At 39.5% G+C, this 72,089-nt stretch overlaps 4 protein-coding genes across 4 annotated transcripts; 1 reads left to right on the forward strand and 3 right to left on the reverse strand.

Annotated features, from left to right (window-relative positions):
* Positions 1-1,712: 1,712 nt before the first annotated feature.
* krt222 (keratin 222) lies at positions 1,713-24,639 on the forward strand (the record flags this gene model as incomplete). Its single annotated transcript, XM_083906050.1, has 9 exons — positions 1,713-1,910; positions 6,118-6,200; positions 8,033-8,186; positions 12,354-12,650; positions 15,672-15,797; positions 18,085-18,305; positions 21,076-21,296; positions 21,564-21,666; positions 24,426-24,639. 9 exons carry the CDS (start codon positions 1,713-1,715, stop codon positions 24,637-24,639), a joined length of 1,617 nt encoding a protein of 538 aa, XP_083762176.1.
* Positions 24,640-29,826: 5,187 nt separating this feature from the next.
* On the reverse strand, positions 29,827-40,968 carry LOC310940980 (tensin-4-like; the record flags this gene model as incomplete). The annotated part of the gene is made up of 12 exons (XM_083906051.1): positions 29,827-29,974; positions 30,170-30,199; positions 30,931-30,999; positions 31,146-31,317; positions 32,764-32,811; positions 33,587-33,669; positions 34,745-34,841; positions 37,584-37,712; positions 37,846-37,941; positions 38,037-38,368; positions 39,112-39,442; positions 40,722-40,968. The coding sequence occupies 12 exons, from the start codon at positions 40,966-40,968 to the stop codon at positions 29,827-29,829; spliced, it is 1,782 nt and encodes a 593-aa protein (XP_083762177.1).
* Positions 40,969-45,162: 4,194 nt separating this feature from the next.
* On the reverse strand, positions 45,163-46,514 carry ccr7 (chemokine (C-C motif) receptor 7; the record flags this gene model as incomplete). The annotated part of the gene is made up of 2 exons (XM_083906052.1): positions 45,163-46,227; positions 46,509-46,514. The coding sequence occupies 2 exons, from the start codon at positions 46,512-46,514 to the stop codon at positions 45,163-45,165; spliced, it is 1,071 nt and encodes a 356-aa protein (XP_083762178.1).
* Positions 46,515-55,625: 9,111 nt separating this feature from the next.
* smarce1 (SWI/SNF related BAF chromatin remodeling complex subunit E1) lies at positions 55,626-67,884 on the reverse strand (the record flags this gene model as incomplete). The annotated part of the gene is made up of 11 exons (XM_083906317.1): positions 67,802-67,884; positions 67,054-67,104; positions 65,781-65,824; positions 65,410-65,514; positions 63,396-63,476; positions 62,946-63,077; positions 62,552-62,723; positions 59,733-59,905; positions 59,526-59,627; positions 55,921-56,182; positions 55,626-55,825 (listed from the first exon to the last, which is right to left on the reverse strand). Exons 2-11 carry the CDS (start codon positions 67,058-67,060, stop codon positions 55,626-55,628), a joined length of 1,278 nt encoding a protein of 425 aa, XP_083762443.1. The 5' UTR covers positions 67,061-67,104; positions 67,802-67,884.
* Positions 67,885-72,089: the final 4,205 nt, after the last annotated feature.

The raw sequence follows: 72,089 nt of genomic DNA on the forward strand, positions 1-72,089 counted from the left end.
GCCCTTTTGTGGGTTTTTAATCTTGATGGTTTGTTTGAAATCCATTTGTTAACATTTGTGTTAGAGTGTTTTAAATATCGAGTGAGATCTTGATACCACACCTTGTCTCAGCAAATACACACCTTAAATGTTTTCATTCGATTATAGATGATGGCACACAGACTTTCTGCTGGTAAAATCTATTATAGAGTTGCATGGTTCCTTCACCAATCGTTGATAAGCAATAGTTGGTAAGTCATTAACAATAAATTATAGGAAGATATGTATTTTTCTCAGTTTCAATTTTTAATATCAGGTTTTAATAATCCCTATTAAAAATAACAACTTAAGAAAACAATGATGATGAATTGTATTAATCATTAAAGGTCCAGTGTATAACATTTAGGAGGGTGTATTGGGAAAAACTGAATACACCACGCATAATTATGTTTTTACAAGTGTATAATCATTATTTACTTTGGGTCTTCAACCCAGCCAGAACACTAGTTTACATATTTTTTTGCATTTCCATTTGGAATAGTACCAATAATAAACGTCCCCAACCATTCCACTTTTGGTACAATTCTCTAAGGACACCAGGATTAATGGTTTGGTTTAGTCTGAAAGACGTCCTTCATTTGAACTAACTAAGCTAGTATCTGAGGACATTTGAAAATTAAGTCATAATGTTTTGTACTTCATTGTCAAAAAATGTGTTGTTATGGCATATCTGTATTTACTCATTCATTCATTCATTCATCTTCTACCGCTTGAGGGTCATGGGATGCCCTGGTGCCAATCCTAGCTGGCATAGGACAAAAGGCGGGGTCACTCCCTGGACAGGTCATATCTATATTAAATGTAAGGAAATATTGGAACTTCATTCGAGGATTTAGAGGGTGAAAACCTTTGTCTCAGTTATTCTCTGACACCAGCCAAGACCATTATTGAGCAAGAGGACATGCTGCACAAAGTGTGTGTTACTTTCCTTCAGAGTGTGTGTGGACACAGCAATTATAGTCCATGTAACCTCTTATTAAAGCACCACACACATACTCTACACTCACATGGGTCCTGTCACTGTTTCACTGAGCATTCCCTCTATAGCTTGTGTTACTCTCTGTCTGAATGCAGCTCCGTAATCCTGGATCAAAGAGCACAAAGGGGCCCAGAGTGTTGGTGATGTAAGCACTAACTCGCTGCTCTCTCCTCTACTGACTGCTGTCCAGGGGGTTGAGGTGGGACCGGGAGGACCATCCGTAACGTGGATGATGCTGAGGACTACAGAGTGACACAGGCACAGTGATACTTGCAGACTGTCTCAGGGGTTCACTGCCGATGACCTGCGACACAGTGGGAAAGGCTTGACCAGCTGATTGTGGAGGAATGTGGCTAAGCTCTAGTGACTGGTGGATCAGCTCAGTGTGACCAGGCACAGACTGAAGGAATTTTCCTACCTGTTACTTCACTTGCTGTGTTTTATCCGTGGCAGGTCACATTACCTCGGGTGAGTATTGCTGGGTAAATATTTACCGAGTGCACGCCTCTGGCAGTATGTGTGTGTGATCTTCGACTGGGTGGCAGATTGTTTGCAGTGAAAGTTTTAACTTCATAGTGTGGTGTGTGCGTACTATCTTTTGCGACCATCTCTGGCACTACGCTGGCTGTCTTATGTCATTTGACTGTAGGGAAATAGTTTGTAAACATTGAGGTGTGTAGTCTCTCAGGTCTCCATGGACTTGCTGCAGGACTCCTGTCAAACCATGTGGGGATTGAATGCCCGGTTGAAGGGCTTCCTGGAGCATGTGAACGAGCTGCAGGAGGCCAACTGTCAGCTGGAGGATCAGATCGCCAACTGGGGCATCAAGAGTAGCTCGTGCTCCGAGGATTGGTCCCAACAGGAAGAGACACTAAGGGAGCTCCGTACCCAGGTCAGACTCACATCTGTTGAGATTTATAATGATGACAAGATCTTGTACATTTAAACTCTAACCAAACAACCACACAACGTCAAAGTACAGCATACATTGCTAATTTGCACTCAAGGTTAAAAAAAAATAAAAAATTAGTAGCATCATGCATCATCATTGGCTGGGAAGCAGTATGTACTGTATAATCACAGCATCAAGCAATTATAGTGTTGATAAAGAGTGTTAATAACAGCCGTGTACAACATCATGGGAACATCTGTGTGTAATGTCTGGCTTAAGGGAACTGGTGAAACCCTGATTTAAAGCGGACCTAGACCGGAAGTTCCAATTAACGCTTTTTTTTAGTGTGTATCTGCGTCATTACTTTGTTTAAGAAGCCCTGAGGGTTCAAAACAAACAGTTCAGTCACTGCTGAGAACGCTGTGTTTTATTATAATCTCGGGCTCAGCGAGATCTCTGAAAAAACCCGGTCCGGTTGCGTAAACAGCGGTTCTCCTGAACAGCAGATCCTCCTGCTCCGGGCACATCCGGTTGCGTACATTGAACCGCAGAAGAAGAATAACGTCCGTTGTGGAGGTGTTTCACGAGCGTCAGGGTCTTCTGACTCTGGGTCTGACTCCGGGTCAAAGTCATAAAAGGGACTGTGGCGGGGAGTCGTGAAGAAGCTATTTTTAAACATTGTTAAAACAATGTTTTGATAATCAGTAGCAGTGCATCCACCGTTCCAGAGGCGGGAGCTGTGCTTCTGAGAGCAGGCGTGCTGAATATGTCACTTCCGGGTACTGGCCAATCACAAGACAGTGTTTCTGTTTTCTTTATTATTATAATTATTACATCATCAACTTCTGCTGTTATCTGATCGCCATCTCTTCCTCCTCCACATTTTTCAAGTGTTTTCAACAATTCACACATAAAAACTTTCCGAGTTCTAATGAGGACATTCTTGTCACACCCTGGACAGGTTAGTAGTACCATTGGGAGACAAACAGCCATTCACTCTCACACCATCACCTACGCTCTGTATGAGAAAAGCCTTCTTTAAATCAGGAAATTACATTCCTAAGCACAAACCAACAACAACTCAGTACAAACCAGCTGAAACTGGCAAATCACAAAGGCTGTAACACTGGCACCCATAATTTGTCTTTTTGAGCATGCCTCATTTTATCTTTGTTGAACCTAACCTAACTGGGACAAAGGACCAACAACTCGACTACACAGTCCTCCCTAAGGTTGACTCTTGGTATCTGCAGAGGAATCTTGACATCTTGACCCAATGTCTCTCTCTGTCTCCTCCAGACCAATTATATAACTTAACTCTGAGATTCACTGGCAGAATGACAGAGGATGCCCAACTGTTAACATCTCGTTGTTCATGTTTGCCACAGTTTCAGTTCTCCTCAGATCTGAGCTGTCTTCAATAAAGCTTGTCAGCTTAACTCCAGAAACTCCATCTTTGGTCGATTCACCTGATAATCAAAACCTCCGCAACACGGTTAGTTGCATGTTTTTGCACTAAGACAGGAAACTGGAAAACCAGTTCATGACATGTGAAGGCGAAGGATTTCCAATCAGAGCGTTTACATGCACGTTAAGAGTCCGATTTTAGGACTAAGACAACAATTTGGTTTGCTTAATGTCATGAAAACATGTTAGTCCGACTAAAATCGAACTTAGTCGGACTAACAAACCTGGATAATGAGATTCATAGTCTGATTACTGCTGCATACACTTAGTTGGACTGGAGTTGGACCACCTGCTCATTCACTAATGTCCTTCCCAGTCTTAGGGATAGGGTTAGGGTTGGGGTAAGGGTAAGGGTAAGGGTTGGGCTTCGGGTTAGGGGTTAGGGGTTAGGGTAAGGGTTAGGTTAAGGGTTAGGGTCCTATTTTCCCCGGGTCCTTTTGGGTGAACAACAGGGAACATTTTTTTAGAGAAAGGGTCCTATGTTCCCCGGTCACATACAAAGCGGGGAACATAGGACCCGGGGAACATAGATACGGTCCCGCTTCATAGTTAGCTTCAGCATTACCTTCAAACATGTTTTCTTCGTTTGTGAGCAACTCTGTTTTAAGGTTGTCCTTGACCTTGACCCCTAATTCTTCTCAGCATATCACCTTCAGTGCTCCTTTTCTCCCAAGTTGTTTTAAAATATAAGGTGGGTAGGAATGTTTAAAGTGTGAGAAATGCAGGGTTAGCATCGCGCCACCATTACCAGAGGTCACAACAATTACAATTTTGATTAATAATTGACTCCTAAACTCATAATTGTTAGTTGCAACTGCAGTAAGCAGTCACAATCCACAAAAGTCCACAAGGTGAGAGGTAATGTGAAGGTAATGCAGAGGGTTAGACGCAGATATTTGTGTATGTGTGTGTATGTGTGTGTATCATTAGGCCTGGATCAAAGCCACAGGAATATCACCTGTCACACAAAGACAAAGAATGTTGAACTCTACACGACTTTGAGTAGACCATTAACAGCAGTCATGCCGTCGGTCACATGACATGATGGTTTTCTACTCCTCCCTGGTTTTAGTGTCACTTCCTGCTCGGAGACGTGCAGAAGTGGATGTTTGAATTATTGTACTTGTTGTAAACCACATGACTCATGTCAAAACTGGTTTACATGAAACACTTTCATGTTAACATGATGTAGGATTTCTATTTTTATTCACCTTTATGTCTTCTATTTTGATTAAAGCACCAACACAGTGATTAGTGATAAGTTGGTAAAGTTGTAAAGTAGTGACTGTTTTTGTAGTTTGATCCTTAGAATGACAGAAATTATTGATCATTGTTTCCCAAACCACAAATATCAAGTGTCTTGTTTTGTCCACGTACCAAAATAATTCAGTTATAAAGATTTTGCTTGTAATAGGGAGCAAAGAAACCAGTGAATATTGAAAAATCTGGGAACTTATATTAATAATTGAAAAAAAAAATACTCTCAAGCGATTTATAAATTTTTAGATTAGTTACCAATTAATTTATCTGATTAATTAAATTATTTGATTGATTGTTGCAGCCCACAGAAACCTTGCCGAAGTTGAATTAATAAAAAAATAATGTTTTAAATCAAATTGAGTAATATTCCCTGCTCTGAGACATCTGGGGGCGTGTCCTCTGAAGTGTGAAAAAAATATATTATAATTAATTGTCGCCGTTTAAATAGTAAATAAAATATACCAGAAGATGTAAGTGATGTTCACAACTATCTAGTTATTTAAAAATTTAGTCTATATTAGAATAAAAACTTGTAGAGAACTTGTATATTTAATTGCCAAACAACTGGCTTTGAGAATGAAATTGTGAATTAACCTTTTGATTTTGCTTTAAAATAACTATAAATTATTGTATATTGTACATTTTAGGGATCCCGCTGAATGCCTGTGTTTTACAGGGACAGGAAGTCAAACACCATTACGACTTTGAAAGTGTTATTTTCAGAATAAAACATAATCCATTTTGTAATAATTGTTTTGTTTTGATTACTTTGTTGTTGTCAGTGTTGTATTAAATACCTAAAAGGGATACACTTTTTATGACATTATTTCATTATCAAAAGTCATTTTCTGATATAAAATGTACGTAAGTATAAGAAGTAAAAGTTAATGTATTAAAAAAGAGGAGTTAAGATTTAGCATTAGTGGCTCAGTGGTATAACACATCGCCTACATATTGAGTATATAATGTTTTTTTAGAGCTGTTATCTGTGTTTTTCCTTCAGCATGGGTGTATTTAGCCCTGTTTTCATAAGAACACAACGTGTAAAGGTGTGTTCACATTTCTAATGTGTGTGATAGAGACGCCCTTTTGTTCCTCCTGCGGGTTTTGAAACATCCTGGAAGATTGTTTTTTTGTTTTTTTTGTCCCAAACTGAACATTTTAATAGTCATTTTAAGTTTTCATCATTTCATTTTTTTTTGTTAAAGTAAGACTATCTTTATAATATGACGGTATTTGGGGTGAGGATAAATGAGGTGTTAAAACAATTTAAGTCTTTTTGGAGCTGAATTCCGTGTAGCGACCTCAGTTTTATTGTCCAATTCCATCGTTTAGCTCTTGAAATTAAAGTGAAATACATTGCATTCATGCATTCATTATTAATAAATGAACAAAGACTGTTGATATTTATATCTTTTCACAGAAAAACAAATAACTTTGTCATGGCTTTAATGTATTGTGATGTGATGTATTGTTTCAGGTTGGTAAACTGCTGGTGGAGAATGCTCACCTGGCCTTACAGTCGGACAACATGAAGTCCAGAGCTGCTGTCATCAACACCAGGTTAGCTGTGATTGGCTCTCTGGTTTAATAAACCTGGTGTATGTCACAGTAGGAAAAGCAATCGTCAAACAAAATAATAATGGCTTAGTTCCATTTAGTTTCATGGTCCGGTTCTGCAGCTGAAATACATCTGTGTGTGTTTGTACATTTGTATTTGGACCTCATTTTACTCTTAAATTTTAAAACTTTTTTATCCTTTTTACTTGAAAAAAAAAAGCAGCATACATGGATACTAATATTTTGTGTAAACCAATTTACATAATATCCCCATGACCTTGGACATTTCTAGTTCCGACTGCAAACTTCTTCAAGTTAAAGGCGCCATATGTAAGAATGTGGCTAAAAACGGAAACTACACTCAAATTCAAAATACTGCGGCGAGTCATATCCGCCTCCCCCTCCAGACACGAGGTTGCCAGAGCAGTCGGCGTATCCTACATCAGCAGCGAGCGAGGAGCGACTATGGCGAGCGTTTTATCATAAATGAGTGGCTCTAAGACACACAATTCTGTTCTCTCAGTAAAGATCAAGATGTATTATAATTTACGATAACGTTAGCTGTTGACGAGGGATGGATATATCAGATGGAATAACGTTATGCATGATAATTGTGCTCTCCCCGCTGTGGGGCTCCAGTGCGGGGGGCAGGCGGTGGCTGCCGTACCCGCTCCGGGGCTCCAGGACGTCGGGGCGGTCACAAAACCGAGGGAACAGTTCAAAACAGAACTCGACAGTTCAAAATAAGAAATTCCATGCCCGTCTACTATACCCCGGAAACTATACTTTTTCCAGTGCTGTCCAGAACTGTGACTACTGCTATCATACAGTAAATCAGACATGTTTACTATTACTTTAGAGAAAATTCAAGTTAATTAGGTGAATTAAGTTAGTCCCATATTTGCACTTTTTCATAAAAAAAATGTGCAACTTTGAGATAAAAACTGCATTTTTAAAAATCAGGGATTGGGCAGCGTTATCTTCAGAAAAAGGGGTTTAGTTGCCCCTTTTTTGAACAGTTAATCTTCAATCTTCTGTCATAGCGAGAACACAAAATGGCAGCTGTGATCTGAGTGCATGGTTTACATTCACTGAAATTCAGATTGTGGGAAAGAATTTGTGTTAAAGCATCACTTCCAGAGTTCAAAGTCTGGACAAATGTGTGCGATTAGCATCACTGGTCCATCAACTAATTAAATGAACTAAGTGAAAGTGGAATAACCATGACGGTTTTCATGCTGCTGCTCCTGTGTTATCATTATATTCATCAGCAGTATCACTCCTGTGAACCGACCTGCGTACAAGTCCAGGGCTGGGCTTTGTGTCGTGTCAGCACTTTCACTTATGTATTGATGCAAATGAGTGATACTGAGCCAACCCACAACAAACAAACACACACACACACACACACACACTCATCATCACTTACAGCCATTAACCCATGAAGGACAGACACTTGATCTATTTGACTTAAAGCATTTTCTCATACAATCAGCTGAGTACGTCGAGGTTTCAGAACTTTACATTACACCACAGTAATAGGGATAGGGAAGCAATATTATGGTAGCAACATTTTGATTCTGCAGTAATAACAAAGTAATAGCTTAACAATGGCAACTGTGTGAAAAAGAAAGCACATAAAAACACTTATATGTATATATTGTATTATATTATATTATATAACTACTTCCTTTATTCTACTTTTTAAACCATTTAAAAGGAGGAGGATTCATCTAACTTCCTTGTGTTCACTGTACATGAGGTTTGTGTGTTCAATGATTAACATTAAATACTCAATCGGGCCCAGTAGATAACTTGGGCTGTTGACATTGTAGGTGTGAGACAGAGGAGCAAAACACCCGACGTCTGGAGCAACAGGTGGCTCTTCTCAGGGAGACGAAGAGGAGGGCAGACCAGGGCAACGTGACGCTGGAGGAAGAAGTTCAACACTCCATGAGAGAGCTGGAGGAGATGCACCAGGACTTTAAGGTCACTCAATGTTCTACAAATGCAGATTATAATAATTTTTTTCAGTTGATCCTCAAACGTCTGCTTGTTTTACTGTGTCCTCTAATATGAAACAACCCTACTCCATTATTGAAAACCTCACTTGCTGTAGGGTTTTCTGTTTCTCTTGAATCGTGCAGGCAAACACTTGGAGGCTGGAAATAGCAATGTTATGTAAGAGGCCCACACAGGCGTTGTGCACATTAAAGCAGAACTATGCAGGATTTGTACCCCAATTTAACAGCATTTGAGTCATTGTGATGGTTAAATGTCCTACTGTCTGTGAGCAAATATCCAGTCTTGCAAGATCAGGGCAACCAATCAGGAGTCCTCAGAATCAGGACATCCTGTGTAGTCTCAAAACACAATTGCTTCCCATGTACCAGCTATGAAATCAAGGCAGCGATGGCGTTATTGTCGACGTTCATCATGGCAGAGCCAGTGAAAAAGAATAGACACAGCATGTTCACCGACTGTTGAAAAACAAATGCACATGACCAGGAGAGTGGAGAGTGTCAGCGGTGAGTTTTTATAACACTAAGGATAAAGAGGTAGACAATGGATGGATGGTCGTAAAAGATCAGTTTGCTGTTATGACCTGTACTCTATCTTAGAAATATGTTGTTTAAGTCTAACTCCCAATGTTGGAGTAAATCGCCTATGATGTAAAGCCAAAGCTCACGACTTCATTTGCTCACACTATACAATATTATTGTCTAATCTCAACCTGAGTGCTTATAATGTGTCCAGCCATGGCAAAACCGGTCACAAGTCTACCGAGGGACATTTTGAGTTATTTACATTTACATTACCCTGTATACCATTGGTTCTCAAAGTGCGGCCCGGGGGCCAATGGCGGCCTGCAGAAACATTTCTGGCGGCCCTCAATGAATTACAGTTGATAGTTTTAATCCAGGAGCTACTAAGCTTGTTAAATGTTTATTGGACATTACTGGATACAGACCAATAAGTGGAAACAAAAATACTGGGTATTTACCTGGTTTCTATATGGTGAATTTTAGTGTATTATTGGGTTATAAGCTGGTAATAAGCAGGTAGTTACAGCCCCCAATTACTAGCTATTTACGTGGTAAATATATGGTAACAGAAATGTGAACAATGGCCAAAATACTGGGTAATTACCTAGTAAATCATAAAGCGTTTTTATATTAATGCTTAAATTACATTATATTAACGCTTATATTACTTAACGCTAAACTGTAGAACTGCAATCTGGTCATTAAAATTAGTACAAATGGGATTTCTTTCTGGGTTTTTTTTCCTTTTTTTTTCCTTTGGTGGACCTCAGTCCAATGTTGGGATCCTAAATTGACCCTCAGGTATCAAAACTTTGAGAACCCCTGCTGTATACCCTGTATCAGGGTATGCTCAGAAAGGACTTAGGTACCAGATACGGGAATAAGTTAAGTGGTTTAATTTAAAAGTAGATATATAGGTAATCCAAGTCCAAAGCAGCAAACAAATCCAAAATTGGTCAAAAATGGTCAAAAACACGTATCCAGTTTTTTTCTTTTGGCTTCTCCCTGTCTAGGGGTCGCTCCTACCTGGCACAAGGCACCATTTATCCTGGCTTGGGACCAGCACTAGGAGTACACTGGATGTCCTTTCTGGCTTGGGTAAATTTAGAGTGTACAATTAACAATGAGCAATAGGGTTTGGGTAACTTTCTCAGGCATACCCTAGCCCTTGACCATGTAGGGACACCGGCAAACATCTTGTCACAAGCCAAATTTCCTGTCCACTCAGCCATGGGCTGCCCAGCTGGAACATACCATAATACCTAGTGCAGTGCCCATAGGAAGTATGTGCCATGGACATCCAGAGCAAATTGGGTTACTGATTATGTATTCCTGGCATGACTATCACCAAAGTAAGACCTATGCACCTATTCACACTATTTGGCATGGGGTGGGGCTCCCCTGAAACTTGTCCCTTTGGAAACAGTGAAGTGCTGCAATCCATGTCCTATGTAAATGAATTCAAAAATTGGTAAAACTATGTTTTGTCACAATAAAATACTCATCAGTCCTTAAAGTTATGAGCTTGTACAACAAACACATATTAATCCTGACGACACCCCTGCCCGGTGCAGTGTGATAAATCAGCGAAAATTAAAATTACTCCAGAAAATCAAGGATGCACACCGTCGGGCCATGCTCAATCCATATCCAAAATCTTAGGTCGGTCTGACTAACGGTCAGCGAGATATACTCGTCACAGACACAAACACAGACACCGACACAACATGCTTTATAGATAGATAATCATATAAACATGAGAGACACTTTTGGTTCACATACAACAAGCAACCTAAGGCTCCATCTCTGACACTTGAGTTTGTATTGCTTTAATTGTCCAACCCTCTTTTAGGTTTCTTAGCAACATGATGCTGGAAAAGCAACTTTTCTCCCAGATGGACGAGCAGTCAATAGAAACTCCCATTATGGCGCAGATTTCCCCAAAAGTCCCGAGCTACAGAAGTAAAGTTCTCTTTTTTGAACTTGATTTTTCTCGATAATGGCACAATTATCCTGCCTGCTGCACCTTTTGCAATTCAATAGGCGTTTATGTGAAATAGGCTGGAGACTGAGCAGATAGAGACACCTGCAGGCATTGGTGTCTCTTTATCAGGGTTGGGTTTTGTTAGATGAAACAATAACAGGTGGTTGTTTGGGAGAAGGAGATATAATTATTATTTGACCAACAGTTGGCATTTAAACGGTAATTAGTTGATGGTCCGTAAGTGAGACCGCGGTAGTCAAGAGAGATGGGTCGGATTTTGAACAAGCCTTGATCATACCTATCTCTGGGGAGAGACGCAGGAGGGTGCTGCTGGATCTGGAGCAAATGTCTGTTGAATATCCGACCAGAAACTGATTTCACCGCGGTTGTTGTCACATATGTAAGAGGAAGTGTGTACATCGTTTAACTATTCAGCACACTTTACAAGGAGATGCTGTATGGAAGAGTAATGCAGAAAAACGGAGTCGCTTGAGGTATGCTAAAGCACATTTGGAATAAGGTGCTGTGGACTGATTAAACTAAAATAGAGTTATTTGGGCAAAACAAGGGGCGTTATGCATGGTGGAAAAAGAACACAGCATTCCAAGAAAAACACTTGCTACCTACAGTAAAATTTGGTGGTGGTTCCATCATGCTGTGAGGCTGTGGGGCCAGTGCAGGGACTGGGAATCTTGTTAAAGTTGGGGTCACATGGATTTCACTCAATATCAGCAGATTCTGGAGAACAATGTCCAGGAATCGGTGACAAATTTGAAGTTGTGCCGGGGCTGGATCTTTCAACAAGACAACGACCCTAAACACTGCTCAAAATCTACTAAGTCATTCATGTAGAGGAACAAATGCAACGTTCTGGAATGACCATCTCAGTCCCCACACCTGAATTTTATTGAAAAGATGTGGTGTGATGTAAAGCGGGCTGTCTATGCTCGGAAACCATCAAACCTGACTGAACTGGAGATATTTTGTAAAGAAGAATGGTCAAAAATACCTTCCTCCAGAATCCAGAGTCTAATTGGAAGCTATGGGAAGCATTTAGAGGCTGTTATTTCTGCAAAAGGAGGATGCACAAAATGTTTCTTTTGTGGTGCCTAAACTTATGCACATGCCTATTGGAAGCAGCTCAGATCTGAGGAGAACTGAGACAATGCTGAACATGAACAAGTTGAATGTTTCTTTTAGTGTCTTTTAACTTATGTATTGTTAATCTTTTTTTGTCCTCTTATTGTTGATTTTGTATCTTGTGTACTGCCTTTGATCCACCCTGTAAATGTGCTTTATGATTAGATTGGATTGGATAATTGTTATGGGGATATATCGCTTTTTGTCCCCTAAGGAAGACAAGTCCCCATAATATAATTGTGTAAACGGGTATAGGTCCCCACAACATAAGTAATACCTCACACACATGCACACAAACCCTCTGTCTCTTGTCTTTCCTGCCCTTTTGTCCTTTCCATCCATTAACCTGCACATTGACAAACTAATTTAATCCCAGTGCCTTTCTTTTGTATCTCTCTTTACTCTCACCTTCTTCTCATCCTTTCTCTCTCTCTCTCTCTCTCCCTCCCCCTCCCACTCTTGCTTGCTCTGCTTCACTGTTTGCAGGCAGCCCAGGCTCAGCAGCTGCAGCGGGCTGCTTCCTGCGATGTCCTGTTAGCCACAGCAACAGCATCAGGAGAAGGGGAGGAGGAGGATGGCACAGGGATGGAGCTCACCAGGCTCTTCGATCGAATCAGAGCCCAGTGCGACCATAACAGACTTCCCGGCCCTGGAGAAAGACCCCGTGGCCTGCGGGCCGCCTCAAATCCACATCCAGGCTTGGTGGGGCCTAGCCACTCTGGAGCTGGAGCATCATCATCATCAGCAGCAGCAGCAGCAGCACACAGAGGAGCTCTGTGTGAGGTATGTTTCATCTTTGTGCATCTTCACCTCTCTTTGTTTTCTGTTCTTCTTTCATGTTCACCTGGTCCACTGCCAGCTCTGACACACCCTCAAGACACACTCTAGACTCTGCTGTCTGTGCTGGAGATGAATGGTTAGTGGGCTGTTTGTTGACTGTGGTGAAAGGCTGCAGACTATGACTCTCCCTTGTTCTTTTCTTTATATGTGTCTGCATGCTCACGGGACACTTCACATGTACCTCATAAAGTGCCCAGTCTCAGCAGTCTGCTGCTGCTGTAGCCCTGTTTCCTTCAGGGTCTTTGCGTTTAGAGATGGTCTTCTGCAAACCTTATATAATCCAATTTTGACTCCTCATGATTTGACTGGTGCCATGTCCGTTTTTGAAACCAGAAATTCACAAACGTCACGTGCAACCAGGTAACAACTAAATGAATCATTATGTGCCAAGATTGACCATATTTTCCTATTTATGGAAACATGGTTTACAAATCTGATTTTCTTTTCAAAAAGACCTGAAACTAGTTATAGAGGCAATTTACTCTTGATTTGACAATAAATCAAGTGAGAAGTCCAAGGTTATTTTCCCATAGACTTACATTCTTTTTGCAACCAGCTCTCCCCCCGGTGGTTATTTATTAGTTCCTTCCTGCTTCGTATGCTTGACTTTTCAATAAACTGGCTGTAATTTATATCACCATTGGATCCAGTTAAAGTGGTAATTTGTGATTGATTTAATGGTCTTGACCACAACGTATATCCCTTCTGTGATTAGCCACTTCAGGTGCACAGGACCCATGATAAAGGGTGGTGGTCTTCTTCTACTGCAGCCCATCTGCTTCCAGGTTCATGTGATGTGTTCACAGATGGTCTTCCTCATACCTTGGTTGTAACAAGATGTTATTTGTTACTGTTTATCTCCAGCTAGTCTGGCTTTTCTCCACTGACCTTTGGCACCAGCAAGACACTTTAGGTCCAGAGAACTGCCGCTCACTCCATATTTTCTCTCCTTTTGGACCGTTCTCTGTAAAATTCTCTGTGAGATGGCTGCGAGTGAAAAGCCCAGTAGATCAGCAGTTTCGAAAATACTCAGAGCAGCCTGTCTGGCAACAACAACTATGCCATTTTTCACCTTTGTAACTAATTCTGATGCTCGGATTGAACTTCAGCAAGTCGTCTTGACCATGTCTACATCCTGCCCTGTGATTGGCTGATCAGATATCTGTGTTTACAAATAGTTAAACATGTGTGTTGATAAAATGTCTGGCATGAGTGTGCGTGTTCTCAATGACTTTCAAGGATTCAAGGATCTTTATTGTCATTTCTAAAACATATAATGCATGAGTAAAAACAAACCAGGTCAGGTACTGAGGCCCATTAAAGATCCCAATAATAACTTAATTATAACAATTATTGTTGTTTCAAATATTTTTATTGTGTAAGTATGTCCAAAATATGACCATCTTTTGTTTATGCAATGCTTCGTTTTTTTGTGTCATAAGTACGGACACCTGATAAGTAAATACAGGAAAAAGTGGGAGAGAAAAAATAAAATAAAAACAAGTAAATACAATAAATAAAATATATATAATATTTTGCTTACATTTGATCCTTTATCCAGTAAAAGCAGCATAAAGTTGGTTTATGAGCTTTTTTTCGACTATTGTTTTAACCACCTGCCAGGAACAAAGGCACCCAGACTGAGAGGGCTCTCAGTGTTAGTGTGCTACATCACAATGACTTTGGTCTGACAGTCAAAGTAAAAGTGCCTTTGCCAACGGCTGGAAGCCTCCACGGTGCTAAATATGGACAGGTTTTTATTTATGAAACATTGTTTACTCCAGACTCTGTCTGTCTGTCTGTGTCCCACTAAAATAACTGTTACACATGGATGAGATTTTGTAAATAGGGACTGTCTTTTTGATTATGTTTTTTATATCTACTATAAAGTGAGTACTCCCTTTGAGGAGCATGTCTACAATATCTGCCGTATATTTTCCCTTTATTTTGCTGTAAAACGCCAGACCTGCAGGTCTACTCCTGCCTCATTTTATAAATTAGTGTCACCTAACTTAGTCCAAAGAAAGGATTTCATACACCAAAGTCATAAGATAACACATTTCAACTTACGGAAGGCAGCAAATGCTTAATAACTGTGGTGTGCTGTCAGGTAAAATCAATGATTTTCTCTATGGATTTCTCAAATGTCAGTTTCCAACCAGAAAAAGCCAAATGTAAAAGTTTATTTCTCTGTAGAGTCTGCCTTTTTCAATGAAATAAAGGATCCCCAGACTTTACCACATAACCACAATAATAAGTGTTTGAGGAAAACGATCAGCATAATTTATTTCACGTTCATTCCTTAAAGAACGCGTACCTCTTTTGTATTTGTTGTCAAAACACTCTGTGCTGAGACAGATTCGCTGTGTGATATGGGCTGAGGAGTGTGAAAGGCCTAACAGCTGTGCAGCTTGAACAGCTTTGTGTACACACACAGGCCTGGGTGTCTGCTGCTCTTTCTGTTTACCCAAGCCGAAACGCACACAACCAACAGAACCACATACTCATTGACTGAATGCCAGTGTGTGTGTGTGTGTGTGTGTGTGTGTGTGTGTGTGTGTGTGTGTGTGTGTGTGTGTGTGTGTGGGTGTGGGTGTGGGGGGTGTGTGTGTGTGTGTGTTTGTAGGTGGATGTACGTGGCTCTTGTTGGGTGTGTCTCATTTGTCTTTGGTGAAGGTGGATGAGTGGTGGAACAAGTTGTCTTTCAACTGGAGGGTTGAGGGTTCAATTCCCTGTGTGTGAATGGCTTAGAAAGACGTGCGGAAGAAATTCAGTGCACAAAGATGCATGTAGCGTAAAGTAGCTTTGAACGATTGTCATCAAGACTACAAAACCGCTTTACAAACACAGACACACATTTACAAACACACATTTATCTCGTCCATACATGAATTCTGCACGTGCAGAGAATTGAAATGAACATGTGTCTCTCTGTTAAAGTCTGATCCTTCTCACCTCACCCAGGAGGAGGCAGCGTGGGCTCAGGTGAGTCTCGGCGGTGCTGCACTGAGGGAGGCGCGGGCTGAGCTCACTGAGGCCAGGAAGCAGTGGCACTCCCTGCAGGTGGAGATCGAGACCCTGCATGCCTTGGTAAGACAACATACAATACATGAACATGTATGACCTGAGCCAACTACTCCAGCTATCACATGTACACAGTACAATATAGATTTATTTTGTCTGCATACTCTGCATGAAATTCCTGACAACCATTTCCCAAAGCAGTTTGACGCCATTCATTTTACTAAAGTTGAAAAATAATTCGCAGGGGATTAAACAAAATTGAGCAAATCTAGTATTGAATATACTGTATAGTGCTTAACACAATTATTAGCCACAGCCGTATTTAATTAAGAGCATTGGTAATTAGCAAAATACCTTATTTTTAACACTGTATATTACTATATATACTATATTTATACTATAATATAATTATTACTGAATTTTTAAAAGGACTGTTTTCCAAAAACACTGAAAAAATAGTGAAGCACATTATTATTTGTTGAGTAAGACGTCAAATTATAGACACTAAGGCAGTGCCAGTAAGTATGTATTAGCATGCTAAGACCACTGCAACGTCTAAAGCTAAATATGCCTGCCAATGTCTGCAACTCCATAAAACACGTACTTTTCGGGGCTAATGAAAACTGATATGTATGAAGACAGATATGTACATCGATAGTCTGCCGTTACAATTGATTTGCCTCGGGTGCACTGTGGAGTCGGTATGAGTGTTTCTAATGCCATGCTAGCAGGTACCATTAACTTGCGCTAGCCATAGCACCAGCGAACTCGGCAACGAGAAGAACTGAGTGAAATTTCATGAAAACGTCTCCAGACGTCTCCATCACACCGGCTGAGTTGGAAAATAGGTCTTATGTCCAAAATTCCGAATTATCTCTTTAACAAACATGGTTTGTTACCAGTAGGCTATTGTCTACATGTCTGTACAACAAACACATATTTTTTGACACAGTGTCTGCAGATGGGGGGGGGGGACTCTGCTTACTATGCAAGACAATCCTGCCTGCACCCCTGCTTGGTGTGAACATCTGGATGGATGCACACCATCGGGCTAATACTCAACTCATATCCAAAATCTTAGGTCGATCTGCCTAACGGTCAGGGAGATATGCCACAGGTCACAGACACAGACACAGACACAACTTGCTTTATAGATAGATTTTAAGATTCCTTAAACTTAACTTTTATTTACAGAGCACAAACAACCTGGGTTGACCAACGTGCTGTAAAGAATGACATCAATAAAAAGCATTTTTTATTGCTAAAGTAAAATAGCAACATAACAAATAAAAAACTATACAGTGCATAATTTATCTTCCCTGGACCATTAGAAGCTTTTACCACTTATTCATGTCCAATACCAATATCTCCAACTCGAGCATCCACTGATACTTTCAAACCATGAAGCTGTTATCCACACATTTGTGCCATTTTAAGCTGTTTCAAAGACGTACTTTTCCAACTGTGTAATAAATACTCCTCTCCCATAAACATCTGTGTATCGTGAAGCATGTGATATAGGATTTTTGGATTGATGCTCATGCCTAATAGTTTTCAGTTTATGACGTTAGTGGTAGAAAAGTTGTCCTACTTTACGTTATCCTGGAGCTTGACTGTAATTAAACGTAAAAAATGACAACATTTTGAATGCTTTGCCAATTGTTGATGAACATTATGACACCATGAAACCTAAAGGTCAAAGCTCTTACATTAAGGCCTTGCATTAGTTATTGCACGTAGTCATGATACGACCGCCAGCTGACCTCAGTCCATTAGTCACTCTCTAATCACAGACACTCTCTCACCACGACGGTCCATTTAAATGACACTCCCTCATTTCTTGCTACATCAGTGCTGCCTCACAGTCGCTGCCGTTGGCGAAGCTTTGCCGCCGCCACCAGCCCGGCCTCCACCTCTCTAGATCAGGGTCAAAAGTTTAAAACGGTTTTTAACCTCTTGCTCGGGCTTGCTGTAGCGTGGGGGTTTCCCGAACTGTGCTACCTGTTTCATTTCCCGTATGCAGCTGCTTGAGAGGCTGAGAAATAAAGGCTTTACGTTGACAATTCGGTCCATTTTTTTTTTTTCAGCAAACCTCAGCTTTATGGAGTTGTTTTCTTCTTTTAGGTTTTTAAAAAGGTTGCCTAAGGTCTAATTGGATTGAATTATTCTATTAATCATTTTCACAGCATTTCACAGATGTACAGTTGCACAGTACTCATTAGTGGTGAGACACCATGGATGGATTATTTCCTTTTTTATTCTAGAACCAATATGCCATTATGTTCAATTATATCATTATTGCTTTCTATGTGCATCGTTAAGCTAATAGCCTGTTGCCTCTCTTGCTGTACAGGAAAAAGGATTGGAGAACTCATTGCAGAATACCCAGCGCATGTACTCCAACCAGCTGCAGGACCTTTCCCAGGTGATCATGGGCTTGGAGAGTGAGTTGGAGCAGGTGAGGGGTGGGCTGGCCACCCAGCGCCAGCGCCACAGCCTGCTGCTCAACACCAAGATGAGGCTGGAGCGAGAAATTGCCACTTACCGACGTCTGCTGGAGCGTGAAGAGGGCAGGTGAGGTCAAACAGGAAGTTCATTTGAACTTATACGTTTTTAAAAAAACGGAACACTTAAGTTGTGCCATCTTTGCAGACGGAGAAAAACACCGACATGAGCACAGACACTGTTTTGTCTGCACAACACAATGGATTCTTAATCGTTAGCTTTGTCTATCTGTCAAACAAGATCATTTCCTGTCACTGTGTTTTCAATGCAGGCTGAGACAGATTGAGTCCGTGGATTACAGCCAATCATGACTTGTTGTTTCAGTGAGTGGAAAGTGACCACACATTTGACACTGTATGGTCACCACTGCTATGTAGTTACATAACCACAAATTAAATGAAGCTGGTGATGGTTTATCACCTAAATACCCATCACTCTGTAATCAACACTCAAAGAGTCTGCTAACATGGAGCTGTTTTATTGGGCGATATTCCATTTCTTTAACCTGCCTTTAAATTATCCTGCACTTTGGACAAGGAAAAGAGATTTTACCTCAAACCCTAGTATAATTTAATACATGTGCTGCATCAGTTATGAGTGCAGAGCGACTGATGTGCTGCCTTTGGTTTTCCTCCTTCGGAAAAATTTGAAATGGGAGGCACGACCTGAGATCGTAAATGTGCATTGTTTGCTCTTATTTGAGAAGGGTGGCGACTGAGTGGGTGGCTAGCTAAGGCTTAAAAGACCACGTGACAAGTAAGAGGAAGAGAAGAGAACATCCTCAGTGTCCTTCTGTGTCACATCAATGAAACCACAAAGGTTTCTGTATATTAGTTAATCAAATAAATGGCATAAAAAAATAGACCCCCCCAGTCTATTTATCCCTGCCGCTGCTGAAATATTTTGACAGAATATATCCCCCTCGCCCCCATAGACTATGTAAAACACATTAAATTAAATGCTGCAACATGAAAAATCTGTAACAAACACTGCCAGCGCTCGCACTCCAAACATATGAGAGATTGTGAGTCTGCGGTTTCTGACACTTGGGAGTGCAAGAACCCAAGATAGGAAGAGTGTTTGACATGTGCTGGCTCTCCTCGTCCTGCAAGTCTGTGATTGCTCTCTGGGAAAGGAGAGAATATGAGCAAAGTGCTGACAGCTGTCTCCACGGTCCCCGTGTCAATAGTGGAGTGTGAAACCGGATTCAGTGCCATTAACCATTCTCACAGAGTCTCACAGGCATGTAAGTGAGTGTAGCTGTCAGGTCACTGTTCATTTTTATGTTGACAGCACACTGTGCCATTTTGATTAGATGTCCTGTTAAATATTAAAGTGAAATGCTAAAACAGCAACAGCATATAGTCTATAACAAGCTGAATAGTTTATATAGACTCACTGTGGTTCATGATGTTTTCAGGGATAAAAAGTTTCAAAAACATCCCCCTCTCTGATGTATTCACAAATGGCACACCGCTTGTGTTTAATTCAATTACAGATATCATCTATAAAAAAAAAAAAAAAAGACAAAGTGTTTTTACAACACACGTAGGTGTCACTTCTGTGGATAGCTAACAGTCCTCACATTGTCAGAGTTCTGGTATGGAGGACGCCTCCTTCTATCTGCTGTTTCATGGAGGCTGTGATTTGCTGAACACAGTCTGGCAGCACTGTCTCCCTGACATGTCTGAGCCAGCATCATTGATGTCGGATGATTATTGTCACAATACTCACGCTCTTGGATTAAGTATGTCAGTATTTCTACGGGTGTGTCCTATATGGACCATTTGATGTGGCTGTGGGTGGTACAGCTGCATTGTTAGGCCTCAACCTTTCATTGGATGGAGGGGGCCCAACATTTTGTATTGAGTGATTATAAATCAAAGTTATAGTTTTATAATCCATCATGATGGTGCAATTAAAGATATTTAAGAAGATATTGCACACCATTTCAAAGTAAATGTGTTTGTTTTTGATGTATAGTTCACTGCAAAAAAACCTAAAAACAAATGTATGATGCGAAAAGAAATAACCAAAACAGACAGAAATAAAATAGAATCTAAACATTAAATCAAAATAAAGACAATTGTATTGTAATTAAAACACTAGACAAGCTTATATATAAATGCTGACTTCAATAATGTGATCAGTATAAGCTGATGTACTGTATTTTGAATATATACATATATATATATATATATATATATATATATATATATATTATTACATATATATATAATATTGTTCACTGCTGGTCAGGTTTTCAAGTGGTTGGTTGTTGAGTTGCATTACAATTGTCCAGAATTAATTTTTTTCTGATATTAATTTTTGTTAATTTTTTTGAGAATTATAATATATATATATATATATATATATATGTTTTTTTGTTTTTTTGTTTTTTTTTAAGACAAGCAGAAAATTGGGGGGGGGGGGAGAAAGAGCTTAACTTGTCAAGCTTATCATAAAAGCTAAAAACAGGAGGCAATAGTGTGATACCACTTGTGTGACCAGTACTTGTCACAAAGTTGAGCTTCTAAAAATAATGATACCAGTTATGATACTGTCTTTTCTCCCTTTTTAAACAACTAATGCCAGGATCAGACAACATGAATTCAGGCCGATTTTGAAGCGATTTGGTTGTGGCTGACACATTTCTAGTGTTGGCCCCGATTACAGAAGATAGAAAAGATCTATCTTTATTGTCGTGCCTCTGGAAAGTTGACCAAGTTGACAAGCTATAATAGCTATTAACATCACAGTTGTTGATAGTCAAATACCTTAATCTTGAAAATGTTGCTTTAACCAAAACTTACTGTACATATATCCTTCATGGCTGCAGGTATATGGGTCGGGATGGTCAGCTGATGAGTCTGCAACCCTGGAGGTCCTCTATGGCGGAGTCAACGGAGACTGGGCTGGAGAACGGTTTCAGTGACCCGGCTGTTACTCCAGATGAACCCAAGTCTGAGCCTCTGCCTGAAATACCATCACTCCTGCCAGCAGAGAATGGACTAAAAAAGAGCATTCTGCACAGACAGCAAAGCCTTGTCATACTTACAGGTAACACACACACACATGCAAGGTCACACGGCTGTCCTTTTAAGGACTCTTCAGTGACTTCCATGCATTTGGACAGCCTAAAAAACCAGTGAAGCCTAACCTGAACTGAACCACAATTCAAACCTCTGAAATTTGGTTCTGCCTCATCAGGGCCAGCTTTTGGTCCTGACAATGTCATTTTAATGCCACTAATGGTCCTAAAGAGGTACACACTAACACACATAAACACACTAACTCCATATGTCTGTGCTTGATGTCATCTTTCAGAGCCGGAGCTAGATAAAGACCTGCCAATCTCCACTGTGAAGACGCAGGAGATTCTCCAGGGCAACGTTGTGCGGGAAAGTGCAGAGGGTCATGGCACCATTGAGTAAGTATTGATCTTTGTTCCCTTTCATTGACGTGCAGTCAGCACCTTCGCTTTCAGACTGAAATGTAGGCAGTTTCTATTATTAGCCAGGGCTGGCACGACTTTACATCAGCATTTTTTCATTACCCAGATTAAAGCCTTTCTAATAATGTCATCTAAATGTTGACATCTTTTAGGCTACAAAACAAAGGTGGTGTACATACCACTGAAGGAGTTATATTCCTTACCAAGGAGCAGATTAATGACTTTGAACATGAGCATTGAAAAATAGTAAAAAAAATATAAAAGTAAATGAATAAATCCTGACCAAGACTCTTTGGAAATAGAGATCTTGTATCTCAATGGGAACTTCCTGGCTAAATAAAATCTAGTGAAGCCTGTGTTACATCTCACTCAACATAATACGTACATACCAAACACACCCTTCCCTTTGGCCTGTCACACTTCCATCCACCTCTATCTCTGTTTACATTTATAACACACACCAGTTAGTGATAGTGAATTTGTCCTCTGCATTTAATTACACACCAGTAGAGAACACACACAGGCCAGGCACAGGGTGGGGGGTGGGGGGTGGATTGAACCATCAACCTTCCAGTTACAAGCCCAATTCCTTTCCTCTTGGTCATTTGCTGCCTCATTGCAACCTTTCCACCACCAACAGCCACCCCAGCATCCACCTATAGGCTCCAACAGGGGGTTAAATACAGTATTTTTCAATTCAAACATGAATAAACATGAATTGTCTGACTGAAATAAATAGAGTGACGACATGGTGGCTAGCAGTTGTTGCTTCAAATCCCAGTTTGACCGTACTCAGTCCAGGAACAAAAAATGCAGTTTCATGGTTAGAGCAGGGGTCAGCAAGTTGATTTGGCTTAGGTCCAATATTTTACAAAGCAATTGAATAGCAATTCATCAACCTTTTTTCTTTTTGTTGCTGACCACTGCTCTAGAGTTAATGTATGTTTGTGTCAGTATCTCAGAGGAACATTCAAAGCGCATGTGGACATTGAGATATACAGTACATCTACAGTATTTCTGACATTTAGAGAAGAGGATGGGACTGAAGAGGTTTTTTATATCCAGAAGATGGCGGTAATGCAGCATGATGGATGTGAGCTGCCAATAAACCGCCCATACATGCTGAACAAAATGTTTTACTTTATCCACAAAGTGAGACATAATTGTACTGTGTAGTCATAATAACATTGCTAAAAAAACAAAACAAATGTTTTTAGCGCAGTGCTGAGTGAGTAGATCAATGCCTGTTTCAACAACAAAATAAAACACATTTTCTTTAATCTTCTGAAGCATCATAGTATTTCAGTCAGCACTTAGGCTTTTATTGACCCAATAATGACCTCATCCATGTCAGGGCGGGGGAGGACACCTGCAGTGTCAGACAGACAAGAATCAGTCTACGTTTTTTCCGCCGACGTTCCCATGAGTAATAAAAGGTCAGAGCGCCGCATGGGAACGCTTTGTGTTTGATGTGGAGATGTTAGGGCATGGCGCCTCTTATTCACCTCTTATTGTTGGACGAGACATGGGTGGAATTCTTTGTTTGTGATTCACGTGTTACCAGCCACATAAACAAATCAACAAAAGCCACACACACGCACACAGGTTTGTGCCACTAATCTTCTTCCGCCACTGCTTTGATATCCATTCATTTCGACAGCCTTAGCAAAGCCTTATCCCCAACCTTAACTAGTTAATACCTAACCCTAACCCCAACCTACCAGGACCAGGATTTGGTCCCCATGAGGACTACTGGTCCTGACAAGGTCAGTGTTTATGCCAGAAAAGGTCCTTAAGAGGTAACAAATACAAGAACGAACACACAAAGTCCCCCTGCCAGGTGTTGATACATTTGTCAGTTCAGTGTTTCCTAAGGTGTGTGCCGTGGCCCACTGGTGGACATTGGGGGTATTGCAGGTATACTTCAGGCAGAGATGTGAAAAATTCTCCTTTTTTCTTGTTGTTAAAAATATTTTTAATGGCTAAACAGTTACACCAAAAAACTTTTATCTCTAATTATGTTGCAGAGTTGGAAATCTGTCAGTGTGTGCTTGTTATAGTTGATGTCATTTCTACATTTATCACAGGAGAAATTCAATCTCTTCTCTTTGGATTTTGACAGTATTTTCTTACTTTCTTTCTTATTGTCTTACTGTTTTTTTTTTTTTTTGTAATATGTATTTATTTCCTTGTGTGAGCTTTTATGTCTTTTATTCATTCCATTCAACACATTGGAGCACTGTGGTTGTTTTAAAGTGCTTTACAAATAAAGTTGGATAGGATTGCAAATTACAGTACACTGGCAAAACCAGAGTATATGAAGCAGTAGGTGGTGGGTGTGCGACTCGGAGACTGCCGAGCCAACCGGCCAACCTCCTGAAACACAAAGCCGAAGACGTTTTTTTTGCATAGCAAAACACGAAACAGGAACCTACAGAACATGAACCCATAGCAATCACAACAATATACGGTAGTAAAGAAATAAAACACAGGTTCTGTGTGGATAAAAAGTCAGCAACGTAAAAAAAAGTTGCTGTATCTTCTTGGTGTTTTTGTTTTGAATGAGATAAGAGCGGCAATGACATACATGCATTTAAAGTCCAACATTTTAAGAAAGCACAATCCTTGAACAATAGAAAATTAAGCATAATTGAGACGTACAACCTCCCAAAAACCATTTACCATTACCACCACGTTTAATTTACAGTAATTTGATTTCTAAACTTCCTCGTCAGGACGGAGAAGATCGACAAGGTGATAAAGCAGTGGGAGGGCTCCTTCTTCAGAGGGAATCCCAAACTGAGGAAGAAGTCGGTGTCGCTGCGCTTCGACCTGCACATGGCTGCAGCAGACGAGGGTTGTGCCCAGACCAAACAGGACAGCCTCCCTGACGTGGAGGTGCGGCTCATCATGAAGAGGTCCCGCAGCATCCCAGCCATCACGCAGTGACTCACTCACTCACTCACTCACTCACTGGTTTGCAGCTGTTTGTAGTGATGCTGAAGTTACAGAGATAGCATCCGTGCCATTGACATGTGGGATATTGTCATTAATATTATGCTAATTATGAATATGAATTTCAAAATAATGACTGAAACTGAGATTTCCCTCCTCATAGTTTTTCATAGTTTCAGGAAGCCACTTCAAACCCATGAGAAGATTATAGTTTAATACTCAGACATATTTCTGTGTCATCATTTCAGTGTGAGGTTACTGGTCTTCATTGACCTTAACTCTGGAGATCAGTGAGAAAAAGGTTGATGACCCACGTTTAGACCCAGTATTATCATCCGTCCTCAGTGATGTGATCACACGTGGACGATTCACACCTGCCATTAAATGCGTCTCGTGTGACAACATGAGATCAGATCCTGTATTCAAACACACCTAATGTCAACGTGTTTTGAGAAAATAATTATGCTTTTGTGTCCTATGCGTCAGGAGAGGCTCTAACTCATGCTCATGCAGTGGCTACAAGTAATCTGACGTACAGTATAAGGGTTGTTCAGTGTAAAAATCCTCCGTAACTGCCACAGATCAGAGGACCTCAGCGACTTGAGGATGAATTTCAATCTTGCATGCTCAGGAATGTGGCCACATGTGTCCTCAAAACATCTCCAAATGTGTTTTTCATGATCTGGATCTGAGGTCGCAATCTGGACAAATGTAGAAGAGTTCACTTAGCACTTAGCACGATCTGCACGTGATTGGACAGAGTCACTTTAATGCCTGGCCTGCCCCCACACTTTTTTCCATGTTTTAATCCTGAGAAAGCACAGACTAGACGATCCAGTCAAGACACTGGACCACACACTTGGCTTTTTAGTCAACGATTTCAGGGAGGCGATTCCAGAGAGTTGGAATCTCACAGAAACTTGCGTGATTTAACATGACTTCAGAATATACACAGGCGTGAAGGCGGACTGTCAGCATCGACAGTTAGCACAATAGCTGTTGTGTGTGATGTTTCGTGCTGAGAAACACAAAAATCCTGTGGATGAAGTCATGGCTGAGAAGAGGGAATCAACTTGGTTTGTACAAGTATATGGTTCTAAACAAAAGTATGCAACCTTTCCCAGTCAACTCACTGCTCTGTCTTCAATATCAAACATAATTTAGTTTAGTGCTATGATTTGAAAATTGGAAAGACTCTGATGCCGTTAAAATCACGTTTGTTAATCCCTCACACTACAGGATAATTTGGCCAGATAATCTGTTCAAATCAGCCTAAAATCGGACACCCATGATTGTCAGAAGGGCCAGATCAGGACCAAAATCTGACCTCTTGTGTGGGGCGGGCTTAAGCTGATATTGTTTGTTTGTTTGTTTGTTTGTTTTAAGAGAAATATTTTAAGTGAGAGACTGTGCAGAAATTATTATGCGGTTAAGGGTTTTAAAAAGGATAAGACTCAAGTAGCACATTACATCACTACACCATCACACCTTTCTACTTTTATGTATTAACTGAAGGCAATACTACAGTGAAATGTGGAAAAATAAGAAAGAATGTAAACGTGCCATATGAAGTGACAATATAACCACTATTTATTTAGTGCTATACTGAAAGCTATTTTTCATTATAGAGTAACTTTACACTGAATCTATTTTTTGTGTTACATGTACAGTCACTTTATTACACCATTGACCCCGGTTCCATTTTATAACACTCATTTAATTACATCAGTTATTTGACCATCCTCCATCCTGACACATAAACACAGTATGGAGCGGTGGATATTGAACGTGTGCAGATGAGATGTAGGAATATAACAGTGGTAAAAAGAGTACATACATTTTTTTTTTTTTTTTTTTTTAAAGGGTGAGGTCTTGGTTGTTTAACATGCTGTTGTATGAGGCAATGAGGACTAGACTGAAGTCATGGCTGCCAGATACAAGGACAAACTGATTTTATTCACTTAACAAAAAGCTCACAGAAAAAAAATCTATGCCTACTTAAGTCTAAGATACCATACGACTATATTTTCTACTTATTATCACTGTTTTGTGAGGGTTAGGGTTAGGGTTTGTCAACCACTTCATCACCCACACCAAAGTCCATAGAGAAAATTGTCATTTTTAGCTTGCTGGGACACACTCATTTGGTACGTTTGTGTCACCGAGGTAATTCCAAATAAATGATTCTAAACATGGACAATACAAAATAAGACATTTGAACTTGATCGGCTTGAAGTATAATCATTTATTTTCTCTGGGGACTTTGGTGCAGAGAGGGGTTTACAAAGCCACTTCTGTTTCCAGTCAGAAAAAGCTGTCTCACAGTGAGTCAAAGTCCTAAAATATATTCTCAATATATCATAGATTTAAGTCGGCATTGGTCATAGATTTGATCAAAATCTTGTCACACTTTATAACACACATTATATTTTGTTTTCCTTGTTACCTTGTTGCCAAGTTATCAAATGTTTCACACTGGGTCTCATGCTGATACTCAGTAAAGTACAACCACCCCCCAAAAAAAGCCCTGTAACATCACTTTAAACGTAATATTTACATCAATTCAACAGTGTGTTTTTTTTTTTCATTTTCATATCATCCCTAAATGCTTGCACTTAAAAGAACATGAGCACCGAGCGAGACATTCACAATGTGTGCACTTTGAGAGTCTTATATATAAGATACATAAATGTGTGACTCATCTCACAATGTAGCCACATTTTAAGATTTACCCTTAAAAAGAAAAAGAAAGAAAAACCTGCTCACTGTGACGCTGACAGCAGTGAGCTCACCGCTGCAGAGGAGTCAGATTCCACGTCTTCACCAGAGGAGGGCAGTATTTGTAAATATTTAACACTGCAGTGTATCTTCAGTACTCCACTTGGGGTTATGTAACACATGCTATCTGTTACACCTTAGATTTAGAGTTTTTAACGCTAAATCGGCACCAAAGATATTACAAAGATGAAATGGACTGTTGTGCTTTGTATTTGGGTGCCTCAGAATACGTTAAAGGATATTTAAAGTTATTATCTATGCAGTTCTGTGCTTGATTTTTGCTCTGCTTCATGAAGCACACATTTCATTTTGGGAGCCCAGTAACTACAAAATGAAGCATTATGCTTTTATCTAACACGATATCATTTAAAATAAAATATAATAATGACAATAATTATGTGCAGACTCTTGTGTTTTCTGTCAAATCAACCTTTCTTCATTGCTTGTGTTACGATTGTAGCCCTGATTTTGTTTGTGTAAACAAAAATTGGTACAGTTCATATCATGTGCGTTAAAGCTGCAGTGCGTAACTTCTGTTGTTATTAATCTGTCTCTGTTTGTTCTTCATGAACACTGATGATACTGAAAACAGTCTTGGTCAAGCGAGTCAGACGTGACCAAGGGAGCGTTTGTGTTTATACACCGGCAGAGCAGGTGTGGGCGGGGACAAGACGTGATTATTCTCTCAGACTATGGTTTTTTTGAGCAGTAGAAATTTCCTGTTAAACTATTTGTGGGCGATTTATTTATATTTTTGTCAAACTCCAACCTGCATTGTTGTCCCAAAATCACTCCTGTGTGCAGCATGAACCAAACACCACTATACTGAGAAACACGTCACAACACAAGTGAAGCTGTTAATCAGCATTTTGTGAACTCGTATGGCTATGTTTAGATAAAAGAGACATCAGTTTATATTTAAAGGCGCCATATGTAAGAATGTGGCCAAAAACGGTTACTACATTCAAATTCAAAATATCAAGGTCTTTTAGCTTTCGTTTTCTGACGTAACTGGCAACCGGTAGTTGCTCGGCAGCTGAGACTCTACTGACTGCAATGGCGCCACATGCCAAAACATGATTTCAAAACATAAACATTTGCCACATTCCCTCTTTTCAACTTTAAATTTGAAGCAATATTCGCTACACACAGCCCGGCCGACTCTAAATTCACTTCACTTTCACGTCCGCTGTGAACGCAGCATGAGGTAAAGGCCTTGGTTTACAGTGACCACCATCTTACAGCCACCACAAACAGACAAACCAGCTTTTCTTCGGTATCTTAAGATTGTGACAGTTAGGGACAGAAAAAAACACTTTTGCACTCTCCGTTTAGATGTTTTATCTTCAACTATCGGAGCAAAACACTTATCTGTTACTCTCTTGAGCCGACTGCAGCATATCCAATCCATTTTATTTATAGAGCACGAGTTTAAACAAACAAACTGTTACCAAAGTGCTGCACAATAGGTAAAACAAAAATAAAAATAAAAACTGAAATAAAATAGAAAGATAAAATCGAAAATGTGACACAACAAAACAAATACAGTCGCATAAAAACACATAAAAACACATAAAAACATAAAACACATAAAATCAACGCTCTATGTTGTGTTAAAAGCCAAAGAAAAGAGGCTAGTACGTGTCTGGTCTCCACAGAGATGACTGACACCTTTCAGTGTAGTATAAACTAAAAGTATCGCGTGACTCCAGCTGAACCAGCTCTTTACTGGTGATGGTGAGACAAAGGAAAAGATGAGTCACTCTTTCACGCACAAACATATTACACATACACAAAGGCAGTTGAGTAAATTTAATTGTAAATTGTTCTTAAAAAGTGCAAATTAATTAATACACAGATTCATTGCAGTAATAAATACATTCAGAACTGTACAAGTAAGGGCATATGCAATGGCTGCGCTTTGAAATGAACAGGACAATGTTTCGCTATTTTAATCACTTTTCTTTACAGAACCTTCAAAATCCTCTCATCATCATGTATTCTGGTATCTACGTGAAATGATTTAAAAGTCCATTGTCATGAAGAAATGAGACAAAACTGTCGAATCATGTACTAAACTATGTGCAATGTGCTGGTTTTATACAATAACATTTGACACTGAAATCATCTCCCAGGCAGCTTCATCTCTCCAGCAAGAGATCAGTATTTTTTTTATCTTCTAAGCTGCTTAGACATTATTTTAACATTATTAATTTACAACATTCATTGTATGTCTTCCCTCTTTGACAGTTTTTCAGTCTTGTATATCTTCATATATGCCGCAGATACACTCACACGCTTTTCACTCTGATTTAATCCAACCACAGAACTAGGTAACACTTTAATTTCTGCTGAATGTTGCAAAATCAGTACAGTATAAACAAACAGTGTTGTGATGTTGTGTCAGTCCTTCAGTGTTTGTAGCTTGGCTATGGCAGCCTGAATCACCTCAACGACCTTGTTGCAAGGCTGCAGGGGGTCGTACTGTGCAAAAACGTGGCAGACATTTTCCATGCCTGCCTCTATGCCTTTTGCCACGAAGCCAAACATCCTGTTTGCACAAACAAGGAACAGATTAGGTATAATTTGAACAAAATGGAAATACAAAACAATATGTTGGGTTTGTTTTTTTTCCTTATTTAAGTATAGTGATTTGCAGATGAGTCTTAAAAAAAAAGCGAGGGCTCAGTGTGGATCCTCACATGAGGACATTCTTGCGATAGCGTGAGGAATAAAAGACATTTACCTTGCACCAAATGTAGTACCGTTCACCCACCTGTGAGAGTAAAACAGGAAAAGTTAGAGATTACAAATGTAAAAGTCCACATATGTATTATATTTGTATTATTTTAAGGGTCCAGCGTGTAAGAATTAGGACTCCCACAAGTGTATAAGGGAACTATTCATTGCCTAAAGGATACAGTTCTTCTTCTTTGCATGGCAAACGTACTGTATACATGAAACGCACATTCCAGCTGTTTTTTATTTCTGTAAAGCAAGGTCCTCATCTAAAGTACATATAAAAGGTTTATTCAAAGGCTATGGAAACCAAATTATTTAACTTTAAAGTGGTTGAAGTGAGTATATTCGATCTCTGGGAAGAGACAGGTCACATTGATGTTTTTTTTGGGTCCCCAAACAAATTTGCAGAATTTTCCCCACCTTTTATATAAGATATACTTTAGGTCTTGTTATAGATATATGTTTTAAATGATTCTGTTTCTGTCCAACTCAAAATGATGCTAGATTTAGCATATATGGCTTTGAATTAGTTGCTAAATTATGCACAAAATAGCTTTTGTCACAACTGATATTGTGATATGGGTCATGATAGTTTGCCATCTTTAAAAAGTGGGTCATCGTATAGAAAATTTGGGAAACACACAATTGAATACTGTGGTCAAACTCTCAGCTCTCAGTCATAAAGAGCGTTGCATAATGTTTCCAAACCAGGTGTTTATCACTTCATCCATTTATTTGGGTACATGTTGTCACATGTAAACTCACAATCGATTGTCTGGGTCTTCACCACTGTAGCTGAGCAGGTGAGCAGGATAATGGCGTCTAAAGAAAAGCCTGTGGATGTGGTTAAAAAAAAAAAGAGAAAGAAATCGTGTTAGAGTAAGTGATCATATGAAATGTTGCATGCAAACGCATAAACCACAGATCCGCACCACCTTGATTTACTGTACAATCTCAGCAGCGAGTGTCTTTTTTCTTACTTCCTGTTGATGTCTGTCAGCGTGACACCCTTCCACGACACCTTCAGGTTGACGACGGTTGGTGTGAAGGAACCTGGGGTCTTCTCAAATGTAGAGGACACGGCCTTCTGGACGGCATAAGGGCCTGTCAGCATCTCAGTGGGGACAGCGTTCAGGTAGATGAAATTGCAAGCTATGAAAAGACAATGTGTTACTGGTAGAATTTGGAAAAAAGGGAAAATATATAATACAACAAAACAATAAGACAAGAAAGTTGTAGTCGGCATCTCTCTCCCAATCCTGAAAGCATCACCAAACAAAGTCCTTCACAACTTTAATTATTTTAAATAGATAAACCACCACACACTCCCAAAAGATACATGTTTGATTAAAGAAAATCTTTATCTTATGCTTTAAAACATAAAATATATAAGTTAAAGTAAAATATTATTGTCCTGACTAATAGCTGTTTCAACACATAGCAAATGGAAAATGGATTTACATTCATTAGTCATTCATTAAGTCATTGACAATATAATGGCTAGCACAGTAAATGTTGATTAAAGGGGAAACAGACAACTAATGTGTCATTAGCAGTCCTGGTTTTGTTCAATGTCAAAAATATTGTGTGTGTTTCTAATAAGTTATATTTTAAGTATAATAGTTTCAGTATCTTTATAATATTTGGTGGTTTGTTGATTTAATTTACTGGTTTAAGCTACTTTATACTATCACATTTCATGCAGGCGGTATTTTTAGCCTACTTCTAGCTAGCTAGTAGCCTGTTCATTTTTAGCTAGCAACAAAGCATTAAGTTCTGTAGCCTGAATAAACAAATTTCGTCCTCAAATGTTTTACTCATCATGAATCAAAGTTGCAACATTGCTGGTGCTAATATAACTAATTATGACAAAGCTAAAAGACAACACTGTGACATATGGTAGGTAAGTGAGTAATACCTATTCTTAATTTAGATAGATAGATAGATAGATAGATAGATAGATAGATAGATAGATAGATAGATAGATAGATAGATAGATAGATAGATAGATAGATAGATAGATAGCACAGTGTAGGTCAGTCATAAAAGTAAACATGTAGCTATATATCATGATAAACCCCATATCCCATACCTGTAACTGTAGTGTTGGCTAGTAAAATTGCGTTGCAGACATCTGTAGTGAATATCCTGTATAGCAATTACATTTTCAAACCGTTTGCCATAGGTAAACTGTAACACTCGAATGAATGATGGCTGAGTTTGATTTAGCTTCCTCAGTTTCAGGGTTTGTGCTCACAATGTCCTGACTGAAGTGAACATCGTTAATGTGACCAGTAACAACTGTGCTTTTCCAGCTAAAACATGACAGGCTGTGGAGAGGGCCCATTTTGGAACAAGGTGCTGCTAACATACTGCTAGTGCAGAAGAAAAGGTAAGAACACAGATATTAGCTAAAGCATTTTTATATTTAAATGTAACATCTCCTGCCCTTCAGTTTATTTAAATGGCAAGTTGTTGAGTTTGTTTTTTTCAGTGTCCATTAAAGTATCAGTACTAGCAATGAAGGCCTATGTCTAAACTTGGTGCATTACATGCTAATGCTAACAAGAGGTGTCAGTGTAAGTTACCGAGTCTCACCTGTTTTAGCCTCTGATGATGGTTTGTAATTATTCTTCTCTTCAGCTGCTCTCAGAAGAAAGACAAGACGAGACATTAATTTTACCACATACACACAGGACACTGCATTGACATCCATGCATTTAAATAGATTAAACGAAACCTTTTCTGTCATCTTATATTCAAATCATTTCTTGTTGTTGCTTGTGTTGTTTCAAGCACAACAGACAAATACAGAGTTTTGGACATACTAGTCAATTTCTTGTCAAATGTCTAAATAGTCCAAGAGAAAGCCTGATGCATTTGAAGAAGTGACTAGAGATAAACTTAGAATGGGAGCTTTATGGTTATGGAGGACCATAAATGACATAAATAAATACAATTATTTGTTAAAAAATTAGAACAGGAATACATGAATACATTTATAAAATAATAAATTAAAAAACTTTGATAAATAAAAATAATTATATGTATTCATTTATTATTTTATTTATTTAGACACTTATTTCATCCATGCTTTTATTCATTATTTTATCTATGAATACATTAATTTATTTCTGTATTTATTTATTCATTAATTCATTCATTTATTTATTATAATCTTTTCCTTCCTGGTTGTGCATGCCAAAGTGCGATTAACCCTTAATCATAACCTTAACCTAACCACAAATCACATTAATCCTAACTTAAACCAGCGTCTTAAAATGTAGGTTCTGCTTCATTAGGATCATGTTTTGGTCTTCATGAGGACTACTGGTCCTGACAATGTCACTGTTTATGCCAGAAAACGTCCTTAAGATATGAGTACACACACACACACACACGCATACACACACACACACACTGTACTTACCTTGGGAGTGGAGCAGTAATTTGCAGGGTAAAGCGTAAGCTGTAATAGTGTGCTGGTAAACCAGGGCAGACAGACTACCTTTTAAAACAATGCAGGGAAAAAAAAGGTTTTAGCTAAACACAAACACGATAAGGGCATTCATGTTTACAACTACAATCAAAAATTCGGAGAAAAAAACAAAATATTTATTTTAAGTATAAAGTGTTTAAAGATTTGATTTACCAATGACTGCAGTGTTATTTGGGGTCGGGTTAAGTAAATTTGGCGTAGGGTAAAACATTTTTTCCAAGCAATCTGGGTTGATCTAGGTTCGAGCCCCAGTTGAAACAAGGGACTTTCTGCATGGAGTTTGCATGTTCTCCCCATGTGTGCGTGGGTTTTCTCCAGCTTCCTCCCACAGTCCAAAAATATGCAAATGTGGGGATTAGGTGAATTGGTCATTCTAAATTGACTGTGGTTGTGAATGTGAGAGTAAATGATTGTTGGTCTCTATGTGTGTCCTTGCTATGGACTGGCGAACTGTCCAGGATGTACCCCGCCTATCGCACTATGTCAGCTGAGATTGGCACAGCACCTCCCCTGACCCTCCAGTGGAGGATAAAGCGGTAGATAATGAATGGATGGATGAATGGTTGGCCAAATTATCATATCTTCGTCAGACAAAACCCTTTTTTCTATACCAACCTTTTTTCTTCTAATCTAAACTAATCTTTAACCGTCATCTTTTTTTCAGAATAAAAGGCATGACTCATCTGTACTTCATCTGTAAATGACTTAAATGTTCCCCTTTTTGGGGATTTTTCAGAATAACATGGTAACATGGGTCCATGATCTCTGCAATGAAACTCAAGATAGAGGCAGGTACTGCAGTTTATATGTTTCAATTCTCAAGCTCTGATAAGAAAGAGGCGACCACAACTAAGCTCGTATGTGGGCGTGAGGACACGCCCTATGAACTCATACCACTATAGAAAAGGCAGTGTCCCTGCTTTGCTGCCCACCCACGTCCCTTGAGGACACACATGTCTGACTCACTTGTGGTTGTGGAGTCATGTTGCGTAGGCGAGAGCATTCGAGGCAAAATTGAAGTTATAGATTAAATGACAAAAAATAAGAAAGAACAGTAGGTGCTGTCAACTTTTACAGAACTTACCGAAGTACGGTTCATGAGAGGAGCCTTTGATGCGAACACCTTTGGTAGATGATTCAATGAGGAAGTGCCGAAGACTTTCTGAAATACTCTCTCCTGTTTGGATGATAGGACACATTCCAGGAAGTTTTTACTGATGTTTAAGTACAGTGGTAAAGAGGCACCAGCAGTGTCGTGCCCCATACTTGGTCAATTATTTAGATTTCTTCAACATTTTCCTTTGTTTTAATCCCCCGCACCACAAGAACAGTCCACAAGACGGCAACAAAAACCAAGATGATGATCTCAAGGCAAATTCGTGTGTTGACTGAAGTTACATAAGATCTGAAAGACCTCATTATGTGACGCACGCATTTTCTGTAAAACACATTCATTCAATCGAACCATACCTCTCTTGGTTTTCCTATTCCTGTCATCTCTGAAAAAAGCTTTAACAATTTTGTTTGACAACATTTTTCCATTGCAAATTCTCCCCTGAAAGTATAACACAAAGACCAGAAGGAGTAGTGACATTCCTCAGCAGGATAATTCTGTTCCCTGATTTTCCTTGGGAGAGGAATGTTCTCTGAACTTGCAAACACTGAACCGACCTCAGTGCCAACACACTGCTCACATTTCTGCTGTTGTTCAGTTTTCCCCAAAAAAACTACAAATGAAGTGAGCCTCAGTATTGTTTTGTGAATGAGGTTTCTTTTTTCTGTCTTTGATTGCTTACAGTGCCATAAACAGCTGGTTTTCTTTTGTGTTTACACAGGGTATACTGTGGGTGGAAAAAAATAACAACACTGTCTCCTGCCTCACCACAGATAGCTGGATGTCGTCAGACATGACCATACACATCGACAGAGTTGCGTAAGTGATTCCTTTGCCTTTTCAGATCTCCGGTCCATAGAAAAGTGTTTCAGTGTGTTCACTTCACTTTGACTGTGAAGGAGGACGCTGTCCTTCGTTTCTGTAGCTGATCGAACACTGCTGTGACTTTTCTATAATGTTTTCTATAATATTATATAATATAATCTAATGTCCACTCATTAGATTAGGCAACTGACTAGTTAAGTAGCAGCGGTGATAATCACAAGGTACTTCACGTTACGATACATCGACGATATCAACAAATTATCACATTACGATTCTGTGATAATCAATATAATGCAAGACAATCATATACCGATACATCACGATATCTGTCTAAATCAGGTGTGTTAAACTCATTTTCACTCAGGGCCACATCAGCATAATGGTTACCCTCAAAGGGCCAGATAACTACCATAAATAATAAATGTAACCAAATATAATGTAAAATAAAGGTACCTACTAAGTAACATATTGCTAAATAACTTTCTGTATTTATTACTTATACAAGTTACAAATATTATGCATTATAGAGTAACCCGGTCCAGGATGGTGTTTCTTGACAAACTAACGGTTTTAAAAGTCTATATCTGGTCGGGTCAGACCTGCTCACACACCTTCAGCATGCACTGCTTCAAAAACACACCCTCAGAAAAAGACTTTGAAGCACGGGTCATTTCTTCAGCCACAATAAAGTTAGCTTTCACTGCCCCATCGTTTTTGGTGGTGGCCTTTGTGAACACTTTCTGCTGCGATCACAGTCTCAATCTCAATTTCACTCGTCGCATGATGCATATACAATGATACACTGCGATCAAGTGGCGGGAAATGTAGTTTATGGTCAATGCACGCCTTAAAGCAGCATAGACCTATTTTAACACAGATTTTTAAGACCAATTAATCACTCGCGGGCCACATGTGGCCCCCGGTCCTTGAGTTTGACACGTGGTCTAAATGAAGAAACTAAACATGCAGGATTTATTCACAACGTAGAGAACAGTGTATAAAGTCTATGTATTGAACTTGCCCTTTCATAACGATTATTGAATTGCAAGAGGAAGGACATCGATAGTCACCAAATCTATATTTCACCCACCCCCACCCATCCTATATGGGATTGTAAAACACGATCTTCATGTTTTTTTTTTTGTTTTTTTTTTACCACTGTGTTGTGCCATACAAGTGTGCTATGAAAGATCATCAGATGTAGAAAGAAAAATTCCACTCAAAATTGTATCTTAAGTTGCAAAAAAAAGCATTGATTTAATTCATACAGCTTATGTAAAGTGTATGATTGCAGTACATATGTTTTGCCTCCCTCCACATCACAGGCTTTACAGTTGCCCGTCAGAATGCTATTATGGATGCAGGGTTTCGGATTCAAAGACTTTCAAAAGCTTGAGCCAAGGTACACAGTTCTAAGCCATGCAACAGAGTTGCCACAGAGGCATACAGTATGTGACCACCACACATTTCATAGACATTGATGTAATTCTCAAAACAACCAAAGCTCAGACAAGCCACACTGCCGAAAACTTTGCCAAATGCAAATTTCTAATTATATTAATGCCATCGAGAGACACCTGCAGGCCGCCAGTGTCCCATGCATGACCCAGTGGACATAACGTATAACTACATATTAAGTTAAAATGTATTCATGTATTTTACATTTTTAAATTTTTTAAATTGTTATATAACTTGAAAATTTTTAAAATGGAATGGAATGGAATTCACAAAAATAAAAATACACAAAACTAACAAAAAAGAAATACTGTATTAATTAATAGTAAGTTTATATATAAATATAGTATGTGTAACTTTATTGTCAGCTGTTTAAATGTGAATTTTGGAAAAAACATAAAACCCACAAAACCTTGGCGTTTTATGGAAGACTGACAAATTGTTAATTTCAGTCCTTCTTTATAGAGTCAACTGTCTGTCAAAATGTCAATATATGTCTTAAGGTGATGGAACAGAAGTCTTTACCTGGGTAGGCAGAAGCAGTGAAGCTGTGCTGTTGGTCAACCTTCATGGCCAGACCAAAACTGCCTCTGTAGGACGTGCTGTCTCTGATCACAAATGCTCCTGTATCCTTGTCTTTAATCAGGGCTTCAGCTGGAAAGGATAGAACAATTCTTGTCAGTATCTTAGTCCTTTACCTCGTGAGATATAAAAATACAAGACTAAAAGATTAAATTATAAGAGTAAAGCAAGTACGTCTTGAATTATGGTATCGTTAGATTCTTACCTTCTGCTCTGCTGATGTGAGGACGGAACCAGAACTTTGAAGTGTCCATGACGAATTTCATTGAGGGCTCACTTCCACTGAATCGGGCCTGGAAACCTAAACAACCATAAAGATACCAGGGTGAGGTCAAAAAAGTGTTTGAAACAAAGCAACAATCAGGAAGTTTGACTCATGTGACAACAGCGACTCACTGTGAGGAGACGATGGCTTCGACTGGCACATAGTGATAGTCTGTATCAAGTCCATTTCTGACGCAGGAGAATGGACAGGCATATTCGGTTGTGGTGCACCGTTCACTAACAGAACAGGAATATCTGTGAAAGAGCTTGAGAGTGAAGCTGGACTGCTCTGTGCTCCTTTGCCGTGAAGGTTCTTCAGTTGTCCTTGCCTTGTCAGCGGTGGTTTCTCTGGGCATTGCCTGTTCTCAAACAGCCTCAATGAGGACACATCACTGAAGGATACACAGGTGCCGTTCAGGATGGACTCTGGAGAGACAGCATCTTCACTGGCCAGAGACAGGGAGCTACATCGGAAGGAAGTAGAAGCGTTTAAAGATGCTGTATGATGATGACATTTACTATTACACTCCCTAATCCTATGTTTTTAGATTAGCCGTTAAAGGTCCAGTTGAGTTAATTTGCAGAAATACTACCCATGTCTGTTTGTATAAGAATTGTTTGGGGGTTATTTAGCCTTAGAATAAACATTACAGAGCATCAACATTTCTTCAGAAACTTAAGCAAACCAGTAATTATAGAAGAATGCATCTGTCGACTCCATGTGAATATACCAGCAAGAGGAAATTGCAGCAAGAGTGTTTACCTTCTGTCTGGTAAATGTAGGCCACCGTAGTTCCCTGACACACTTAAGTGTGCCCCACACTACATGATTTTTTAATAATTTGGCCGGACAATCTGTTCAAATCCACCTAAAATCAGACGACACCCACACTTGTTAGAATGGCCAGATTGGAACCAAAATTTTGCCAATTATCCTCTAGTGTGGGGCAAGATTTAGGAAAGGGGTGTAGTGAGCTGAGAAGTATTTTGCAGTTTGCAGTCTCACCATTAGATGTCTAATTCTGGACCTTTAACTAAACATTGGAACATTAAAATTAATGTGGTTTCAGTTTTCTAGTTTGTGACATTTAAATTTTTCACTGAAAAATCACAAAGAAAAATCTTGTTTTTAGTTATCTGTTTAGAATCCACTGCACATCCAAGCTGCATATTTCAGACTTGATTTATGGCAGACCCTGAGTTTTACCTGCCAAGGATGTAGCTGGTGTCTGAGCATGTTGACGTGGAGAGGAGCGAAGTGGCGCTGTTTCTGTTGGAGGTTGACAAGCGGGATCCCAGGGAGAAGCCATTGTCTTGCTTTGGCGAGGGATTATGTCGTGGCACACTTCCACATGGCAGCGGTGGCAGAGTACACGTGGGGGAGCCGGAGAGAACCTGCATGCCATTGGTCCTGCAGCTGAGGCTGCTCTGTGCTGGGATGGGTATACTGGGTGACACAGATGCAACCATGATGGACGGGGAGCTGGAAGAACATCCTCTTGGGACCAACACGCAGTGGGAGACATTGTCATCAGAGTCTGCAGAGGATGGACAGGAATGTGTTGGCAGAACACTGAAACAGTTTGCAGCATCAAATATTGTGAAGAATGTGGAAAATCCCAGCCTGGTCCATGATTAATTTCACCTCATGCCTTGCTTTTTGTCAGCAGAAAGGGCTTGGCCTCAGTGCAAACACACAGCAGCTGAATCTCACTGAGGAGCTGCTTGTACCTGCTTGCATAACTCAGGCCAAACCTTCCAAATTATGCTTTGAATTGTGTTTCTGCTATTTCCATGATATCAAATCACCTCAAGAAGTCTCAACTTGTTCTTGAGCACTCAACAATCTGCCTCTCTATGTTGATGGACACAAAATAAATCTGCGTTGTCAAGAAGAATGTGGCTTCTGGCTGCAGCCAAACTTACATAATCATGTATGATGTCCATACAAATATGGCCAAATCCATCTGACTCTGGGAAGGTACTATGGTGAGTTCTGTTACCAGGGGAAATATTGTGTTTTGCAACAGTAAGGAAAGTAGCATGCATCAACAAAGCACATCAATTATGTATTTTTCTGTGTGCAGTGATTTTCTGTGATGCATGTTCAGATTTCTCATCTCTCTGGTTTGTTTCCACAGCAGAGGAGAAGTTAGTTTCACCAACACACAAGTAAACTAAACATATTTTGAGAAAAGATGAGCAACAGGAAATCCATGATTATGCTTTGTTGACTCTATATGAGCAGAGTCGGTCTGCTGTACCACCCTCATGTGTGACTTGTTGATGAGTTTCTCTGTGTCTGCAGCTCACTGTGTGCAGGGTGTGTCAGTAGTCTGGGCACTTGTCCCAGAACAGCTGAAGTGGTGCAATTACTCCATTATAAAAATTTAAAACTATCTCCAGAAGGGTGGGTAAATTTCCAAAGCCCCGGGCCTTTTGTACTAATAGTTTTATCAGTGACTTTGACACACCACTATAGGTGTATGCTGTTTGTTGATGATCTGACAATTTCTGTTGATTTTGTTTTGTGTAAAATTGTAGTGTGTAGCTTTTTTTTAACCATCATCAAATGAGACCACACAATGCTGCTCATCAGTTACCCTGCGATTCCCACCCTTAGTATGCACACAAACGACCTTACTGACAGAGTCTGTGTTCAGATCACGGACACAGCAAGCAAATGTCCAATGGTCTCTGTTTACAAAGCCCAACCACAGGCGGATAATAACATCAATGACAACAAAAACTACTGCAGTCCTACACTACAGCCTTAAGAAATACTGAGGTAGTGGCTTTCATACTGTCATACTGTACCTGTGAGAGGGCTGATGCATGACGGACTTTCATTGACCTGGAGGGGTTCAAATGTTGGATCCAGTTCCAGGATTAGCTGGTTGAGATTATCCAGGGAAATGTCGAGATCAGAGTTGGCCTGGTTGCCACTGGGCTTTGTGAGATGTTGATTGACTGTCTCCTGAGACTCGCCCAGGCGGATCGTCTGACCCACCCTCAGAACATGATTGGGAATCGTATGGGACATGCATTCAGCTGTAGGCATCATGTTAGGAGATCCAGAGTCCTGGGGGACAACCAAAGACACAATCACAATGGAGGCAGATCATTTACACTGTTGTCACTGTAATAACAGCCATCATTTTGTCCTGTTTAAAAAAAACAGACCCATGATCAGTTTTTTTCCCAGATACTCATCTTCTTATGTGCTCACCTCAAGTTCGAGCAACCACTTACCAACACTGATAGAACAGAACCTAATCTTGTGTTGTTTATTGCAGTTGTATTGTTTTGTCTCACACCCTTGACTTGTTTCCTGTACACATTTTCCAGTGCATTCTTCTCCTTCTGTAACTTATTTACCTCATGTTTCAGTGTAGGCCTGCAATGATTCATCGATTTAATTAATTGTGCTCTGTTTGAAATTCAACGTTTTGTCATTCTGTTCATGTCTACAAGCCTAAATGCACTATTTTGCTGCAATGTGATTGGCTTAAATATTTGTGTTAAAGCTCACATAGAGTGGTCCTGTTGCACATATATGTTAGTTATGGAGGTCTACTTACATACATTAACTTGTTTTTATGGTCAAAAACCTCCTAGTAAACGAGCCGATAGAAATCCTCTTTTTTCTGATGCTGTTGCCCAGCCGCAATATTTGAGACTCAACTCTCACACCCAGAAGACAGACTGTCTTGTGATTGGCCAGTACCCGGAAGTGACATATTCAGCACCTGCTCTCAGAATCGAGATCCCCCCTCTGGAACGGTGGATGCACTGCTACTCATTATCAAAACATTGTTTTAACAATGTTTAAAAATAGCTTCTTCACGACTCCCCGCCGCAGTCCCTTTTATGACTTTGACTTTGTACGGAACCGGATGTGCCCGGACTAGTGCCCGGAGCAGGACGATCTGCTGTTCCGGAGAACCGTTGTTTACGTTACCGGACCAAGTTTTTTCAGAGATCTCGCTGAGCCCAAGATTACAAAACACAGCGTTCTCAGCAGTGGCTGAACTGTTTTTTTTGGACCTTCAGGGCTTCTTAAACAAGGTAATGACGCAGATACACACTAAGAAACAGCGTTAATTGGAACTTCCGGTCTAGGTCCGCTTTAACAAGAAGTTACACAGGTCTGCCAAAAAAGCTGCTAGAGAGTATACATTAACTTTTAAAAAGTGGCATGAGAGAAGATTCAAAAGGAATTTACGGTATTTATGTTTTTGTTGCAACCACTAACTAATAATCAATATTACTGATTAATCTATTGATCATTTGCTATTTTGGCTATAAAGGTGGGAAGGTGTACCTAATAATGTGGGCATTTTGAGCTATTTCTTATTCCAGTTCACCAACATCAAAATTGGACTTTAATAACAAATAATTAGAAAGATGTTGTGTTAATAAGGAAAACAAAGTGAGTTTGAGTACGTGAGGTTTCTCTCCTGTTGCTCAACACATGCGTAAAATATCCAGTCAGTAAAAAATGACAGACTACTGAGTAAATGCCTTACTCCAACGCTGATATCAGCATTAGTTGTTAGGGCAGGGTGTGTAATACGAGGGATGATTCGCTCATACTCCCTCTCCGTGTTTCAGACGAGGTGTGGTGCTCAGTGACTCACCAGGTGACTGATGGTTACCATGGCTACACCAGTGTTTTTTTCTATAACAGCTAAAACCTCCCAATGCCAAATACAGAATTTTGGAAAGTATAACAAAAATGTGATATTTTCTGAACAGAATCCAAAGGTTTTGTATTATTATTTTTGAAAAGCAGCCACTACATATTTTCTACAAGTTAAATTATTTGTCTAATAATGTGGCGCATAATAATAATAATCTAGTTAAACAAATGGTAGCTTTTAAAATCTGTAGTGCAATTTAAAAATAACACAAAACTGTGCAAAACATGCATATATTCTGCTACAGATCATAATTATTGGTAAAGAAAGTTAATCTTACCTTATTTCTTCAGATGGATATTCTGCTGCTGTAGTTTTTACACTATGACTGCTCACTGTTTTACTTTTACACTTCACGTGTGCACATGCTTATATTAATAAAAGCCCCAGCCCTTTTTCTGTGCAGCCAATCAGCAGCCACAATCTCTAATCACTGCAGCTCCTACTGATGATGTCATTGCAGCAGTGTAAGGTTTATAGCTGGAGGGTGTGTTTCTCACGAACACACACACCCAGGTTTATGCAGGTATCCGTTAAGGACACTTGACAATTGACTTCCATTCATTTGGACAGCTTAAACAAAGTGTTATCCTGAACCTTAACTATTACCAGTCCATGAGGACTACTGGTCCTGCCAAGGTCAGTGTTTATCTGGTCTGGTTTCCATGACTTCAGAGGACATTACATTGACTTATGATGCTTTTCCACTATACAGTTCCAGCGCGACTCGGGACGGCACGGCTCGACTCTATTCCGTTTGGTATCGTTTTCCATTACTACAGTACCTCCTCAACATGGGTGGATTCAAGTGCCTTATCATTGTTTTATATGCAACACAAACACACAAACTAGTGACTAGTCAAGCAATTGTTTTCAGTGTACTGAATAATTGGAATCAGTGAATTAAAAAAGATTAGTTCACAGAGTCGTTGGGGTTGTGATTCAGCGCATGATCATGAGCACTGCAGTGCTGTCGCTGTACACCACACGACTCCTTTTAAGCCTTTTTAATATTCCCTGAAAATGTGGAAATTTCAAACCCACACACGTTTTCCATGTTTTGTTGATGTGTTCCAATAAAGCAGAAATAATTATACTGTTTTGCTAAAACAACAAATATATTGGTGTCGAATGGCCTAAGACTGCCTGAAATTTACAAACTTGTTTATTCAGTAGATGTTACTGACTTAAATCTGTGCATTTTATCTTCTGCTGCAATTTCACTAACTAAAACTCAGTAATAATGATTGCTATCATTATATAATTATTCAACTTTTCTCACTTTAAGATTTAAGATTAAATCTAAAATTGCACTTGTGACAATAGTGAGAAAAATTCTTAACAGGTCCCAACACAGTGAGATCTGTTACCCATATACTTAATCTCTTAGGCTGGCTTTACACGACAACGATCTGAACACAAACCGCAAAAGTGGCGTTGCGTTCCCACTTTTTATTTCGCATTTAGACGAGCGTCTTTGGGTGGAAATCTGCATGCACACGGTGACGCAAAAGTGTGTGAAATTTGATGTAGTATGCATGCCAGGTGGCTAGGTGGCACTGTGAAGCACTGTCATACAACAACACCAGGAGCGCGCGCATGCGCTGAAATGTCCTTCTACTTCTCTCTAGTAGCGCTGAGTAGCCCACGGTCAAAAACCACAACATTAACTCGGCGTAATTGCTGAAATGACTCCTGGATAGGTATCAGAGCAGCTAAGGCAACTTGAATGTCGGACAGATGGATCGAATCCGACATGTTTGTTGTTGTTTGGCTGTACTGCACATGGATCTGACGTCAACGCGTACAGGAGGATAGCCAGCGTAACAACGCTGAAGTTGGCACCACATTCGGTAAAAGAGAACCGGGGGGCGAATGTGGTGCCAACTTCAGCGTCGAATGTGTTACCAGCGTGAGCAGCTCAGAAAACACTTTTGCGTTTTCAACCCTTTAGACAGGAACGCGACAGCGGAGCGTTTTTAAGATTTCCACTCTGGAGGGTGGGTTCATTTTTTTGCGTTTTTAAGCCCCAAAAACGCCGTCGCCGTCTAAACGAAAAGCACATCTGATAAAATATTTTGTTGGTTTCACCCGGGAGCGTTGCCGTGTAAAGCCAGCCTTAATCATGTAGTACGTTCAGCCATTTAGAATAGCATGTGTTCATGTTAAGCATAGCATTCTTCGTTTACAACCTTTGAATTAAATGAATCTCTTTTATTTAAAATGTTGGAATCATGTTACAAAAAATACAGTTTTATCATTAAGAAATCCATTATAACCATTTTTTTTAGACTTTCGACTAATGTTCAAAAACACTGTAGCTAGAGCGAAATGTATGTAAGTATGTATGTAAAGAATATTCTTGAAATGATGTTGTCTGTAGCACTGCTAAGAATCAGCAAAACACAAAACTTAGACAACAAAAAGCACTAAAGGTCCATGTGAATAAGATGACTTCTGCTCTGTACATGTTACCTATTACATTTTACTGTTGATTTCAGACTTTTATATTGTTGTTCAGCTAGTTTGATTAGACTGTTAAACACCCAGAAACAGCTTTAGGGGGAGAATGTGGTGGTTGTTTCGGTGTCGTTGGCCGCTGAGCTCCTTCTCCTGCCACTGGTATACCAGAAGAAACTTTCCCGGCTCACACATCCAAACTCCTTTAGCAGCTTCAGGAGGTCATGACGAAATTTTACTCCAATGAAGGCATAGACGAAGGGGTTAAGGCAGCATCGCAGGAAGGCCACGCACTGGGTGATATCGGTGGCGTAGAGGAGAAGGTTGTCATAGTCGCAGTCCTCGGTTCCTCCTTTTGCTGTGACCACTGTGGTCCAGAAAAGGACCAGGTTGTACGGGACCTGACATATCAGAAAGACGGCGACCACAGCGAGAATGACCTTTATGGCCTTATGCCTTTCAAAGGTGTGAGACTGGCAAAGGGAGTGGACAATGCTGCTGTAACAGACGCTCATGACGAGGAGAGGAAGAGCAAAGCCCAGAACAATCTGGCTTGTTTGGATGTGGACACGGAGCTGGACATAGCTGCTGGAGTAAGGGGTGCAGGTGATGTTATTGACGGAGGTGTACATCATATCTGGAATGGAGAAGATCAGTGCCATCACCCAAATGACTGCTGACGAGACCTTGCTGAGGAACACTGCTTGGGAGCGGTGGCGGTGAGCAGAGACCGCTTTAGAGATGGAGAAGTAGCGGTCCACACTGATGGAGCAGAGGAGGAGCATGCTGCTGTAGAAGCTGACCTTGTAAATGGTGTGCATGGATTTGCACACCACTAGGCCCAGCACCCACTCTGCCATGGAGTTTGCTGCCCAGAATGGGAGCGTGAGAGCAAAGAGCAGATCCGCAAAGGACAGGTTGAGCAGGTACACGTCCGTCATGGTCTTGAGACGTTTGAAGTAGAAGAAGGTGAGGATGACCAGAAGGTTCCCTGCCAGCCCTAGGATGCAGATGATGGAGTAGAAGGTCGATATAAACCAGAGGCGGAAGCGGTTGTTGGAGGCTTTTACGCACAGCGCGTCAAAATCAGCGTAATCCACACTGTAGTTATATTCTGAGTAGTTCATAATCGATGAATTCTCTCCAGGCTGCGACGAGCAATACTGTAATCAAACATAAACAACAAGACAATCAGAGATGGCAGACTTCACCCCACTCACGCAACAAGCCTCTGGCACCCTCTGCTGGTGATAGTGGCAAGTGCAAGTGTGGAAGCACAAACACACACACAGTCCCACTCTGTGGAGTGAAGTAATAAATGGTTAAATAAAAACAGCAAACACATATTCAGGGGTGAAAGTAGGTTGGTACGGTCCAGTACTGGCTAACACTAAAACATTCAGTGGTAGTGAGAGGGTTTGAGAAGCTTCCTGATAAAACCCACGGTCATGGTCTCACTTCCAGCAAGAAAACACATCTGCTAGTGTTGTGTGGTACCAGTGGACTCAGAAACTCAACACTGGACTCATGACTTTATCATTGGATTCATCAACTCACTACTTTATGGTTGAGACTCCAGAAATTGCACTTGCGATGTTAAAGATGAACAACATAAAACCCATCATGAAATTGTGACATGAATCCTAGCTAGAAGTTAGCACTGTTGTTGTTGTGCTTCAATCGGACCGTGTATGGTATGTATGGTATGGTAAAAAAAAAAGTACATTTTATATTAGAAAATTACTTGTGATACGTAAGAACACTAAATGGCATATACTTGATGACTTTTACTTCAGTAATATTATAAACAGTGACTTCATCATTCATTTCTCTGGTAAAATGTACTTTCACTCAAGTATCCCTTATGAAGGTACTTTACACATGACTGATCAAGAATGAATAAAAACTGCATGTGCAGTATACTGTATGTTAATCTAAATGAAGTTCGACCTGCTTCTCACTGCCCTCTGTAACATTTACTTTGTTATACCTGTACTCATCGCTTCCTCATAGGAAATGTTTTTTGTGAGCAGGAGTCAGCTGTGGTCGGCTGTGTTTACCTCATTGTGCACACATAGCCTGCAAGTAATTTGTTATCTTTCATATTCACAACTGTGTGTGTATGTGTGTGTGCGTGCATGCGTGTGTGTTTAATTTCTTAAATTTACCTTACCTTAAATGTAATCACCAATGTCAGCGCAGCTGGCAGGAGGTTTTGGAGACCTGGAAAAGTTGTATTAATAATATTGATCAACATTGTGTTCAGTTAATTAAATGTAAAGTTGGCGAGTAATTGACTGACAAGTCTATTATTATACTTTGTATCAGAGCTGTAATAGGAGGTGAAGTGTGTAATATCTTTCCATTCAAAACTAATAAACATTCTAGAAGTGTCATGGATAACCTTAGAGCCTTGAATAGCATTATATAGTGACATTCCTTGCAGTTGTGCCACCTGATTAACAGTTGTGCCACCTGACAATTGCAACTAAACTCAAATTAAACAGCTTCTCTTTGGATGCAAGCATTATTTTCTACCCTTGTCATGAAGTTCACACAGAACACTTTTTAACAAAATAAATTATTTAATGATAAAGTTTATTTTTTCTAGTTTTACATTGGGGTTCCTCTGGCTGATGCAACATTAAGTTTACAGCTAATGTCTCTTGACTTCAAAATAAAGTCCAATGTTTATGGTTGCACCACCCTGATATTTAGGAAATGTAAATTGCTGGACAAAAGTTTTGCAGTTATTTTAGCAGCTTTAAAACTATTGATATTAGGGAAAAAACATTATTCAAAAGACTTCAAACATAAAATTATGCCAGAGTATTTTATTTTGAGTTTATCATTATTAAAATAACATTTTTAATAGTTTTCTTAGTCTGCGCACTTGCTCGGACAGCTGCATCACCTGATATCTTAGGGGTTTGAGAAGCCAAAGCATAAAATAATATAATTATTTGAATTTACTGAAAAATGTATGAAAATTAAAAGGTTTTATAGAATAAAGTGATAGATGTCATGAAAAGATTAAATTATGCTTTTTTTATATAATGGACTTGGACACAAAAATATGCACGTCATGTCATTGACCCATATACATAAGTGGATACCAGTGTGATTGACAGCTGGTATCATCCAGTAGGAGCCTGGTTACATCTGAGAAGTTCTGGTTGAAAAAAAACTACATTGCAAATGTTGAGGCTTCACTGTACGAGTTCAGATTCTTATGGATGATGTCACAACCTCTCAAATAGAATGACATCCTTTCTGGCACACAGAGGCCACCGTAGTTCCCTGACATGCTTTTGAAAAGGGAGCAGTGAGTGGAGGAGTCTCCATTTGTAGACCGTAGGTTCGATTGACCTACATGTCTATGTGTCCTTGGGCAAGACACTGTAGTGTAGAGATCATCAAGACTCGAAGCTACATACATACAGTAAATCTGCAATCTGCAGTCTCACCATTAGATGTCAGACCTTAACAAAACTAAACAGACACAAAATATAGATTGGAGAGACAAGTTTGTATATAATCTATTATTAAACTGTTCTATATTTTATCAGATGGGAAAATAAAAATGACCAAAACCGACTGTATATGGAAAAAAAGAGAACAGATAAGTGTCATCAGCCACTGGACTTTTTATACAAGCTATTAGTTATGAAGTCACCGATTATAGAAATTATGTTACATTTAAGTGCAAATAACTTCATTAATTAATGGAGAAACTTCTTGCAGAAAATTTAATTGCCCTTATGAGTAATTGTGGATTTTTGTTTTATTAATTCTACTATTAAAGTGTTATTGCATTAAATAGCTGTATCTCCTTTAAACATATCTATCCATTTTCCATCTTAGTTAATAAAACAGTGTCGCTCACAAAACCGGATTAAATAAATACAGGAATATGCTGCTTTTTGTCATCACGTCAATTAGTGTCTAATCATTAATTTGAGCTTATTTGAAGCATTCACCACAACACATACTTCATCCTTTCATCTAGAGCTAATGAGGTACTCACCACTGACAGAAACCATGTTGACTGAGAGTTGCACGCTGCAGGTAAAGCCACGAAACACAGACTGTCTGTCTGATCAAGGCTTCCTCTTTAATGAGGGGGGGGAGGAGGGAGAGAGACACCATCAGGGTTTTATTTTTCTGCTCAGCTCTCAGTTATCATGTGCAAACACTGGGAAACCACAAGCTCCATCAGAAACACAAACATTATTATTTGCTGTATTTATTTGGGTTTACTCGAAAGATAAACGAGGCCCAGTGTTTAAGTTATGTTTGTTTAACTTTAACCAAATTAGACTACCTGGTGAGGAACAGGTGCAGACATTCTAAAACCATACTTGTTGTTATTCACAGGCACGTTTCAGTTGGCAGATAGGAGATGTGAAACTGCAGCAGTAGCACGAGTACATGAGTGGAGAGAAATTACTGAATGATTCTCGTGTTTGCAATAGTTTACTGTAGTTAATCTTAAGAACACAGAGCATTTATTTTCACCAATTATAAAGACACCTGAACAAAGAGTTCTAAACATTTTTAATATATGATTGAATTTATGAAATTTGGAAACACGGCACAGTACAAAGTTCGCTTGGCTCATTTTTACAAACAAAAAGAAAAACTTGTTAGGGACCGAGCACACAGGGTGCGAGGACCCTATTGAAATTGCTCAGATTCTTATTATTTTCCTTTTGCCAATTTGATCCAGAATTTGACCCGCTAAACTTTGCCACCCACAACAAAACACATTTTTTTTTTTTTATAAAATAATGGAATTGCGAAAACCAATGCAAAATGGCTCATTAGCGCCCCCACAGGTCAAACGCCCATGGAGTGGGCCGAAATTTAGATTTGTGAAATTCGATGAACATAAATTTTTTCGACACCATGACCTCAACTTAGTAGGAAGTCGGTCATCGTCGTCGTCGTCAAATTGTACTAGACCCATCCAAGATCAAAAGTTATCTGAAACTTTTGCAGATTCAAAAGGGCGTGGCCACGGCAGCCATCGAATTTTGGCGAATTTTGATGGCTCGCCACGAAACACGAAGTGCACTTTAACTTTGCCTTAAATTGACCGATCGGCATGAAACTTCATAGGTGCAACAAGACCCCACCCTCGGACATGTCTAAGAACGTGAATTTGACCCAAACACGATGTCGGCCATCTTGGATTTGTTCTTCTCGCACCCAAAACTTTACTAAGTATCTCCTCCCACACATCCTATATCAAAACATGTGGTTTGATCGGGAATAGCCGGCTATGACTTTTCTAAGCATTTTGCGTAACCATGGCAACAAAAATCCCCAAAAAACTGTGCAAATCATTTCCACATACACATACATGGGAAACGGTAGAAAACATGATCAGAACCCAGACAACTTTGGAACCTTACAGTGTTGTCACACTTTAGCATACCTGAAACTTGATGTGAGACCAGGGAACTTCCCTGAACACGTCTGCAAGACATTACCTGCACACAGGACGTAGGTCACCTGAAACCGGAAGTGCCCTTTAAATTGCACATACATTGACCAATTGACTCGAAAAACTTAGCATGAAACAAGTGACCCGACCAGAGCACAGAGTTCAGGGTTCAGGGAAAATCATAATTTTACATCACAGCACACAGGATTTGTGGATTAACTGCTGCCTCCATTTAGTAACTTCAAATGTGTTATTTTGTGACTGTGGTGTCGGAAGTTCTTTGTTCACATTTACCTGAGTGACACAAACTGACCAAATGAGGCAGCAGTGGACCAGCAGCTCCTTTGTCTCTGTATCCTATGGACTTTGGTGCAGGGAGCGTTAGCTCTACAAACATTAAGTTTCCAGGTGGAGCAGACTGTTTAAAGGTCAGATAAAGCAGTTTTTTGTGTTCAATTCAGTGAGTATTTTGTTAAATGGCTAAAATCTGTGTTTCCCTCTGCTGTTAAGTGTCTGAGACCTAGATGGAATCACAGAAATGGTGGCATACTCCATGTTGATAATGTGTCAACCAAACTTTAAAAAAAAAAAAAAAAAAAAACTCACATGAAATCTGGTTTCCTTTAAAGACAATGGAACCACAAAATATTCAGCTGGGTTTACAACAGTGTCTGTTTCTGTAAATGTTCTTGCATATTCTAGAAACAGTCTTGTTTTATTGAAGAGCAGCTGAACAACTCTTTGCCCCCCAACTCAGAAGATGTGCACATGCTTGTACACACCTGTGTCTGCGGTTGTGGTCGCTTGCTTTCACTTGAGGCACTGCAAACCGCGCAGAATAAAACACAGCAAGCTGCGATACCAGATGCATGCTGCACGTACTAACAAAAGTGATCATTACTATTGCTTATCTATTCCATACGTCCCAAAAATCCTACAGGTACATTCCTTCCTTTTGGGCAGAAAAGCTGCACGTTGCACAACTCAAACCTCAGGAACATTCAGCACTTGTGCTTCAAAACAGGAAATCGGTGTAATTCCCTCTCATCTTACCCACTTCCCGTACCTGTACTGTGCAAAGGGCAAACATACAGTGTGATTTATGCGTCAGTGTCAGTGTTTGATACAATCAGCCTCTAACAAAGTAATGTCCAATGTTTGATCAATCAAACTATTTTCACTTGTTTATCACGTTTCATCAACATAAAAAAAAACAGCTGATGAAATACCTGAAAATAAATGCTCATAACATATATATATAAATAGGCAGACATACTATAAATTATGAGAAATAAAATCATAAAGAATAATCTGAATTAAAGCTACACTGTGTAACTTTTTCCTTAAAGGGATAGTTCAGAATTTTGGACATAAGACCTATTTTCCAACTCAGCCGGTGTGATGGAGACGTCTGGAGACGTTTTCAAGAAATTTCATCCAGTTTTTCTAGTTGCCGATTTCGCTGGTGCTATGGCTAGCGCAAGTCAATGGTATGTTAGCATGGCATTAGAAACACTCATACCGGCTCCACAGTGCACCCGAGGCAAATCAATTGTAACGGCAGACTATCGATGTACATATCTGTGTTGTGTCTCACACCGGCTGAGTTGGAAAATAGGTCTTATGTCCAATATTCCGAACTATCACTTTAATGTTGATGATGTCATTATTCTGCTTCCATTTCATCTTCAAATTATATGACATTATTTGTTTGCTGTGTCCATCTGAAAATAGGCTCTGTCAAGCAAAACTATCGGACCTGACTGAGAGAGCATTTGTGTGTATACAGCAGTAGCGCAGTGATTGGTGGAGACAAGAAACATTTATCTATCCATCAAACAATTCATTTAACGGGTTTTCTGAGCAGTAAAATTCACGTCTGAAACGTTTCGTGAATGATTCTCTTTTGTGATTCCGGTGAAACTCCTACAACACTGCTCTTGTTATTGCCTCCATTTGTCTCGACATAAATCACTTCCTGTGTGCAGCGTGGAGCTAATCAAGAAACGAATCGACAGATTAATCAATTATGAAAATAATCGTTAGTTGCAGCCCTGTGACGATACTCAATTTCTCGCTGAGTTTGATAAAGTTTAATTCTGACTACACACAATTCCAATTCTATTTTCAATTCCCCTGGAATAGTCAGAATTTTATTCCAATTTAATATGTCTTAGGGATGCACAAGATTATCGCCAGATATTGGCTTTATAATATTTAAGTAATATTGGATATTGGCAAAAACACCAAGACCTGTCAATATGACTCATGACTAAAATCGTAAGCTGAAAAAGTTGCTACCTCCTTGACTTCTAATATCGACAGATTCATCGATTCTTAAGTGTTACTGTACATTTATATTACGACAAAACAAAAACATGAAACTTGTTTAGGGTAGAAAAGTTTATTGGTATAAATATGAAAAAGGAAATTCATATTAAGACTGCATGTTTATGACGGCTCCTGAAGCTCTTTTACCACAACATGAAAATCCATGTTTAAGCAAACCTCGTTACACTGTGCACACAATGACGGTACATTTATTTATTTAATTTTTATTTTTTTTACTGCTGAAAATTGCAATATTGACAATCACACAGAGAGAAATGTTCTTAGCGTACTGCTTTTGATTTGATTGACAGCTAGCAAACTTGAGAACAACGGGTATTTTGAGCATTGCACTGCACTGATGATCATGTGATATACATATGGACAAACTGAGCCAATACACAAGTATGATTATTGACAAAAAAAAAACCTGATAATAAATAATAAAAAAGAACTACTTCTAATGAATACAAACTCCTGAGACAATACTGTCACCGTAATACTGATATTTAACAATTATTCTCCTGCCAAGGAGATGCTCACTCAGCTCCACTCTTCACAAGTATGCAAACTGATTCTTATTATTTTGAAATTGCCACATGCAAAAGTAACAATAAAAGCAACAATGACACTACAATACAAAAGACAAAGTTAAATATAACACTGAACAATGTTTTTTTTGTTTGTTCCGTGTGACAGCTTTTATCGTGCCGCCAGCCTTAGTTGGCAAAGATCCGGGCCATGCCAGACTTTGATATGTATCGATATGTGCTGGAGAACGAGAGAAAGAGCTCGTCTGTGACTGCTTTAGTGCCTTCGCACGGACCTTTGTGGTGCTTTCGGCACCTGATTATTTCAGAGAGTGCCGTTGCTTTTGCTGGCTTCAAGTGCTTTGTACTGTACTTTTCATTTATTTCGACTCCGCACATGAATGTTTTCAAACAGAGGCTGCAACCATACGACTACGTTTTTCGTTCATGTGTGTTTTCGGATTTAAAAACAATCTGTGTTGAGTTCCAATGTTTATCTTATTGCTTTATAAAAAAAAATTTGGTGTGAACATTTAATAAATATATGTATGACGTGTAAAAATTGTTGATAATAAGTAGAAACCAGGGTTCCCACACCTTGGTTGACATCAAATTCAAGGACTTTTTAAAGGTCTTCCCAAGACCAATGCCCTCAGATTCAAGGACTGAATGTGCTGACACATTTTAAGATGGGAGGACAACCTGTAAGAGCCTCTTCGTCTATGGCGTCCACGTTTATTGATTTGCAACACGCTCTGCAACTGGACAATTGATTGACCTTGGGATCTTGGTCAAAGTCATCTTTCTTTGGTGAGACAGAGCTCTTGGAATTTTCACTTCCCCGGCACACACCATTTGTGCTCTCTTGTTTAACGTTACTCGCTCTGGTGTCGTAACAAACAAGAGAGTTTACCTTAATTTCAACTTAACTTCTTTCTTGCTCAAAATTGAAAACATTTCAATGACCCATGTCTATTTAGGGACATTTTCAAAGAAAAACTTTAAAGGGTCTTTCAATTCAAAAACTTTCAAAGATTTTACAGATCCGTGGGAACCCTGAGAAACTGATAGATAACCGAGACTTTGTGTTTGGAACCAGGTGTTACTGGTCATACACGCTGGATGTTTTCTTTTTCCTCCATGACAACTCAAAATAAAGCACCATAAACTGAGAGTAACCACGCTTTATGTTCACAGCTGATAGTCAACTGACAACTGATGAGTAACTGACTGTTACTGACAGCAAATGAATCATTTTCAAATATCTGTTTTTGAGCATCCAGACACTAACGCTCAGTCCACACGTGATTCAGGTTTTTAGTCCACATGAAAATGTAAAACTCCACTGTTAACTTATGGACATGTTGTAATGCAGACAAAATGACAGGACGTAGGGATGCAGCGGCTCACGGCTCTTTTCTTTTAGTGCTCTGTACCTGTGCAATGACAGTAAAACCTTTCCTATTTGATTCTATAAAGTGCTCTCAACAGATGTCAGGTGGTGATATATAACCATAATTATTAAGCCTCGATGGACAAACCTGAAACATTAAACAACAAAAATAAATGGCATATGTATGTGCACGCATGTTAAAAGTGCAGCTACTTTTGTCAACACCAGTAAAACAAGTTGCCTCTTGTAAACAAAGGTGATGACGTTGCACACGGACGTCAAACCCAAAACAATTTTTTTTCTATCTGCACACTTAGTGCAGACTGCGGATGATCATAAAAATCTTCACCCTGGCAGCAGCTTTTACAAAATATGTGTTTTCACACAACTTACTTGTGGTCTTAGTGTGTTAGAAAAAAAAAAATGCACAGACAAAGCTACGTTTAACAAAAAAATAAACAAATAAAAAGACACACCTACATGTGGACTGGGCCTAAAAACGCAGCTGAGAATTTTCAAAATAAAACGTAACCAGCAGCATTTTTAGGGGCCCTAAAACGACGGTCGTATGGTTGTAGCTTGAGCTAAAAAAAAACATAATCTTTGCTGCAGGCTTGTTAAACATCGAGCCCATTCAAACACTCACACTTTGATAAACTGAGATGATACTGTGCAATACATATATGTGTATATATATACACATATATATGTATATGTGCATATATATGTATATGTGCATATATATGTATACATGTATACATATATATATATATGTATATATATATATATGTAATCAGAGGATGGAAGGCCAAGAGCCATAACAGCCTCACAGTTGATAGTCAGGTGGGTGCTGTGCTGGACTCAATGGGCTGCTCTGGCTCTCCCGGGCCCCTCTGAGGGCTCACTTGTCGGAGGGTCTTCTGTCTGAGCAGAGGTGGTTTCTGAGCCTGTGTTGCTGTCACTGGTTCCTTCCTCCATGGCTCCCTCTGGGACGCTCTCCTTGTCCTCAGACGCCCCCTCCTCACTATGAGCCTCAACCTCCTCTGAGACCTTTGGCTTCCCTGAGTTAACCCAAAAAAAAAAAAAACATGATGAAAAATCACAGGAGCCCACATGGCAATAAAATGATTCACAAGTAAAGGCAAGTGTGGCTCACCTGGTGCTTCCGTGGTGCTGGATTCCGTGTCCTCGCCTTCCTTGTTGCTACCGTCACTGCCAGAATTTTGCTGGGACTTGTTGCCATGTGTTGCACAAACATGTTTTTCTTCTTCTGCTAAGATACAGGTGGGGGCCTCTCTCGCACCGCGCTCTCCTGCGTCCTTCTCACGTTCCGACATCCGTTTGCGGGCTGCCTCCTCTGCTGCAACAATCTCTGCAGAGATCTTCTCCATGTCCACCTCCACCTTCATACAGCACAGCTACATAGGACAGCAAGGGGAAAGTTTACACTTCTTCCTACTCCTTTTCAGGCAAAGATGATTTGTATGTAGATTTACGCAGCAGGCAGGAGACAACCTTTGAAAGATAGCACTGCTTCTAGTAAGGGGTTGGTTTAAGTGAAAGACTTTAATGGAACAGGAATGTTTTTATCATTAGAAATGCTTCGTTTGTGGCTGAAAGCCTTAAAGCTCACATAGAATGGTCCTGTTGCACATATACAGTGGGGCAAAAAAGTATTTGGTCAGCCACCGATTGTGCAAGTTCTCCCACTTAAAATGATGACAGAGGTCTGTAATTTTCATCATAGGTACACTTCAAATGTGAGAGACATAGGATTTTTAAAGAATTTATTTGTAAATTATGGTGGAAAATAAGTATTTGGTCAATAACAAAAGTTCAACTCAATGCTTTGTAATATGTCCTTTGTTGGCAATGACAGAGGTCAAACGTTTGATGTAGGTCTTCACCAGGTTTGCACACACTGTAGCTGGTATTTTGGCCCATTTCTCCATGCAGATCTTCTCTAGAGCAGTGATGTTCTGGGGCTGTCGCCGGGCAACACAGACTTTAAACTCCCTCCACAGATTTTCTATGGGGTTGAGGTCTGGAGACTTGGTCGGCCACTCCAGGACTTCAACATGCTTCTTACGGAGCCACTCCTTCATTGCCCGGGCGGTGTGTTTGGGATCATTGTCATGCTGGAAGACCCATCCATGTTTCATCTTCAATGCGCTCACTGATGGAAGGAGGTTTGGGCTCAAAATCTCACGATACATGGCCCCATTCATTCTTTCCTTAACACGGATCAGTCATCCTGTCCCCTTTGCAGAAAAACAGCCCCAAAGCATGATGTTTGCACCCCCATGCTTCACAGTAGGTATGGTGTTCTTGGGATGCAACTCAGCATTCGTCTTCCTCCAAACACGACGAGTTGAGTTTGTACCAATCAGTTGTATTTTGGTTTCATCTGACCACATGACATTCTCCCAATCCTCTTGTGGATCATCCATATGCTCTCTGGCAAACTTCAGATGGGCCTGGACATGTACTGGCTTAAGCAGGAGGACACGTCTGGCACGGCAGGATTTGATTCCCTGTCGGCGTAGTGTGTTACTGATGGTTACCTTTGTTACTTTGGTCCCAGCTCTCTGCAGGTCATTCACCAGGTCCCCCCACGTAGTTCTGGGATTTTTGCTCACTGTTCTCATGATAATTTTTTTTTCACATTCTGTCTCTCACAGTTGAAGTGTACCTATGATGAAAATTACAGACCTCTGTCATCATTTTAAGTGGGAGAACTTACACAATCAATGGCTGACCAAATACTTTTTTGCCCCACTGTATGTTAGTTATGGAGGTCTACTTAAATACATTAACTTGTTTTTATGGTCAAAAACCTCCTAGTTGCTGTAAACGAGCCGATATAAATCCTCTTTTCTGACGCTGTTTCCCAGCCGCGAGACTTGAGACTCAACCCTCACCCCCAGAAGACAGAGTCTTGTGATTGGCCAGTATATTCAGCACACCCGCTCTCAGAAGCACAGCTCCCCCCTCTGGAATGGTGAATGCACTGCTACTCATTATCAAAACATTGTTTTAACAGTGTTTTAAAATAGCTTCGTCACGACTCCCCGCCGCAGTCCCTTTTATGACTTTGACCCGGAGTCAGACCCAGAGTCAGAAGACACTGTCGCTCGTGAAACACCTCCACAACGGACGTTATTCTTCTTCTGTGGTTCAATGTACGCAACCGGATGACCGGACAGACTAGTGCCCGGAGCAGGACGATCTGCTGTTCAGGAGAACCGGTGTTTACGTAACCGGACCGGGTTTTTTCTGAGATCTCGCTGAGCCCGATATTACAATATAACACAGCATTCTCAGCAGTGGCTGAACTGTTTGTTTAGAACCTTCAGGGCTTCTTAAACAAGGTAATGACACAGATACACACTAAACAACAGCGTTAATTGGAACTTCCAGTCTAGGTCCGCCTTAAATTTAACAAATCTAGCATTTCACTTGTTGATAAATGAACCTACAGTAGATCATCCAGTACCAGAGAAGTAGCTACGCGATGAAATGCTGGTAAAAAAAAAACTTTCTGGGTGACGTCAGTGGTGGTAGGTAAAACCTCAGCTAATTATGAGTAAATTACATTAGTGCTCTGAGATGGCTGATTTAGTGGTGTAATTAAAATTGATAGGTCCCACAACATTTTAAGATGGCAAACTCGTTCCGTCAACAGATGCCACACAAATAAAGGAAGCTGAACGCCCAGTCACTTCTGCATTCAAAAATAATGTCTATAAGATGTACTTAATCAAAGGGATAGTTCAGGGTTTGTGCCAATTTAGCCGAGTGCCTTGCTCTCAGTGAATCAGCCTATGACCTAGACCTCACTGATGAGATTCCAGAAAGGACACAAAATAACAGCTCACCTGTAGAATCTATCACTACTTAAAAGTAAACAACTTTCCTGGCTGGAAACCAAAGTTCATACACAACTCTCTCACACCAAAAATCCATGGAGTGTTCAAAATCCTTTGTTCAGATTTACATATGTGACACAAACTATCCAAAGAAGACAGAAGCAGATGAGTAGCTGTGAGTTTGGTTTTCTCTATGGACTTTGGTGTGGGAGAGTGAGAGGTTCACACACGTCAGTTTCCAGCCAGAAAAAATATTGAAGACGTAAGGTGGTGAAGATTTTTATTATCTAATCTAGTACTTTTTATGTTTTCAATGATTTTCTGGCATTCAGGAAGGCGCACAGAAACAGTGGTGTGTTTAGCAAACTTAGTGTGTCAATATGTCATTTCACCACACTTGAAAAAACTAGCCCTTTAATGCTGACATATTAAACCAATTGCTATAATTCATCCTTTTTATTTTAATTTGACTTAAAAGTGCATTTGAAGGTTGGACACAAAGTAACAACATATTGTTATTAAAAAAATGTAACCAAGCACAGAGTTTATCTCTGAAAAACAGCGTTTCAGAACATGTTCAGTCTTGACGTCTGATTCCAGTCAGTGAACAGATGCATCTGTGTTAAGGGTAAATGGCGCCGCCTGTTGTGAGCAGAGGACGGTGCAGCCAACTGCACAGAGCTGCACCTCATTTCAAAACAACAGTTACTATGAGGGCCACAAATTGTAAACGATGACAGCAATATGACTGCCAGAGCATGTGGATGGAGTTAGCAGCAGCTGGTGGCTGTAAGACAGATGGAGGCGGGCACACAACCAGAGCTACACACTGTACAGTTAAACACGCGAAATTAAGCTTGCGTGAGAGTAAGCGATGATCGAGATGCCGTACCCTTTTGAGCTCATTTGTGAACGACTCTGTGGCTTCTATGAATTTTCTTTTCTTGTCCTGGTGGCGGTCTTCAATCTGCAGCAACTCAGCCTCCAGCTTTCTCTGTGATACAAGACACACACGACATTATTAACCCATTAAATGCAAGGCCAGCAGCGTTATGCCAGCATTATGTGGCTGAATGGACGACCTGTGCTGTGGTCATACCTGGTGTACCATTAAAGACTGGACCTGGCGTTTTAGGACCTGCATGCGAGCCGTCGTAACAACTGACCGCACATCAGGAACTACGCTCTCACTGAGAATCTCACTGATCAGGCGGTGGTTGCGTTGGAAATGAGCTGCCGCTGAGTGCTTTATGGAAAACCCGTCGTCGTAGTCTGAGGACGTAAAGAACAAATCAAAAAAAAAATGATTTTATTTTTTTTTAAATGAGTAGATGTGTTACATAATCACTAACAAGTAACAGAGACAAGTTAGAGAAACAACAGCACAAATTATACAAATACTGCTAAGGCACTATAAACATACGTAGGATATTGCTCAATATTTACAGTACTGGAGTTAAATATAGGCCATTATTTCAAAATACATCCTCAAGCAAAGCAAAACTGTTATTGTGAGGTGAATTTGGGACAAGTGCTTAATTACACCCCACTGTGTGTGGACAGAGGTTTCGATATGTACTCAGCAATTTTCATTTGCCAAACGAGCGCTTGCCTTTGTCTTAAATGTACACTTGTTTACTATTTAAATACAGGATGACGATGATGATGATGATGCAGGAAGGTAGGCTCCAAATACAGTATAGGATTTAATCTTCATTCTCTGTAGTTTCATACTTTAATCCGATGTTACTTCTTCATGAAACAGACATGAAAGATCTTGAGAAAGTCAATGAATTAATATCTGATATCTAATATCTATCTATTAATTAAAATACATTATTCAAATATTTTCTGATCCATCTTAGACATTTACAGCAACAACAATAAAATAACACATGTTGGTGTGTGAAGCCTTTTTAGCAGTAATAAATGTGACACTGAAGACAATAAAAGATCTTAAGAAAGTCAATTAATTGATATCTGATTGTAATGACTGATCACTATTCATTTGGTCATTCAAAGAAATAATTCATAATTTCAATGTCAATTTATAGATTCAATTTGAAAAAGGAAGAAGAAAGAAAGACAACTAAAAAAAAATCTGGTCAACTCAAATTAATATCAAGCTGGATTCGCACATAACTAACAATAGTCTCTTTTTGTTTACAATGATTTGATTTCTCCAGTTACATTTTTATTTATCAGTTGGTTCCTCTTTCACTTTGTATAGAGTATGAGGCACTTCTTCACAGCTTTGTTGTGGTGTAACTGTGATATAACAGCTCTCCGTTCTACCTGAACTTGCTGCTGCTGTGCATGCATGTGGGCATCCTGGAAACGTTCCAGACAGCAGAGGAACAAAAAGATCTCCTCTGCTATAATGGGCAATGTTTAAGGTACATGTGCGTATAGGTGCAGTGACACCAAAACAGGAAACAGTCAAAGGGAGGTAAATACATTCTGAAAGTAGAGTGTGAAATTCGAGCTGCTCAAATTCAGTTAAACTCAGTTTTAACCATGTGTGGGACACTTTACATTTTAGTGCAACACTGTCCATGCATGATTAATGATGTTTGCATTACACTAGCAAAACTACAGGACCACCCAAATCCCTAAGTCCACACAAGTATCTACAAAAAAAAGTAATCAGTAGAACAGGATGTTAAATGTCCCAAAATGATTCTCCAATAGATTATAGGCTGTTAAATACAAACTGAAACAGTTTGACTAGTTTGACTTCACGTCATCTGTCTGTGGTCTATTTTGTTAAAATAAAAAGGGTTTATAGTGAGACGATGGACAGAATGTTTCATTTTATTGAATGAAACAAATGTTGACAAAGTTTACTTTGTGGCAGTGATATGTAATTGAAAAAGATGGAAAAAAATATATATTGCAATACTGAGAATATATATCGTAATATTGTGATAATATTGTATTGTGGTGTTTCTGGTGATTCCCACCGTTATTAATGACCATCAGTTGATAAAAGGCATTTTCAGTCTGGTCTCTTTCTATAGATTTAATTAAGCCTACAATCTAGGTTCGTATACTACTTAAGTATTTATTAATTCCATACTAATTCTGACAATTCATACAATTTAGTAGCTAATTTGACTGTGTAGTTTAGAAGAAAAAAAGTCTTATCTACATCATCAGTCAAGAACCACAGTGAAATTCCCTTTGTGTGGCTGCTGTTAAAAATGGTCATGTGCACTTTCTCTTAATCTGGGAGTTGTTGTTAAATATAGAACAGAGAAATAAACCAAGCAAGTGTGGCAGCAGCTTAGAGAAGAATTTCTCCAAGACTCAATTTATTAATAAAACACACTCTCTGTGTTTCTACAGCCACCTGGAGAGCTAAGTCTTATTTAATCACTGACGTACGTGCAGTCTGTTGAGAACACAGCCCACTGGGGTAGCACGACTGACATTTTTATGGTCTGGGAGTGGAGTGTTTCTAAAAGGCAATTGGTTTTATCTGTAGTTTTCCTGTGCATCATTATCTTCCATAAAGCAGCCAGAGCCCAGACAGACAGACATGCATCATTTCCTTGAGGTGGGTGTAACTCAAACCTCGTCCTCTTTTTGCTTCTTGTGTATCTAACGGGTGTGTGCATGAGTTTTTGAAATAACAGGACTTTCAACTTTGCAATTAAACCTAAACCAGTATAAAGCCTAACAAAAACAATAGTTAAAAACAGATTTTGTTTAATTTTGTAGCTTAAAAACAAGCTAAAAACAATGGAATGGTGTTTTTAAGTTAGTGTTAGTGCAAATGTGGATGGTTGTAGCAGTGTAGGAGAAGGGAGCGAGATCCTCTTGGTGTGTAGACTGGCCTCTCATGTGTGATCATTCTACTGTAATTACAGCTCTATCCCTGTGTTCTACAGTGAGCATTTATCTGTGCAGCCTTACCATCTGGATCATCTGCTGGTTGAATACTCATGTACGGTTCGCCCTTGTCCAGTCTGGACTGCCTCTGGCGACTCTCCTCTTCCAGAGCCGCCTCCGCTCTGCTTTTGGCATTGACGTAGGCCAGGTAGGCTGGCGAGTTGTGATAGGCCTTCAAGCTTTCGTTATACTCAATCTATGGTGGAAAAGACGACAGGAATGACAAGGACACAAAGAAGGCGGGCACACTCAACACGTCGACCCTTATTTCTACCAAGCAAAAACACAAGGAAAGAGGTTTATTCAGGGCTGTTAGGAGAGGGAGGAAAGATTATGGGAGGGACCCAAACTGTTGGAGACAAATCTACTGGTCACCCTTCAAAAAAAAAACATGAACGCCCGTGGTAAAACAACCAACCTTCTCTGCTTCGTAGTCATTCAAATAATCCTGTTTCTCCTCATCAGTGAGGTCCCTCCACATGCCACCGATTATCTTCCCAATTTCCCATAGCTTCAGATCAGGATTGGAGGCTTTTACTTGATCCCAAACCTGGTGATGAGAACCAGACATGGGTGTTGGGTTGGGTTGGGTTGGAGAGGCTATAAGTGGTTATCTCTTTGCAGAGAGGTCACAAACCAGAGGAGGCCGAGTGCTTTAAGCTCCATCTCCAAGTGGGTAAATCCCACTCTGTGATGTTCACTGTCCTAGCTAAGTCCTAAGTCCAAGTCAGCTCAACACCTACCTCGATAAACAACCATTAGACTCTGTGAAATGTTTTTATACTTCTTACAGAATGATCTTCAGAACACATGATGACGTATTACACATGATGATGTAAAAAGCAGCGCTTTCACGCTGTGCACTTACCTTACGACTGTATCTCATATATGGCATCAGCGGCTTATCAGGGGGCTTTGGTGGCTTTGGGATGTTTATTCCAGAAGAATTCTGATAAGGAAAGAAATTGAGAGACACCTTCAGTCATATATGTGTTTAAAGAACAGTTATATCATGTCTGAACACACTAGTGAAATGACATTCTCTGCTTGTGTCAATAGACATGTCACTATCAAAACCATGTTACAAAGTTATTTATTTTAGATTTTAGGATTTATTAGCAGAAATCAACTATAAGTGTATAACTGCTTTAAAATAAAGATTATTTTGGTTTTTGAGGCCTTCCAAAATAGCTTTTAAATGGGCCACCATCTCGCAATGTTTTTACACCAGCCCCACAACTTACCACGCAAACAAAAAACAGCTCTTTCTGCATAAACCCAACGCACAAACCAATGCAGAAGAAGTGTTTGCGTTTACATCCTTGCTGGTTTGCAAAGACCACTTTAGTTCAATGGAAGAAAGAAAGAACTTTTAGTTTTCATAGCCTATGGTTTTATATGCACCTTAGTCAAGGGCCTTGCTTTACGGAAGCTGCCATCTTGTATCAATGTGTTTGTATAGCCAAATAGACAAACCAGAATGTGCATTTAGTGTTTGGAAGTGAAAGCTTAGTCCCCAAACGAAAAACAATTTCAACAATGCATAAACAAAGGAAGAAGAGGGAGGATCAAAATCACTAGATCAGATACAGTCCTTACCCACTAAATATCAAATACATGCATTACTAAGCATTGGCACCTAAAAATATAAATAAAAAGCACTAACATCATTTTAACTCAACTAATTTCATCTAGTTGAGTTAGCAGATACAGTGTTGTATCAATTCACTGATTGATTGATTGATTGATATTAAAATAACGTTTATGGATAGGTGGTACGCTCAAACAGCTTAGTCATTTCCCTAATAATTCCAAATAATAGTTGTAAATAGATGTAAAAGTACTGTATCACTGTGATATCGGTATTGGAAGACTCTCAGGATTGTAGTATCGATATCAGACATGAAAAGAGTGGTATCAAGTGTTATTAAGCCGTGTCTACTGCAGAAATGACTCAGTACTTACCTTTATGGAATGCAAAGGAAAGGTTGACTGATTACAAGCCTGAACGATTATTGGGGGCTGATAATAGGCATTTTGCCAATTATTAGCATCTATGGTTTAAATTAACAATCATCAATACAGTTTTTATAAAATGTGAGGCTGTGGCTCTGCTGACGTCTCTTCATCTGAGCTGTTTGCTCTTTGCTGTAATACATATTGGTTCCAAGTATCAATGATCAAGTATAAGACTCAGTGTTGACCCCAGTTGAACCCCAAAGCAAAGGCCTCAAAGAGGGATTTGCTGACTTGTCCTCAGTTTATCACACTCTTCGGTCTCACCATTAAATGTCACTAATTCCTAAACACTGGACCTTTAATTAACTTGATTTAATTAATGACAGTTTGAGGTCGTTTACAAGTAAGAGCCCCACAGACTACAACAAAATTGCAGTGGAAGTAAATACAAAAAAAGGACAAAAATCTCACCTAAGCTGAGATTTACCCACTGTGAGACATAATGCCATTATCAGAGTCAGCCAACCACAGCTTACATGCAGCAACAAAATTACTGCTCAGCAGCCAGAGCCATGCTGAGCAGCGAGTCTGTAATGCCATGGCAACGCTGATGGCATGGGTTACTTAAGATGGCTGTCAGAAATGCAGACTTTGAAAGGCAGGTGGTCTTAGAATACACACAGATGGACTCTTCACTGGTCTGCACCATAAAGGAGACACAAGAGGAAGCTTGGAATGATGTGGTTTATATTCAGTCTCTTTGAAATTAGTTAATATGACTTCCATGCTGACTATTCTGTAATATCTGTTCTTTGAAGAGCGGAAATTCAAAAAGCCAACTCTTGTGTGATTCGTCACAAATCCAATTTCCCCCACTTGTGTTTTTGCCCAACACTTTTGATCTTCTATGTTCATGTTCCTACCGTTACCCGACTGTTGCTGCTTTGGCTCCCTCCCAGTCTGTAGTTGTTGTAGGCCAGATGGCTGTATGGGTTGTACCCGACAAACCCAGGAGTGTTGGGCAATTGCTGATGGAAACAAATGAGACAAGAAACACAAATGAGAAATAGGATAAAAGGAGAGGGAAAAGCTGGGAAAATGAGAAATAACTTGCATTCATGCTGGAGCTGCAGGGAAACAATCGCTTCGAGACAGTGTTGTATCAGCACATCAATTTGTGTAACTAACAGTTCTTATAATATATTTTGTTAAGAGTACTAAAATGAAGTCTTGAAACATTAGCATCAGCTTTATTTTGAATACCACATCATTATTTGGCGTAGAGGGTACTTACAGTTGTCGGGGCTGGGGGAGGGGGAGGGGCATAGGATGGTCTCTCTGTTACAAAAGAAAAATTCCAAATTAAATATCTGCATTAGCCCAGAGAAAGAATTCACTATTAAAGTTATCAAGCTAAATTAAACTCAAGTACTTGATATATGGAGGAAAACAAACTGAGTTCAAACAACAATGAAAAATGTTGTAATTCGGATCCATGGATGACAGAGAGCATTTCTGAAAACCAGGTGTTGAACAAGGATTTCATATATGAATATTATATTATTATTATTATATTATTGTATATACTGTACATACTGAATGTTTCCCCCATGAACCAAGTCCATAGAGACTTTCCAGGCAGACACAGCTGTCTGAAGGTAAGATAAAAGCGGCAAAATGTGAAGCCAAATCTGTGTTGGCTTTATCGGTGTTGATAATTTGTCAATTCTTAATACAGCCACTCTTCAAAAAAAAAAAAAAAACTGAACTATACCTCAAATGTTTTGTGTTGTGTAATAAAATGAAAAATAATATAAAAATGCAAAATCTCTCACCACGACCGCAACCTTTAGAAATGTAGTGTTCTAAAGGTTCTCTATTAACCAGTTACTAGCTTTAAATGATGTATGCATCATGTGCATGGTACTTTAGCGATCTATCTGTCGCCTTTCAACCACACCATATCTAGGTTATTTGTAATCTATTGATCTGTCTGTAATTTTCTCGATTAATTAAGTATTTGTTTGGTCCAGAAAATGTGAGAAAATGTTGCCTGGTGTTTCCCAAACCGAGAAATTATGATGTTCGCAAATGTCTCGTTTTGTCCATAAACCAAAATGTTTCCGTTTTAATACAAAATGCTCAAAGAATGTTAGCCCATTTTCCTATGGCTAGTTTTTACCAAACCAAAAACAAAGGTTTAGATGTTTTTTTCCAGATGATTGAATGTTTGTATTTCAACCAGCTTCTTTATAAAAGTTTTCGCTATCCAGAAAATGTTCACAATTAAAAAAGCTGAAAAATCTGAAGGGTTGTGTTAAAAAGAAACAACCATCTAAAAACCGAATAATTGATTATAGAAATAGTTGACGATTAATCAGTGCACAGTGGAAGCGGCTACTTCAGATCTGTAGCTGACAGACAGACGTTCTGTAATGTTCATATTGCTTGCTTCACATTTACGTATGGAGACGCTATGTCCTCTATATATTTTTATTAGATTAAAAGACAAAGCAATTAATTAAATGTCGCAATCGGTGAAAACGCCCCCTTTCCCGTATCCTTACTTGACATCTTGGAAGAGAGGAGACGGTCTCAGTCTGTTCCACTCATTGGCTCTGTAATGAACATATTTCAGAGGAGTATCACATTGTATGTCGTGTTAATAACATTAGTAAGTGTGTGGACATCATAGTGGTTTATAGAGGACACATAAAAAAGGGATGCCGATACATAGTCAGATAGCAGCTTAGCGTTGGCAGTACCGTTAGCACCGTCTGTGGAAATTGTGGATATAACTCGCAAACCACTTCATATCCGTATATTTTATTAATCCTACAATAAGTTAATTGGTAATAAATGACTAGCTGAATGTAGTAAAATGTGATACAGTTGATGTTAAGGCATTTCCTTTTTATTTTTGAGCTACAGTTGTACGATACCTGAGCTAGTTAGCTAGCGTTAGCAAGTAGCCGTGCTAGCGATTATAATAATGTAACAATAGTCATTTTGTCGTATCTCTAAGTCTCCAGCAATAACTATAGCTGCCGTACGTGCAATGACTTTTCGTGGAGCGTAACTATGCAGTTTTAATGGTATGTATTTCACATTTGTGTTGACTAATAAAAGAAAATGCTAACTGATTACAGCGTAGCCACCTCAAAAAAAGGAAATGACATCTGAGATGTTAGCATGCAGCGTGAAGTCAAAGCAGCAGCATATGTGAAGGTAACCACACATTTAAATGGATTTTAATGATGATAACGAGCAAAAGGCACGCTAATGTGATGGCCAAAACAAAAACAAAAAACTCACCCTAAAAGATTAAGTCTCACCACAGTGTGTGTGTGCGTTGTGGCTTTGACAGGGACGGCTAACCCGCTAGCTTCAGAGAAACGGTCCCCACAATAAACCAATGAAATGGGGTCCACTCGTAAGATTCCTGTAGAATCTTCCAGAACTGCACCCCCACCCTCTCATCATCTCAGCTGTGCCTCCTTATGCCTCGATGCTGATGCTTATCGCCCACAACTGTCACTCCTGCAGCCTCCATGAATGAACACCGTCCTCCTCAAGGACAACCAGAAAAATAAGAGGTATAATAACAGCACAGAGCTACTGAACACGATTATACATTTTTACTTTAGTCTGGATATGTTTCACAGATTGTCATTTCTTATATGTCAAAAAAATGAACGTCAGATACCCACAGTTACATGCTTCATAACCTGAATCTCATACCACAACTTCATGCTCTGATGCAAACTTTTTCCCATTCATGTGTATGGGGTTTATCCATGCAGAGAGATCTGTAATTCAGTTGTAGTGGAGAGACTGCAACTTAATAATGACTATCCATAAATCCACTTAGAGTTGTCTGCAGTTCAATTCTGATTAGTCATAATTCCAAATCAAGATATCTCCAATTCCCCTTGAGTCATTATTTGCCTAAATTAAATTGTAGATATCTTAAACTGGAATTATGGATATTTGTGATTCAGTGATTTAACTGCACTATTGGCTTCAGACATATGCAACAACAAACCACAGGCATGTGAATGAAGTGACAATCCTGGCAAGAATGAAGTTGAGGAATCTGATATGATTCTTGTGAATAGGAAGAATGTCATTATTAAGTTCTGAAATGTTCATTTTGACTAGGAATGGAATAATAGTTATCTGTAACACATGCCCAGACATTTAAAGTTTAAAACAACTGCCATACAATATATGTATATAGTATAGATTTATCTATGAGCTAAAAATGTGCATCATAATAGCACAAAGGGGACTGCTCCTTACCCTTTTAAAGCTGACAAAACGTTTCAAAAGATATTTGCTTCATAAATAAATCAGAGCTTATTTGTTTTTAAAATCTTCAATAACATTCTGGAAAAATGTCGGCAAATTTGATAAGGGCCATTTTTAGCAAAACTTCGAGCACAATATTTGATGGTATTGTTTGTCAAATATTTAAAAATAAAGTAATGCAGGCCATTTTGAGACAAACAAACCATCCACTGTCTCATTCACATCTATGGTCATTTTAGAATGTCCAGTTAATGCAATCTTTGATAAAACATTTGTTTTGTATCTTACCAGTCATGGTATAAATATATAAATCAAAATGGGTCAAGGCCAGAGAACCAAATTCTTCCGTTTCACCCTTCGTTCACTGCAGATAAACACCAATGTAGATTATACTTTTTTCCCTCCTAAATAATAAGTATGTAGTCAAATTAGCTAAGTAATGGATCACAAAATCGGAATTATTATGGAATTAATAACTAAAATGAATAAACTTTGCTCGCTAGGACTAAGTAATACAAACTTAGTTTATAGCATGAACTATACCCAATAAATTGGGTATAGTTAAATATTATTTAAGGTTTGTCATGTGACTTTTATCTACTGAGGGCCAATAACAACCTTCAAACTCAAATGGAACGCACCTAAAGGTTGACCCACATTGTTTCGCAAATTACATGACTTCATGTCAAAATATGTCATGGCATGCACTCTTTTCTTTTTTTACTCATCATAAAAAAGTTGGAATGATTCATTATGTCACCGTAAGTTGCATTATAGACGCTTCACAGACTACTGAGCTTTAGAGAACAATCAATGAAGCCCTATTCACTGCTCCTGTGTTGTTAGAACTGAAATACTTTGCATTCTTGTTCACACTGTGTGAGAGAACTGAAGGTCAATAGTTGTAATAGTGTGCTCCCCAAAGATAACAATTCAAATCCCGTAGGATTTAGTCTACATCTCTGTCCATTCAACCTGAATCGTACTTGTTTTGGATTTGTTAATTGATTGTGTTCATTGTGACCCTGTTTCTTTCTGTTTACACTGCTCTGCACACTTGAGAGCTTATTTTTATTCACGCTTGACCTGCATCCTGTATAATATGCGTGCAGACACTGTTGTGAGCTCACCTCCAGGTGTGGTGTTTCAGCTTATTTTCATTCACCAGGCAGTGACCAGAAAGCTGAGCCAACGAGGCAGAGGGTGGATTCCCTTACAAAGCGTGGGCAGGTCTACTCACCCGGTGCAGCTGGACACCTGTGATGGAGGACATCTGGAGGTAGGATGGAGGTCACATGCCTCCTGTAAGCTACTGTGCAGGCTCAACACGGACACTCACACAGGGGCCTCTTGGCCACAGCTGTGGGATCGTGGATGCCCAGAGGCAGAACAGGGCCTATGACATTTTCAATCAGAGGAAAACCCATAACGCTGCTCTCGTCATGTAGATTCAGACCCGGTTCTTAAGCCAAACAGAGCTCTCCAAAATAGATGCACGCAGTGGAACTAAGCAGACTTGAAAGTTTACTCTGGTAGAGGTATTTTTAGAAGCTGCTGCAGGCAGATTATCATGATGTATCAGAGGTGTTATTTGGACAAATGCCTGGCATTTTATCTGTAATCCTTCAAACCATGGGCTCAGGAAAACACCTGGTACAGGATTCTCCTGTTGAAAACCAATACACTGCAACATTTTTTCTGAAACTGTGCAAATAAGTTTTTCCATCTGATTTGGTTGGCTTCAAGCATTCACAAGAGTCCACTCTAAATGTTTCTGCCTCTGGCCTCAAGGCAGCAGTTTTATCTTTACTATTAAAGGCAACAGGTGAACTGACGAAATCGGAACTTTTAGACTGGGATCGTGTTAAGTTGCTTCTGCTACACCTTTTCATTTATACCCTCATACACTCTTAGAAATAAGGATTCCAAAGGTGTTCGTCTACAAGGGCTGAGGTTCTTCCTGGAACCATTTGTTTTTCAAGGGTTCGTGGTAACACTAACCCCGGATTTCCACCGGGCGTGTTACAGCAGCGGCACGGTGCCTTGGGAGCCAGCGGTATTCACGGAAGATCGCGCGATAATCATGAACGGACGCAAGTTTACGAGATCCCGCGATAGACTGCGTGTATAAAGGAAACAACAACAACACAGTTAATTTTCATTCTCCGACGTGGAAGAACTGTTGCTCTGGTGTCAGAAATTATTTTATGTTTCTCCACTTCAACAACCAGTCTCTCGTCGTACATTATGACTCTCCGAGACGCTCTGATTAATTGACTGTTGACCTGGTAGCACCGGTCACGACGTAAAGTTGATGTGAAGTTGTGACAGGCTATATGACCTGCGTATTGTGTTTTATTTTGAAAAGGCAGCGGAAATGTTTTACTTTGAGTCTGTGTCGCACTTCCTGTCTGGTGCGATCTGCTCTGTTGAAATTTACGCAGTTCAGCAGCGGCAACGGCAAAAATAGAACTGCTACCTATTGATAGCGATGTGGCGCGGCGAGCCGCTTCTGGGACGCTGCTGAGTGGAAATGCTCTAATTGATTAGAATGGAAGCGATTTGCAATGGCAACCACCGCACACTGAGGGTTCCAGATGGAACCTTTTGTAAAGCAAAAAGGGTTCTCCTATGGGGACAACCCGAAGAACCATATGGTTCTACTTAGCACTTATATCTCTAAGAGTGTTCTTACATGAAATAAAGGTAGACCGATTATTCAGTTGGGTCAATTAATCAATAGATGGCATTTTTTAATAGTTAGCATTGGCAGATTATCATATCATACTCAATTGGGGGTGGTCGATACAGCGGAATATCACGATATTTTGCATGATGATATCATATCGCTTTTGAGACACCAATTATCAAACTTTTTTAGCAATATGATTTTGTTAACTGATTTTACAATTACACATTAGACTTTTATGGATAAGATTTAGCGTAAAACACATCTTTTTCAAATTTCAGTCCACTAGATGGTGCCAAGTGTTCACTCTCATTAGAGCTGCCGTGTGAGTATATCGCAAGATGGTTTTGAAAATGTTATATTTGTATTTTTGCAATATCGTATCGTCATATCATATTAATTAATACTAAGTGTTAGGGGTGGGTAGGAATCGCGATTCTAATCATCCACGATTCTGAATCGATTCATAAACTTCAAAAATCTATTTTGAAAAACCACACAAAACACCAGTTTGTGTTATTTGTGTACAGTTTATATTTGTAACTTCTGGGAGAAAAAGGCAACTAGCCATACTTTTATTTATGCGTTATTTTTTGTACAGTA

This window comes from Microchirus variegatus (assembly GCF_963457635.1).
Source record: "Microchirus variegatus genome assembly, chromosome: 19".
NCBI lineage: Eukaryota > Metazoa > Chordata > Actinopteri > Pleuronectiformes > Soleidae > Microchirus > Microchirus variegatus.